The sequence below is a fragment of the Molothrus aeneus genome, chromosome 6 (genome assembly GCF_037042795.1).
Source record: "Molothrus aeneus isolate 106 chromosome 6, BPBGC_Maene_1.0, whole genome shotgun sequence".
NCBI classification, from domain to species: domain Eukaryota; kingdom Metazoa; phylum Chordata; class Aves; order Passeriformes; family Icteridae; genus Molothrus; species Molothrus aeneus.
The window spans coordinates 25,026,714-25,098,040 of NC_089651.1; the positions used below are offsets into that span (position 1 = coordinate 25,026,714).

The 71,327-nt window shown below is 44.9% G+C and overlaps 2 protein-coding genes across 2 annotated transcripts; one reads left to right on the top strand and one right to left on the bottom strand.

The window, feature by feature from the left end:
* Nucleotides 1-5,469: 5,469 nt before the first annotated feature.
* RHOV (ras homolog family member V) lies at nucleotides 5,470-9,664 on the bottom strand. The gene is made up of 3 exons (XM_066552098.1): nucleotides 9,469-9,664; nucleotides 6,233-6,291; nucleotides 5,470-5,910 (listed from the first exon to the last, which is right to left on the bottom strand). Exons 1-3 carry the CDS (start codon nucleotides 9,662-9,664, stop codon nucleotides 5,470-5,472), a joined length of 696 nt encoding a protein of 231 aa, XP_066408195.1.
* A 9,200-nt stretch (nucleotides 9,665-18,864) lies between these two features.
* Nucleotides 18,865-28,140, top strand: VPS18 (VPS18 core subunit of CORVET and HOPS complexes). Its single transcript, XM_066552396.1, has 5 exons — nucleotides 18,865-18,961; nucleotides 21,879-22,020; nucleotides 22,208-22,299; nucleotides 22,998-24,868; nucleotides 25,583-28,140. Exons 1-5 carry the CDS (start codon nucleotides 18,871-18,873, stop codon nucleotides 26,309-26,311), a joined length of 2,925 nt encoding a protein of 974 aa, XP_066408493.1. The 5' UTR covers nucleotides 18,865-18,870; the 3' UTR covers nucleotides 26,312-28,140.
* Nucleotides 28,141-71,327: the final 43,187 nt, after the last annotated feature.

Genomic DNA, 71,327 nt, shown 5'->3' on the forward strand with positions numbered 1-71,327 from the left:
GAGGATAAGGGGTTGGAGGGGGAGGATGGGACCCACATCTCCTCCTGCTCCTCTAGAACAAGTCCTGCAAGTTTGGATGCCAAGCAGCTCAGTCTGGGAGCTGGAAGGGGCATGGTGTCACCCTGGGAACCAGGATCACGTGGGGCTGCAGCAAAGGGAACCTGTCTCAGGGATAAGTTGAGACATACCCTGCCCTCTTGTGCAATAGGTCTTTGCAAGTACAATGCTGTACTTATACGGTGGGAATGGGGAGCCCAGGGCTGGACTCTGCGGAGGCATGAGTAAGCAGCTTCCAGGAGACCCAGGTGCCAGCTGGGCCAGCTCTTTGATTCCTTCTCTGGGAGCAGATGCAGACCAAGTGCTGGGCCTCAACCAGCATTCTCCACTACAGGAAGGACAGTCTTACAGCCATACTGTAAAGTTCAAGTGGTTCCTTTGGAAAAATGCTTTAGCTCCTAGGCTCACTACAGAGTGATTTAGCACGGTCAAAGAGAGGCAATGATGTAAACTGACTCAAGATGTACAAGCAGACCTTGTGGCCAAGGGCAGCATCCTGGGCAAAAAGGACTCTCAGCAGAATGGAAGAGCAGCAGTTCAGTTAGCACACAGGCTGTGAGAGGAAAAACATGCCTTGTGGTGACAGCATCTGTTTGAGCAGTGCCTCTGCTCCCTTCTGCTCTTATGCTGTTCCCACACTGCTCTTTGAGAGACTGCAGAAAAGACCATGGGAAAGGACCAATCTAGTCCAAATTAGGGGCAGGAATATATTAGGAGCAAAGTTGAAGCAGGTTACTTATCTGCCAGTACAGCTGAGAAAAGTCAGACCCTGCTTCCAAGCTGGGCCTAATTGATAAATAGCGTTAAACTTAGAGCAACCTGAAGAAAAAGCCAGTTAGCACCTGAGGATTAAATTGGGGAGTGTTAAGAAAGTGATAAGGTTGTCAATGTAATCACACCCTCTCAGGAAATGGGGGGAGGATGCCATTCCGAGATAATTGCATTTCAGCAGGGTTCCTCCTGCTGGGCTCATGTCAGCTCCTGACCTGGTAATAGTTCAGCCTGTCCCTTCAAAATAAATAGGATGTAACCTACAGAGCATAAAGATCTCCAGAAGGACTTTCAGACTTGCCCTTTTCGTGCTGGAATGAGGATGTGCTGAGTCAGATGAAACTTGGTATTATTTTGGGGTTTAGTTCCCAGTCAGAGTTCAGTGGAAGCTGAGGAAAGTGTTTTTAGCTGGAAACCTTTTGGCACAGCTAAGCCCATTCAGGGTGCAATACCTACAGAAAAAGGAAACAAAAGGGTTCTTTCCATACTGTGTCCCTACTGTTGCTGACATCCAAACTCACGTCCTTTGGCAATGGCAGCAAGCACACTGGCTTCTAGTGGATTTAAAAAACATGGTGTGTACCTGTACTGAAGTACTTGTACTGTTACCTATGCTGAGTCTCAACCAGCATTCTTCAGTATAGTAAGGACAGTCTTCCTTATCAGTTACTCTGCTGGATGCAAGAATATGCAGGAGTCTGCTACCCAGGATCCAAGTCAGATCCCTGAGCAAGAAAGAAGGTACTAGAGAATTTCTACCCTGTAGAAATGTTGGTGCTTTTAGCATTTGATGCTGAGTTTTTGCTATGGAACAAGTCGGATCAACTGATCATAAGAATCCTTTGTGGAAGAAACTAAGCAGCACTTGTGAGGAATTTTGCTGCCCTACCAATGGACTGGGCTAACTTCACCCAGCCTGGTGGGGTGGCTTGTGTTAGCAACAGTTTCCCAGGAACTCCTCTGTGCTCTCAGCAGCATCTGAAAATACAGGTTGGTCAAGCAGCCCTGCAAGACAGAAACAAGCCCAGACTCTACCAAAGCCAGGTAGTAGCACAGATCCAGTACTGCACTATAAGAGGATGAGAGCAAGGCTTTACAGACACCTCAGGTGGCTTTGGTAGGAAACTCCATTTAATGAGATAGATTCACCTCCCCACACCCAGGAGTTCAGCTTTGTTCATGGATTTCAGGGAGTTTAGAGTGCTTATTGTGCATATGACAGGATATGGCTCAGTAGAATGACTCACTCCCTGTAAAGTTAATTCACACTTTGCTGCTATTTCCATTCACAGGTGCTTCTGTAAGATTTAGTGCCAGGAAGTTACAAAGCTGGGAGCCAGCTCCAAATACTCCCATAGGTTACTTTACACCTAGTAAACAGTGGGTCTGTAGAAGGAGAGTGTGATTGCAGACTTGGTAAATAGACATGCCCCCTCCCCCCAGAAAAAACCAAATCCTAAAAATCCCAACAACCTCCTCACCCAAACCACAAGTTCCCAAATCAGGTTTTATTGGTAGTGATTTCCTATTCCCTTCTAATTTCTAAATTTGCCCATTACCTCTGCTACTCTGCTTTTTTGTCCATTTTCTTTCCTAGCTCTCTGCTGAACCACCACACTCCTCCCTCAGCAACCTCACTTTCCAGCCCTCTGACTCTGGAGCAGCTATGGGGCCCCACATCTGGACAGGCAGGAGCCCTGTCCTATCTGTAATACTGAAGACAAAGCTAAAAGGGTTAGTCCTGTGATCTGTCTTGGATGGAGCCTTTGCATCCTATGTGGCCCAGGCAAAATTTTTCAGCACTTGAGCTGTGTTTAACTGCCAAGGTAAGTGAAGTAAAGCTGGTCCTAAATTACCCATCAGCCTAATGACAGAGCAGCATGCTGTCATCAAGGCTCCAAATGCAAGTCCTGCATGAGCTTGGCTCAGTGAGTGCTGGGAGGGCTTCCTGACTGGTCCCTGGAGAGTGGCTTCTGGGGAGAGGCAGTGAAAACCCTGGATGTTTGCTACTCCATCCCCCTCAGCAGCCTCCATATTGAGTGGCTGCTGAGGTAGAGAAAGATTAACTGAGGCAAGAGAAGGAACCTGGAAAGTTTCAGCTGTGAGGGGATTTTTACCATTGCTAGTGGGGGTTAGGACACACAGTGAGAAGTGGGGCCATTTCCCTGTTATGCTTTTTGTCAGCAAAATGGAGTAACTCCCTCTCCATATTAAAGCCCAACTTAATTTGCACTGACAAAATTACAAACACAAATTGTGGACATTAAAAAAATTTATTTGAACAAATTTTAGACACAATCACATAGAACAAAATTAGCTCTCAGTACAGTTTCTTTTCCAGAATGAAGTAACCCCTGTTTCATACCAAGCTACTGCAGGACAACCCTTGCTGTTCTTGGCAGGAAGGAGGCTGGTGTCCTTTCCACCTGTGGATTTGCTCCACAGGGATGTGGCATGCTCTTTGGCAGGTCACACCACAGCCCTTGGTCTCACAGGCTAAAGAAATGTGTAAAGACCCAACAGACAACCTGAACTAGTGATACAGCAAAGGTGCCTGTACAGGTAGGATATGCACACAGGGATGCATTGCTGAGTGAGAGCTTTGTCAGGTGTCCTACCTAGACCTGTGTCAGATATGTCACTTCTAGCTACTATCTCTGTGCTCACCATCTCTTGGGACTCCTCACTGGACCCAAATGGCATTTCAGTTGGAGGAGTCCTTTCAACATTCAGCTCATTTTGCTGCACCATCCTTTTCAGGTCTCTGAGCCTTACCCTAGAAGCAGCTCCAAGGCTGTGGGCCACTTCCCTTCCCAGGAACACTTCACCTCTTTCATCCTGCAATACTGCCCAGGGAGACAGCAGTCTTGTCTCACATCCTGGGAACTACATAAGTGGCAATACAAAACCAGCCGGCTGTGAGAGCTGTTGGGAGGCATTTGTTTGGAGCCAGACTGCATTAGTCACATTTGCCTTGCTACAGGCTCACCAGCTCACCTGTGCTTGCCTTTGGTCTAGGGCAAACCATTCACAGCAATTTCTCTTTCTGTCACATTACTCCAGAGCGTCCTCAAAGCGATGGGCTGTGGCCAGATGCAGAGACCCCCTGAGTATCAAAAGCATCTCTTGACAGACCTGTCATGCTCTCTGCTACATAAACCAAAATGAAATGTCTCTGCAAAAGAAGATTTAGAAATTGCTGCAAGTTCTGTAATAAAATATAATAAAATGTGAATAGACTCTCTGAGGTGTTAATCCCCTGAGAAACTGGTGAGAGGGGAAGGGAGTGAAACCAGAGGAATTATTTTCTCCAGCAAAAACTTCATGGATTTCCTTTGCTTTTGATTTCAGCAGATCAAGCAGTGACTTTTAAAAAAAGGAAGCATAACAGAAAGAAGCCCTGAGTCCTCTGTTCCTGTTCTGCAGCCTCAGGAAAAACAGTACAAGGTAAATTCCATTCTTCTGTGTAGATCTGAAATGGAAGATTTTACTAATAAAGAGAAACTCTCTCACTACAACCCTCTCCTTTTGATTCAGAACTGAATGTATTGACAATATTACTTTGAAATTCATATCACTAGCAAAATTTTCAGGTCCCTAAAGGTTACCCTGCATATTAGCATCTCAGCTAAGTAGAATCACAACTTTAATTTAACTACATTCATTCTCCTTTCCTTCTCCATCTACCTTTCTTCATTCCATCTTTCTCCATTCTATTTGCTTCCTTTTCTTCCTTCTCCCTCTATCTACATTTGACCCCTTGGTAGTGTTATAAACCCTTTGCTGACACAATTTTTTCTCTGCTAGACAGAGCCACACCTCACTCTTCCTCACCTCTTCTTTCTTTCGAAACACCACACACACAAAAGGCCTTTCAAAGTTGGTCTCCAAGCCCACAACTACCTCTTAGGATAGGACTGTAACACCTACACCCAGAGGACTAGAGAGTCCTCTCAGAGAAGGTTTTGCTCAAAGTATTACTGTAGCTCCCAGTGCATTTTCTCTTCAGCCTGCTAATGGCCTTTATTTAGGAAATAACTTCTCAAGAGTACTCCTAGTGCAGGACCTTTAAGAAAGAGCGCTGCTTTTTCACAGCCAAATGAATTCTACCTATTTTGGCAAATGGAATCAGAGGGGGAACCCAAGTCTCATGTTACAAACTCTGCACCCCATGCCTGACCACATTGCAGTTGCATGTAACTGCCCCTGCCCTACTCTCTGCCACGCCTGTAAATCAGCCAAAACACAGGCTGATTTCAGAAGTCCCTCATGTTTATTATGCTGCATCAGAACTCTGAAAGTGTGTGAGTTTCAACCAGAGAACTGGTCATTTTGAACAAGGTAAGGAACCTGCCTGTTCTGGGGTACTGAGTCTTGATGTACTAACGGCTCCCATTAGTCTGGGACACTACAGACATGTCCAGCAGGTATTACAGCTGCCTGGACCATTCCACATCTCAGCACCATGGAAATCTAGTTCATGTCTCCTTGGCATCTGATACTGTACCCAGCAAGAGACAGGTTTCCAAGCCCAGCAGCTTATCATACCCTCCTTGCTGGGGCCATAGGAGCAGTCACTCCAAGAAGGTGCAGAGCCAATTCTGGCATTGGGTGTTTCTTTTCCCCTCCCTCAAAGCAGCTTCAGACAAAGCAAAAGAACTTCTTCCAGCGGCACTTAGAGAGAGTCTTGATGCCTTTGGCAGTCATCTTCTTTTCCTGACGTGCCTTGTGCTCAACACCGCTGACAATGGCCATGTCAAAAACTTCTTTAAGGTTCTTCTGGGTCAGTGCTGAGCATTCCAGGTAGGCTTCAGCCCGGATTTTGTCAGCTAGACCTTCTGCCTGAGGCCGGGGCACGGGCTTCACGTGGTAGCGATCCAGGCTGATGAGGACATTGACGTCGTCCCGCAGGTCTGCCTGTGTCCCCACGAGCAGCACTGGCGCCCGCGGGTTGTGAGTTCGTATCTCAGGGATCCATTTCTCTGTAATGTTCTGGAAGGAGCTTGGGTTTACCACACTGAAGCAGACAAGGAAGACGTCGGTGTCAGGGTAACAAAGGGAGCGCAAACAGTCAAAGTCCTCCTGCAGAAAAGGGAGGGGAAAAAAATCTTCACTGGACTGCTCTTCTAACAGCATGATGCTCCAGTAGCTTTTCTACAAGTTAACTAGGATAGCAACAGAGGCAGGGCATTGTACTGACTTCATGGTCATGCCACATTTCAGACACAAGTTTCACAGTTGTGGGCATCTGTCATTCACTTGTCTGTGACTGCCATACCAGCAAATGGCTGGTGCTGGACCAGTGCATTTCCTCTCTTCCCAGTTAAACACCTCCTTCCTCAAAGCCTGAAAACAATGCCTGTCCCACAGGACCAGAGTTGACAGCTGCTTTGATAGAGCTTACCTGTCCAGCAGTGTCCCACAGCTGAATTCGGACTGGGGCTCCATCCACGAGGACCTGCACTGTAGCAGAAGGAGAATAAGGATGAGTCTAAAGCAGCTGGCCAGCATACACACATAAAATCATACAGGCTTTTCCTGAGCACTTTGCTTCATACCCTGCTGAACAGACTCACTGAAGTTACTCACATCTCCTCCTAGCTGAGCATCCTCCCAAACCTCACTAAGACTTGAAGTTTACACTGGAAACGTTAAGAGAACCGCAGCAGACCTGTTTTGTTAGCTCTCAGGTGTTTTGTGCTCATCTCCAGAATTCTGAAAGAATAGTTCCATGTTACTGGACAACTGCTCCTCTGGATAAGGAGAGCCCTTAGCCAAACAGTTCCCTGGGAACCACTTAAAACCCACCTTTGTAATGAAGAAACTATTAAGGAAACAGTGATTGGTGAAATCCCTTTCAGACTATCCACACACCAAAAAAACTGCTGAGTTACACATGTAAGGCTTGCTCCCATTTCTCTCCCTAATCACAGTAAGCCTTCATGTGGTATCAGCTGACTCAGACTGAGGGCTGGCAGGACCTCTGATGGCAATCAGGAATGAAACTGTTAGATGTTTAAGTGCATAGACACCACAGAGATTAGGCTAGGAACTGAGGAGAGGGAAAAAGGGGTTGTGGAGCTGGAAATCACTTGAAAAGTCCTGACGAGGTGGATGGGGCTGTGCTTGGATGAACAGAGGCAGACATCATGGCTAAGGTGACAATGGCTGACACTTGACATGAGTTAGCTCCACTGCTGTGTGCAGGGAGGAGGCCTTATTGTCTTTTTTGTTAAAAAAAATCAAAAACGAAATCAAACCAAAAAGCCCCCCAAAACCCAAAAACAAACAAACAAAAAATCTCACAACAAGAAGCAGAATAAATCTTTTGTGATTCTTGAAATAACTTGTCAGGTGAGAAGTGACAGAAGAGAGTTTAACACAAGCTTTTGAAGGAGAGCGCTACTCCCTGAAAACAGTCTTGGGGAAAAAAGGGGGACACAGACAAAAATATGAACTGAAGTTTGGTGGGAGACCAAGACTGGAAGAAAAAAGAAGGGGTGGGTGCGTCCACCACAGAGCCACTCCTCACGGCGTGGCTGAAAGTCATTGCTTCTGTGTGACTGGGAAACAGTTGGGTTGTTACCATATCTGCCCCAGAGGAGGAAGAGAAACCTGTTCCTGATCAAAGAACCTGCTAGATCCTGACTTGATCTTCAAGGCAGCAGGCATTTGACTTTCTAGTATCTGGTTTTCTCTGTCTCACAAGTGCATTGAGAGAAGGAATTAGCATCTCTGAAATGCCTCGCCATCTTCAGAAGAAACTCGCCACACATATTACCTACTGCTCCAGTGTTTGCACAGAGTTTCATCCCATCTGCTGCTAGCTTGAGCTACGTTAGCAACTCTGCAACAGCCCTCCAAATACCGTCCTCACAAGGTCCACACCCTCAGGATGAGGGTAGATCATGGTACAATAGCGAAGGGGCTGGCAAAACAGGATAGCCTGGTGGAGAAAGGTCATCGGGTGCACATTTCACTCAAGGCTGCTCTAGCTGGGAGCGACACCCAGCAGGAGGTAGAGCCAGACTACATCTGGATGTGGCTGGGTCGCTCTCCCAGAGATGTCCCCCTGACAATGCAATACCTTCTCCTGTCTTGTTATTGGCATCACAGTCCCATGACCAGGATTAAGGTTAGAATTTAAACTGCTGAGTTCTGCAGGCTGTTTCAATGGCAGGTATTCCCCAAAAGTGGAAGGAATTAGATTGAAATTTCTGAGCTGGATCCTGAAGCATAATATTTGACTCCAGGAAGGGACTTTCTTCAGGCTTACCCAGGGTAAGAGTAGGAGTGGGAAAGGAAACTTGTCTGTTCTTCCATTTCCTCCCAATAAGCAGAAAATGAACTTCACAAGACACATTTTTAATGTTTTTGATTTATATCATTACAAACCCTACGAACCTCTGAAGGCAGACTCAGTACTGGGACATCCAGACTGGAACTAAACCCATGTGCAGCTATCTTCAGAACACCTGCTTTTAAACAGGGAGTCTCTGCACTCATCTTGCCTTCACCTTTCTGGACCATTTTATTATAGATTTGCACTTCCAAAAACTTCCAGTCTAATAACTACAGTAGGCTTAACTAATGTTAAGCCTCTCTTAGTCTAATCCATACACATTAATGCAAAGAGAGCAGAGAGAGCAGTAACCTTCCCCTGGGAGGACTCATGATTCCTTACATCTGTTCACAAAGGGCTTCTGGACCATGAACAGCAGCGTGTTCCCAGTCCAGCTCCTTCAAGTAACAGTGGAATAGCTTGGAGAAGGTCAAGGTAAATCAACAGCTCTCAGAGTGAGCAAGTGAGGGGGGACATTGAAACAAAACACTCCCTCTAAGCACCCCTAAGACTATGACACATTAGATGTCTCATTCCTGGTCTGACTTGAGCACATCTCTAATCTACCAATCTACATTGCCAAGTAGTGCTGTGTTTCTTCATATCAAATGAAGATAAGAAGTCTTTCAAAGGGCTTTGTATTCTCCTGGGGTTTATATTAGAAATTGGAGTCCAAAGGAAGAGGAGTGTAGAACAAGAACAAAGATAGCATTTACAAAAGTGGAAACTAATGAGAGTTCATCAGCTTGCAATTCTAGCCAGACTTATAAAACCCATCAACTTTTTGACAACCTCTGTTCAATGCAAACTTCTCCAGACATGGAGAGAAAAGGATGGTTTTCCCGAGTACCAGTTGAAGCTAAAATCATAGCCTTACACTGTAGGCTATTTCTGAAGCTAAAACCACCACTAACAATAAAAAAATTAAAAAAAAAAAGACAAACAAAAAAACCCAACAAACTAAGCCCCCTTCTATTTAGTCATAACAACACCACAAAACCAGGAAGATGCCCAAGTTCATAGAACTTGCAAATCAACTTGACACAGATGCAGAACGGAGGACCTCCACCTGCTAAACCTCTCAAAACGTCGGAGGGACTCGGTCCGAGTCCCAGAAGTCCTCTCGGGCTGTGTGCCCGCAGGCTGCGCTGCCCGCAGAGCCCCCGGCGCGCAGCCCGTGGTCCCGGGAGCGCTCGCCTCCACCCGCGCCGGGACCCCGCCCCTCCCGAGCTTCCCGAGGTCTCGCTGCTCCGGACTCGATCCTCCCGGCCGCCCGCGCAGCCCGGGCGGGCACCTACCGGAGAAGGTGTCGAGGGCGGTGGGCTGGTACTCGTCGGGGTACCCGTTGGTGGTGTAGCTGACCACCAGGCTGGTCTTCCCCACGGCGCCATCGCCCACCAGCACGCACTTGATTCCCAGCTCCGGGCCGCTGCCCCGGGACGGGCTGTGTCTCCGTAGGGCAGGCGCGTAATCCAGGAGCTCCTGGGGAGGCATGGCAATGGCACTGACGGTGGCACGGCGGACTCGACGGGGCTCAGCGTGGGGAGCGGCGCGGCGGGGCCGCTGCCATGCTCCTGAGAGCGGGCTGCCGTCGGAGCTGCCGTGCGGGGCCACCCTCTCCAGCCCGCCGAGCCTCGCTGCTCATCACTGCACCTGCCACCCTGCGTACAAAACCAGCCCCCATTTCCCTAGTCCCGCCCTGCCCCGCCCCGCCGGGAGGCGGCCGGGCCCAGCCCTGCTCTGCCCGGCCCGGCCGCCTCCTCCCGCCGCCGTCCCGCGGGCCAGGGTCCCGCTGCTGCACCCCCATCCCCCGCCAGGCCCCCGAGCGGCGCCTGCCCTTGGAATTTCGGCAGGTGTCACGCCGTGCTCTGAGCCGCGCACACACGGGAAAGCCGCGCTCCATCCAAGTCGCCCCCGCTTGCTTTTTGAAAGAAGCAGCTCCACTGTGCCATTTGGGACATCTGTGATTTCTGCCATGAAATCAGGACAGAAGTAAAGCCAACAGTGCTGGTCAATATTGTGAAGGACAATATAAAACAAATGGCCAAAAGTCATCCCATCTGTTAACTACATGATTGGCATTACTGGGTTGCTGGGGCCCAGCCAAGCTGTTCCTACCTGCTGGCAAAAGCTGCCAAGTGTATTTTCCCAGCTGCATAGACAAGTGCAGGAGTTCCCAGTCTGCTGCCTGTTTTTCATATTCACCTCTGGTAGCTCCCACACCACACTGTGCCCTTGGCAGCTAAGAAGAGAGCTCCATCCCTGCCCTGAGGAGCTCGCCGTCTAAAGCAGTATGACTAAACACAGGAGTGGGAACACACCACTTAAAAGGAGAGATACAGCCACACTATCTCAGCCATCACTGCACACCAGTGTAGCACCTCCAAGTGATTGGAAACACTGGAGGGAAAGTATTAATTCCTGCAATACCCAATATTGCAACATTAGCTTTGAATGTGGAGCTGCTTCCTAATGGAGGAGCTAAACTCAGGCTGTCAATGAACAAGACTCATTTAGTTACCATGATGTCCTTCAGGGTCCTCTCAGCAAGGCAGACCTGTCTGCACTAGGCAGGTTTGTGCTGCAAGCAGCTGCTGATTAGCAGTTTGTGAGTTTGTCTTGCTGTAGTTTGCATCCATGCTGAGAAAGATACAAAGATGTTCCCACCTACACTAATGTTGAACTTGAGAAGTTGAGAAGAAATCTTAAAGTCAGGCACAGTCTAGAGTGCTCTTCCCTGTGGGTGACAGAAAGTCATGAGCACTGTAACCCTTCAGGTTCAGTGGACAAAGCATGTCCTCTCTTTGGAGACAGCCAACAACCTTCCTGGGAACTGCAAGAAGGTTTTTCCTCTGCAGTTTTCTCTAGCAGTTTGTTTGAATCAACCCCTTATATGTTTTTACACATAGCACAGCCTTAAATTTCTACAGCTACAAAAAATGGGGATGGTATTAGAAACTAGGATGCTGCTAAAACCTGTGCCAGGTAGTCTTGCTAGAGCAAGTGGCTGTTATCTCAAGGGACTGACTTGCATTAGACTGGCTTTTTTCAGTGCCATGGTCTTCAGTGCTAGTTCAGAGGCAGGTGACAGCTGAACTGCTCCAGAAAAGGCAGAATGCACTGGGGCAGGCCATACTCTGCCGTGTGTGAGCTGTGGCAGTGCCTCTGATGGACACTCTACACTGCAGCTGGGACAGGGAGCACAGCAAACAAGGATCTTACAAAGCTTTCCCAGTGCATTTCAGACTCTGGCTGACTTTCTGTGAACTATGACATTTCCATTTAATCAGAAGAAATGAATGTAAATGAGGGATTATTCAAAAAATTGTTCACTGTTGGCAGGGACAAGAGATGAAGAGAAGTTGACAGTTCAAGTTCCCTATTTGCTGTTTGCTTAGGAATGTATCTCCCTTAAGAAGATACACTGTTGCCCCACTCCACAGATCCAGCCTTTCTTCTCTTATTCCTTACCTAAAATCTCTTCCTTCTGGGACTACGCTCCTTTTTCCTTGCAGTTTCTGACAACCGTTGGTTGACACACACTTAATTTGTCAATGAGCTTAAGTGATTTTTAATCTATATTTAAACAAAGTGATTAAGCAAACAAACAGGGCCGCTCCCATGGATTAGTTTCTCAGGTCTTTCCTTGGTCCAGACAGCTAACAGTGGATGCAGGTTTAGTTTCACAACGCAGAGAGCAGTCAGATATTTTGGGTTTGATAGATTTTTTTTCACAGTTCTGGCATTTTTGCAGTGAAAGTCTGTCCCATTCCCTGAGCTGCTGAACCAACAGCTCTGGGGACTGGCTCTGCCTATGTAGGCAGCCGGTACATTAGGAGAGCCCCGTCGTGTGCTGCTTGCCTGACGTGCTCCTCTGCCAAAATCAGTTGTGCCTGAGTGGGAAATACACAGTCTGCAAGGCTGTATTTGGCCTCACTCCCAGGAATTATAATTAGTACAAATTATGATGGTATTTCTCATTATGTGAATTCCTATCCACCAGGAACTAAGTGCAGAAGATCAAACTCTTTCCAGGCAGATCAGATACAGATTTCAGGTCCTGTTAGTTTGTAGCCATTACTCAGCTGGGCTGCACTATCTAGGCTGCTCCATTAAAGCGATTTACAGTGGAAATAGATTTCTGTATTCAGGCAGTGTGTGACTGTCACCACCAAATAAACTTTATACATCTGTACAAAGTCCTGTTATTAAAAAACACAGTTATTTAGAGGAAGACACTTCCTGTTCTGCCCATTCCTATTAATTATAATAACTTTTCTCACCACTGCTGTGGCAGGAGAAGTCCACCTATGGACCAAATCAAGAACAGTACATAAGCCAATCTGGATGAGGAGGACACATGGGCTTGTCCCTTGTGGGGATGAAACTACAGATCAGCTCAAACTATTCCATATAATTTCCATTCTGAAGTGCAGTACTATAATATGGGGAAATGGTGACTCTGGGATTTTTAGCAGATAGTGGTCCTGACTTTCAGTGGGTCCTGAGCGATACTTGACCTCCAACAACCTTGTATTCTGTTGCTCTGACATCACTGTGTTCTGCCTCCTTGGATGATATTCTGCTTCCCAGTCTTGTCCGAAACTCACAGAGTGGAAGCCATTCTCATTTTTGCAAAGCTTAGCAAATTACTCATGTTGCCTCAGAAAAGACATTGTATGTTATGGGAGGTGGCAGTTTTAAAAATAGCATGGCTCCTTTCTCACCAAGGGAAAGGAAAAAAAATTACCAGCCCCTCCTAACATGGTAGTGAGCAAACCCAGCCTACAGCATTACCTGCATTTGTACAAGTGGGCTGCATTTGTCAATATGGCTCCCTAGCAAATGGTGCCCTGGGATCCCATTCCTGAGTCTGTTCACAGACTGCACAAGAGAAACCTAAACCACGAGAAAGGGGGGCACAGTGAGAACACGCGACAATGCCATCACACACAGAGCAGGTGGGTGGGGATCCACATTGAGAGGGGGGCTAAACTGGAGTGCAGGTGCCAGAGCAAACTGGATCCCGTGATGCCAAGAGACACTGAAGAAATCGAGGTACAGCCGCTGCCCAGCTGGTCGAATTCGTAATTGCAAGCAATGACACAACCAGTTCTGAGTCACCCAGTATTTGTCATGCACCTGAGTGTGCTTCCTCCCTGGGAAAAATCGAGCTAACTATAATTACCACTTAAAAGGAGTGACAGACAAAAGGGTGAAGACAAGAGCCCGAGCCTGGTTTTCCGTTGTGGTGTGCCTTGTCTAGTTACTGTAACCTTCGGGAAGTCATGTCGAATGCTTCTTTGTATCATTTTCTATCAACTTCCTGCGGCAGAAACAGACACAACACAAAGTCAGTGAAACATCAGGCTGTACCCATTCATAGAAAAAATTATGACAGGAGAAGTCTAAGGAAGAATTATTCTAGTACTTTCTTTCCTTTATAGAGATTTTGATTAATAGGAACTCCATAGTTTCTGAGTCTCCAGCAATAAAAATGCTTTACAGTTCTATAGCAGTTAATGGATACTTCTGCTGTGAACTGGAGATGTGTGCTTTCAAAACGCCTTTGGGGAAAAAAAAAGGAGAGAGAAACAATATTAGAATACAGCTCCCAGTATCTTGGCCTCTGAACTAGTTTATTGCTTTTTGGAAATAAAGACAATGTCTGAGAGATGCACAGAGAGGTTCTGGTTCACCTGTTCACTGCCACTCTTGTTAAATGTGGAGGCAAAGAGCCACAAGAATAGTATTATACTACATTTTCAGAGTAAAGAATAGTAAGTTTAAATGAAAAAACAATGTTGCTAGTTTCAAAAATATTTTCTTGAACGTTCCAAAGGGAGACAAGCACCATATTGCACTAAGTCCCTTTCTCAAACTCTACTTCATCTCCTGACTTGCTTAGGAACTTGTCCTACCTCTCAGACATGCTGTGAATAATTTAGAAGTGTGTTGCCATCTGCTGGAGAAAGTACACATTTTAATACCTGAACTGCTGAATGTGAAAGAACGGGCAAAGTTTAAGGCGTTCAAAGATTTTGTTTAAATCTGAAAGAGAAACAGCAAATTTCAGACTAAAGACGGGTTGGAAGACAATGGTCTGAGCTTAATTTAATTACGTCACTCAATCGGACGTTTTACACCAAAAGAGGCGCTAACGTTTAACGGGAATGGGTGAGGGAATTAGCAAGAGAAAGGTGCTAAAGTTCACATACCTGCTGTGAAACAAGGAAAGGCAGGCAGTTAACACTAAACAGTGAAGGGCTGGGTTTAAGCGGGATCGGAAAACCATAAAATGCTCTAAGATCACTGTCTCTGCCAAGTTATCAGTTTCAGTTCTCAGGCTTATCATTTATGGATCTCCGTTGAGGATCAAAACTGAGGGATTAGCCACGGGGTGCTGGTGATGGGAAAAAGGTTTTCTCACTGCAAAAGCATGTTCCCATCCTGCTTTTTTCACACTCTAGGACAGATGGGTTATGCCCTAGGGTTTCCATGGGGGCACTCGGTGGGTTTACAAAGGGCAGCCTGCTCTGGAATGCACATGTAATAGCAACAGACATTGGTAGTTCACCTGTGGGAAAACAAAGTGTCAGAGGAGCCGCGGTCTGCAGGTCTGCAATTGCTGCTCGGGCACGATACAGTTCCACCCAGTGTTTACCGTTCTGCAGGAGTCTTTTTCTGACAATGGGTTTGAAGAGCTTGGGAGGTTGGTTAATGGTTAGGAGGCGGGCTCTGGCAAGATTCTGAGCTTTGATCTCTTCCAGGGTAAATTCTAATTGTCCTATGGCTCCCCGCGTAGATTCCAGTTCAGGTTCTCATGGGTAACTGCGATACCCAGGGTACACAGCCACTGAAATTCTGTTTACTGCATTAAATTTGTATACAGCATTCAAAAGGTCACTCAGAAATGCTGTCCCTTCTCCTGGGACAAGGTCTCTTGATTGAGTGGGGGACACAAGTATCTGCAGCACTCTCCTCAAAGCAGTTACAGGGGTGCCTCATAGCCTGGAAACATGTTACACCTTTGTGGGTATCTTACGGAGGTTGGTGCATTTAGGGGGTTACACCTATTTGCCCACAGCTTCTAAGAATATAGGGTATTTTTTATGCTGATCACTGTGAAGGAATATTCTATATAAAGTGAGGTGGAGTGATGATCAATACCATCTGTAGTGAGGAAGTCCAGAGTTTAATTCAAATTTTAATTTTGTCACTAGATTCTGCTCTTATTTCTTTCCACAGCCACATCTTCCTGCCCTCTCCTCTGCACCAGCACTCATGTTTACATCATGGAATAACAGAGTCATCTGCTGCAGGGCAATGAACTATCTCACTCTGCAGTCATATAAAACTGTTGTGCACCAAGAGGGGGTTGGACAGGGCAGTCAGGAATGACACAGACAGCATTGAGGAAGACCAGATTTAGACAGGGTTTATCTCCTGGGAGTCTGAACCTTGGACACATTGTATGTTTGTCAATGTAGTTATCTAGAATTACCTGTTTCTCTAGGCATTTGAGGAGAATAACATGCCATGCAAGACCTAGATGTTGATAGCTGTGTCCACAGCTTGGAGAAAATGTTAACTGTTTAAGTCAAAATTACTGCAAATTGCTGCTGTGACCACAGCCGTACCAAAGCAAGACAAGGATTTAGGTTTCCAACCCAAACATATCACCAAAATCTCCTAAATTCTCTCACACAAGTCCCTCTTATAGACTTACACCACTGCTACACACAAAATGTAATCATCTGATTCTCCACACATTCCTGGTGAATCAAAGAGCTGATAAATCTTTCCTCTGCAACCCTTGCTCTTCTCTTCTTTTCAGAATACCAAATCTGTGAATGTAGCACTGGGATATAATTATTGCACATGTTTGTAAATTAAATAATCACAGCAGATGATACTGCAGATGGATGGAGCAGGCTTGTGGGCTTGGGTTAGCTTTAGGCTGATGTTTTATTTCCAAATAAGGTGAAAATCTGGCTTCCAATTTAACCACATTAAAATCAGACACAGGTTTCTCATGAGGTATTAGCCCTAACAGGCAATAATATCTGCCAGAACGAGAACAAAAATCTCTTCCATTTCTAGACCTGACCAAGAAAAAAACAACTTATAAAACATGGCCTGATCTAGGCTTTGAGTTGAAACAGCCCACAGAGCTGCACGCTAAGAAGTTTGTGCACTAATGTCAATTTACCCTAATATCCAGATATATTTCAAGACAGTTTATTTCCCCCTTACCAAATAACCCTTCAGTTTTCTACTGCTAAAATATGACTACAAAGAGAAAAAGTAGAAGCATCATTGCTGAAGACAACAGGGGGAGACCTCATCTCAAATGAGGGGTCAACTATGCTCACCCTTGTGACATGAACACGAGCTGAAGCTGCAACCAGTGTAGAGAATTGTAGGATGCTCCAAGGAACTAATCACCTCCTCTTTTTAAGAGAAGTCAAGAACTTCTTGGTTTGATAAATCCTGGATTTGGTACCTACAAATGAAGGCTATGATTTGTGATGATTTTGCTGAGGAAATGAAAGCTCAGTAATGCCCTGTATACTAAAGATCAGTGTTTGAACAAGAACAAAAGGATTCAGACTAGCCACAGCTTATGTTAGACTGGAAATCAGAGCTCGAAATCATGGGAGCGTTTGGAACAGATATGAGCTAGAGCAGTCAGGGGAAAAAATACCCACACTATCAGACAGAGCTTGACAGGAATAGAGAAAGGACTACTATATGATGTGGTATCTACAAGAGTGGGAGAATGGATCTGATAGTCCAAGAAGTCCCTTCCTACCTCATTATCCTAAACCTAATGTAATTTGTTTGTGCCTTTTGAGATGCTGAAAGAGAACAGTCACTGCTTATGAAGATCAGGATGATTAGACAGCAAAAGAATGTGGTTTTGCTATTTTGGCTCAGAGCTGCCATATAAAGAGGGTAAACAGCAGAGGCTGGGACTGGTGCTTGCAGGCAGGCTAGGTCAGCAAAAGCCATGTTCTGTTTTTAGCAAAGCGGGCAGAGGTGACCCTGTGGAGGCGTGCCATGGGAGCCTCCAGGAACCCAGCTAGCGTGGGACCTGCATGTCTGGCTCAGCACTGGGGAGAAGGCCTGAGGCTGAGGGATGCAGACCACAGCCCTAGTTTATGAGGGTGTGGTGTCCAGTAAGAGCAGAGAAAAAGGAGGTGTAACTCTGTTTGTGAGAGGCCAACCACATGGAACTGCTGCTTGTGGTGCCTCACTGCCACCTGATGTGCAAACTGAGTTTGGGAAGACCTCTTGTGTCTTGTAATAGATCCCTCTGTGTTGCAAGCTGTCCTGTACCCTGAGAGATATTTCTCCAATGCTTCCAGAAAGTGAAGCTTTTATCTAATATGCAGTATACAGTATACTCACACTATGGTGTATAGCACACATACAGTGTATGCATATACATCTCTGCTCATTTTATATAGGATGAAACCCAAAGGGTTGTGTAAGAGACTAGTCTTTTTGGTTAATGTCATTGTTATAAATTCTGCTAGTTTAAGCTAGAGGGTAAAACTGTAAATAACAGTTGTTGGCACACCAGAACATAAGAAAACTCCAGGTTATAAATACTATTTAGCGACACAGAAACAGGGTCCAACACAGAAACCTGGGATAAACTTGCAGAGCAAGTCTAGTGTAGTTCAAGGAGTACCTTACGCTGGATCCCCTTATGCTGTGCCTCAATGATCATTCTAGTGATAAAGCCAAGATTTTGCTACCCAATGCTACACAGAGCCACAACACAGGAGATTTTACAGAGTGTTTTAAACCAGATAATTCCCAGTTGCAGTCAGTAGAATTGCTCTGGCAATCAGGACTGATTCTAGTAGGGCACACTGCTGCATTAATGAGGTAATTTCTCACACATGTAGCTGCACACAACAGGACAGTGTCACTGAAAACTGGGAAAGAAAACCTTCAAACCAGAGTTACAGGTTGGAAAGCCACCACTACTTTGTTACAGTGCCAGGTTAATGGGGGGTAGGGGTGTCTCTGCCTGTTATGCACACTAAGATTCACATTTCTATTACCTATATACAATTTTTTATATGAGTATGTATTTACATTCCAAGAAGTTTACAGCTATTTCCAAGCAGCCTTCTACACCTGCTAATTAATTGTGTAGGTCTTATTACCACGCTCATGTACTAAGGAAGGGTTAATTAACCCTAGTGGTCATTTGAGGGATCTCTAGTGGCCGTGTGGGACGCCAGCCCATCTCTTTTTAGCCCTCTTTGGTGGCAAATTCAAGTTTTGATGTTATATTCAACAACAAACCCAGAGCGTACATCCCACCTAGAGGAACTTGTGGTTATTACTGGCGTGTAAAAATGCTGACTTTGTTTATTCGAGTGTGCCCTTTCTTCATTCGACATAAGCCTTTCGGTATCCGCGGCAGTGAGCTGAAGCGGCGGGCACCGCGCGGAGCCCAAGGCCCGGCAGCAAGGGCACAAGCCGACCGGCCAGCTCCGGGGGAACACCGGGGACAGCAGTGTCGGGGACAGCAGTGTCGTGACACAACCAGGCCGCCAAAGTCCCGCCGCCATTGCTGTGAGGCAGCGGCCCCGCCGCCGGCTCCGCCCCGCCCGCGCATGCGCAGGCGCACGTGCCGCGGGTCAGCTGAGCGCGCCGCGCTCGGGCCGCGCTGGGCCATGGCGTCCATCCTGGACGAGTACGAGGACTCGCTGCACCGCTCCGTGTCCGTGCCGCAGAGCCGCGCCACCGTGGGCATCCCGCACTCCGGTACGTGTGCCCCGGGGCCTCCCGCGTGCGGCCTTCCTGCCGAGAGGGGGAGGCGAGGCGGCAGCTCCGGGTGGGGAGCAGGGCACGCCAGGCTGTGCTGCCTGGAAGAGGTGTGTCACTGTGTGCGTGTGGGGCAAAGCATTCGGCTGCGGCTTGTCTTCCCCACGGCTTGCTGTGGGAGGTGTTTGGAGACGGGGAGCGCTCCATTCCTGGCTGGGCAGCGTGCTGATGCAGGCCAGCCCAGCGAACCCGCGGTGCTGTGCTGTGTGGGAGGCTGCGGCCGGAGGGGCTGCGGGAGCAAACGCTGAAGGGTGCGTGGAGTCGCAGGTGCCCGTGTGTCACAAATTACACCAGCCACACCTCAGCCCTGTGCAGCTAGAGCTGTGCTAGAGGGTTATGAACACTCCCATCACTTCTCCTTTCTGCTCCTCTCTGAGGAAGCCTCGCTTTACCGTGTTATGGATGTGTGCACAGCTGTTCCTGCACGGAGCTCCTTCCCTAACCCAGGCGCAGTTTACCAAAGACTTCGTTTCTCTAGAGTGGTTCCTTTGGCTGACTACACGATGGCGAGGTGACCAACAAAGCAGTCTGTATCACTGCTACACTTTTCTGTCAAGGGATGTGAGGCTTTGCTATACTGTACTTGCTCAGTGTGGTGTCCCATCAGTGTCAAGTAATGGTGTGATGACCAGTCCATTTTTTCTTTCATGTCAGAGAAATTTATTTCATTATTATTCCATGATAAATTCAATATTTATTAGGTTCAATAACCATTTTATACTAGATGTCACCTCTCAATGTTTTTTTGGTGTGCCAGGGAAATGTAGGTTATGAGAGAATTCTGTTGTACCTGGTATTTTCATGGTAGTACCAGCTGCTATGCAGAGCTGGTGGTTTTGGGTTACAAGTTTGGAAATACCTGGACACATTCTTTCAAGTTTTTTTCCTGGTATAGTGTTGCCCACTGGTAACCTCTGGGGAAACCAGGTTGTGAGGTTTATCTATGTGCTAAGAATTTATCAAAATTCTGCCATACTATGTATATTATGGAGTATAAATACACTGACACAGTTACTCTGAGTCTAGATATTGAAGTAGGTATGTTCCCCTTGTTTGTTTTGACATGCTTGGTTATTTCATTGTGCAATGTTAGATACAGAATAAGTGGCCTGAATAGGTGTTGTGCAGAACAGTGTTAGGACAAGTCGTGTCACGGAAAATAAATTTTTCAGGACTCAGCTTTTCTTCTTGACAGCTGCAACACTGTCTTCAGTCATGGCTGTCTTACAGTTGAGAAATCTGCCTGTTTGCTCACAGTTGATATTGGCAGAAGAAGTTTGGGAAACTGCTTAATTGCAAAGGCACAGCCTAATCAGGATTTCAGTTATTCTTAATTAGACCACACAGGCAATCTTTAATAATATTTGGGTTGGTAAAAGTTGTGGGCAATCTGAAGTGTAAGTAAATTTATATTGTAAAAAGATACAATAGTTACCTTCCTGAAAGCAGTCCTTAATGTTAGGTTTGCAATTTTGGAAGATGTTGAAACTTATTCCTCAGTTTCAGGGAGGCATTCCCTGTGCTTGTTTAACTGCAGGTACTGTTTCTCGAGGTTGTAGATAAACAAGCAGTGACTCTGTATCCAGCCTGAAGTCCTGCTGCATTGTGAACTTCAAGTACTGTAGCTCTAGCTTTGAAAAGCCTGCTTTGACCCACTAGACCATACTGGTGATCTTAGATCTTTGGACAGATTAAAAGGTCTGAGGAAATCGGTAGCTTTGCCCAGAAATCAGGGTGTGAAATGATGCAGTAGAATCTTGATTAAACAGAAGAGGGACATTGGGGGCAAGATGAGGGAGGAGACTGTTTGAAAGGAATGAATGTTATAAAATAGTCATCTCCTTTGTATAGAGAACTGTATATTAAGGAAGCTCATCCTTCTCCTATTAGGGACAATAGCTAAAATCCTCATGTTAATGGTGATGATCCTATGGCTGTTATAAATGTAATGGATACAGGCCTAAAGAGCCCAGAATGCTGAAATCCAATACTTTGGCTTGAACTATGACAGAATTAAACCATAAACAGCTTATCCTTAACTCTAAACCCTTACCTCTATACAGGTGCTATTTGTTCCCTTTCCTTCCTGCCTCTGAGTTTCTTTGCTGAATCAACCTTGCTTTGCAAGGTGACAGTCTGAAAAAAATTTGAGATTACCTGGATGAATGTGACTTGATGATCTGGTAACGTGGATTTTCCAGAGTAATCCTTTCCTTTTATATATATATAAAAATAGGTATTTATTGGTTAGCTGTGATATCATGTGAATCTGTACTTTGGGAGCTTTTTGTATGTGTTTTGAACTGCAGTTCATACCAGCAAATTTAAACTATGACATTGCAGCTCCCTAATCTGGAAAGAAGAACATCAGTTCCACTTAACTGGAAATAAAGGAATGCACACTTGTGTAAATGGGTAATGTGTAAGGTGTGGATCAATGCATAAGAAAAAAGCACATGCAAAAGGCTGCCTACTCAGGTTGTGATTGCTTTGTCTCTTCCTGCATGTACACCTTTCTTCTGGAAAAAGTGTATTTTAAGGATTCTGCAGCTGGTCTAGAGGAGAGGCAGAGGCAAGGAGAAAGCATTGGTGGAATAGACAATTAAAGGATTTGCTTACTAGTAGCAGGCTGCTTTCCATGACTACATTGTCTTTCTCAACACCAGTAGGGCTGGAATTAGAGGGTTTTTTTCCCTCTGTATTCCTGCTCCATAGAGCACACTTCCTTTTCAGTAAAACTTGGAGCAGGACACAATCCTCTTAGTATTTTAGGCTGTATTTTGATGTAGTTTGGGGTTGTTGTTATGGGGTTTTGTCTTATTCAGTTTCTAAGTGTTCATTCACATTCTTTCTCCAGGATATGTCAACGCACGACTGGAGAAGGAAACACCAATATTTAACAAGCAGAGGATTGATTTTGCTCCTCCTGAGAAAATTAACAGCTTAGTGGTCTCCTCTAACCAGCTCTGTATGAGCCTTGGGAAAGACACCCTTCTCAGGTAATGCTGCCTGAATCCTGAAGTTATTGTTTGTTTTTCCCCTGCCTTCTTTTTTTCCCCTAAGTTGTTAGAGAACTTATGTTTGCAAACTGGATAAAAAGCCGCAAGCTCAATATGAAAAAGAGGTGAGGAGTTACAAGTATGCAAACTTTTGTTGGTAGCATGCTTTCATGGTTTCTCTTTGCAGGATTGACCTTGGAAAGCCAGATGAACCTAATCAGGTAGAGCTGGGACGCAAAGATGAAGCCAAAGTCTACAAGATGTTTTTGGACCACACAGGTGAGGCAGTGCGTGATGGATATTTACAGACAGTGAACACAGCAGAGCAAGTGCTGGTGAAGGAGTTCTCTTTCTGCTTTGTGCATAAGGAGAACAGATCAATCTTCCATGAGCCAGAGTCTTTTCCAGGGCCCCTCCCCACTGGTTTGCCCTTTTGCTATTAGTAAAGCACAGGCTTGTGCCTGCGTTTTCAGACTCTGAAATGAACACATGCAATTAGGCTGTTCTAAGCAAGGCTAAAACCAATCAAAGGAAAGTTTGCAGTCACTCTCTGCTGTATGGTTTATATAGGAATTTTTAAAAAGGGCCATAAAACATCTACAGTTCACTGTAGCCTAGACTGATTTTAAAAAACTAAACAAAAATTTGGAAAGAGATGCTCATATCTCTCGCCAACTGCCAGGGATAGGAGGGAACTCTGGGAAGTGTTTATCCTTAGAACATTTATTGAAACAGAATACCTTCTTGCTAAAGCATCTGGTACCAGTTATTTAACATTGCAACATATGGACTACTGTTCTGATCCAGCATGGAAATCCCCCACATTCCCATGAATGCCTGGGAAAGTCTTGGATTAAGTATGTTGATATTGGAATTTATCAAATGTTAAGATTAGAAGCTGCGGGAATTTGGCTTGCTTAGGCACAGTCTTGATTTGTTCTCTCCTTCTCCCTCCCGTACCCCTCTGCTGTTGGCAGGCTCTCATCTCCTGATTGCTCTGAACACCAGCGAATGCCTTTACCTGAACAGAAGTGTTCAGAAAGTGCGGGCACTCTCCCGCTGGAAAGGACACTTGATTGAAAGTGTGGGCTGGAACAAATTTCTTGGTTCAGAAACCAATACAGGGCCTATCCTGGTGGGGACATCCCAGGGGCAGATCTATGAGGCTGAAATCTCTGTCAGCGAAGGAAGCCTCTTCAGCACTAACCCTGACCAGTACTTCCGACAGGTCTACACTCTGGAGGAGGAATCTGGACCTGCCCCAGTCTGCTGCTTGGAAATTGAACGAGGTCTAGAAGGGAAATTTTTTATTATAGCCACCACTAGGAAAAGACTCTTTCAGTTTGTTGGCAAAGTGCCTGAAGGGACAGAGCAGCAAGGCTTCAGCTCTATATTTGCTGTGCATGCTGACCATCTGCCCAGCTTTCGGGAGTTTCCAGCCAACCTGGGTTTCAGCGAGATAGCCTTTTACACTCCGAAACTGCGTTCCAACCCACGCTCCTTTGCCTGGATGATGGGAAATGGTGTTCTATATGGTACCTTGGATTACAGTCGTCCTGATTCAATTCTGAGTGATGAACGGGTCTGGGTTTATCCTCCTGACATTGACATAACTGTGAACAAGCCAATATCCATTGTGCTTACCCAGTTCCACTTTCTGTTGCTGCTGCCTGACCGGGTGAAGGCTGTCTGCACTCTGAACGGACAGGTTGTTTTTCAGGATCTGTTCCTAGAGAAATTTGGCTTGCTGACACGCATGATTAAAGATCCCACAGTCCAGCAGATATGGATCCACACTGAGAAAGTGGTGTTCCGCTACCATGTCCAGCGGGAATCCAGAGATGTGTGGAAGATGTACATGAATATGAACAAATTTGATTTAGCAAAAGAGTATTGTAAGGACCGTCCAGAGTGTCTTGACATTGTGTTGGCCAAAGAGGCAGAGCACTGCTTCCAAAACAGGAGGTATCTGGACAGTGCCAAATGTTATGCACTGACCCAGAACTACTTTGAGGAAATTGCTCTGAAGTTCATTGAAGCCAAGCAAGAAGAGGCCCTGATGGAGTTTCTGATTAAGAAGCTAAGTAACCTAAAGCCTTCGGAGAAGACACAGACTACTCTGCTGACCACGTGGTTGACAGAGCTGTACCTGAACTGGCTGGGCTTATTGCAAGGAGATCTCTCACAGCGGAATCTCTATTTGGATACACGGGAGAAGTTCCGCACTTTCCTGAGCAGTCCTAAAAACAAGGACTGTCTTTTTAATAATCGGGCATCTATTTATGAACTGTTGGCAAGCCATGGTGACACAGAGCACATGGTCTACTTTGCAGTCATCATGCAGGATTACGAGCGTGTAGTAGCTCACCACTGCCAGCATGACGAGTATGATGAGGCTCTAAATGTGCTGTCCAGGCACAGAGACGAGAAGCTCTTCTACAAGTTCTCTCCGGTTCTTATCCAGCATATTCCCAAGAAGGTGGTTGATGCTTGGATTTCTATGGGCTCTAGACTGGATGCCAGGAACCTCATTCCAGCCCTTGTTAACTACAGCCAGAGTGCCAGCACCCAGCAGATCAATGAAGCCATCAGATATATGGAGTTCTGTGTGTACCAGTTGGAGGAAACCCAGCAAGCCATTCACAATTACCTGTTGTCTCTTTATGCTTTGTGTCGGCCGGACTCGTTGCTGTCATACCTGGAGCAAGCAGGAACCAACCCAAACAGGATCCACTACGACCTGAAGTATGCACTACGCCTGTGTGCAGAGCATGGGCACCACCGTGCATGTGTCCACATTTACAAAGTGATGGAATTATATGAGGAGGCTGTGGATCTCGCCTTACAGGTGTGTGTGTATCTGTGCATGCTGTGATACATAGGAATGTAGCTTGTTCAAGTTACCTTGAACAGCAGAGCATTGAGAGGAGCTGGACGGACTCACTGGTATCAAAGCGGTGTAGCTGAGGCTTGGAAAAAAGACCTGTCTCTGTTAACATTTTTCTGTGCTTTCACAACTGTTTCAAGTAGGCAGCTGACTGGCAAGGCATAACTGAGGGTGGAGGCATGGATACTACAAGGAGGAGCACTGTCTGTCTCAAGCTCAGTCTCTGACATAAAATACCTTCAACATATCTGCATTTATGCAAGATTTGTATAGCTATTGCTAAGGATTCTAATTACCTATTCATAGCTTTGGTAATTATCACAGAAGTCTTTGTCAGCTCAGTCTGACCTTCAGGGAGATGCTGGATTTTTTTTTCCTATTGGAATTGCTGTGTCTTCGCTGAAATGTGGGGCCAGCAAAGATACTATAACATGAATTTGCCCTTTCTGTGCTGTTGGGTAGCAAGCTAATCTTCAGTGAGGAGTGCTGGTAGAGAGGAGAGTTGTTTGCCGTGGAAACATGGAGCAGGCCAGTAGTGCAGTCCTAGGCAGTGAGATAGCAATAGAGATAGCAATTTCTAAATGCCTCTTAAAATGGATAGCAGGCTTTGAAGTTGAATGGTGGATAAACAAAGAGGGAAGCTTAACTCTGTTTCCTTGTCTGTCCAACTTCTAGGTGGATGTTGATCTTGCCAAGTCCTGTGCAGATCTTCCTGAAGATGATGAGGAGCTCCGGAAGAAGCTATGGTTAAAGATCGCTCGCCATGTTGTTCAGGAAGAGAAGGATGTCAAGAAGGCAATGGCCTGCCTCTCCAGCTGTGCCCTGCTGAAGATTGAAGATGTGCTGCCATTCTTTCCAGACTTTGTCACTATTGACCATTTCAAGGAGGCAATCTGTAACTCCCTGGAGGATTACAACAAGCACATCGAGGAGCTGAAAAGGGAGATGGAGGAAGCCACGCAGAGTGCCAAGAGGATCCGAGAGGACATCCAGGAAATGAGAAATAAATATGGCTCTGTGGAGCCTCAGGAAAAATGTGCTGCTTGTGACTTTCCACTTCTAAACCGCCCTTTTTACCTTTTCCTGTGTGGGCACATGTTTCACTACGACTGCCTCCTTCAAGCAGTTTTCCCTAACCTTCCTGCCTATAAGCAGGCAAAACTTGAAGATCTTCAGAAGAAGCTGGCAGCTACCAGCCAGCCATCCAAGAGCCACCATCGTCCCAAGGATGCAGACACCATTAGCTTGGGGAAGGGGCAGCAGAGCCGGGAACAGATCAAAGCTGACATTGATGACATTGTGGCAGCTGAATGTGTGTACTGTGGTGAGCTGATGATCCGGTCCATTGACAAGCCTTTTATTGATCCCCAGAAATACGAAGAGGAGATGCAAAGCTGGCTGTAATTTTCCGAATCTTCAACTGTCAAACAAATTGTGAAGCTTCTGTGCTGGGGATATAACCTCCAGGAGCAGGAACACAGTGACTTCTGTGCAACTCTAAACAATGGGTAGTGCAGTCTTTTTACCAGGGTTAGGGAGAACTAGTCTTGAGAAGTGGGGAGATATAGCTATGGCTGTCTAAGAACTTTAACAATACTTAGAGCTAACCTACTGGAATATATTTAGCAGATGTTTCTGCTTGCAGTTCTTCTGAGGTTCACAGTGTGAAGCTAAATGGTGTGCCTTGTTGTCCAGAAGGAATTAGGAACAGCCTGTGATTTATCTGCCCTGTTGTGTGGTATTTGTTTTGGTGAAGACAAGCTGAAAGAGAAAGGTAGTGAAGGCCACTAAGCAATGTAGTCTTCGTTCGTAATTTTCAAAGCTAAAATTGCCCTCTGTTTCCTTTTTGTTGAGAGTCTATAACCACATACATAGAAAGAACATGAAAGGACAGAAGCTCTTACATATTAATATTTTGTAAACATCATACTACACAAATACATGTTTCTACACAATGTGATACAAGAATGTGTATAATTTTCAATTATTCAATTATACAATCTTACAGGAAAATTATAAAAGCAATTTGCCTGCAATTCAAGGTGTATCATTCTCTTTCTCATAAGCTTTATGCATGAGACCAGGCACATTTGGATTTTCTGTAGGTACTGTTTCTCAAAATACCTGTTCACCACTCCTCTTTCCATCCTATTTCTATTATAACTGCCTTTGTATAGTGGGTCTTGGTTTTCTCTTCACCCCAAACCAAAACTGATAGATGCAGTAGAAAGGTTTCAACTGACACTCTGCAAGCAGGAGCACAATCTGTTTGTGTATCTTGCTGTGGTTCTCTTCTGCACTTGAGCATTAGGCTCAGGATCTAGTCAGGGGTTTGCTCAAGGGTAGTCTACAGAAATGTTCTGTTGGTGTGAAATTTGCTTTGCCCTTTGAAGCTAGTACCTTGTGCCTAAACAGTCTTTTGCCTTCCACTTTTTGGAGATGGCTGCATGTCAGTGCATCTATCTATTACTCCAACTTGGAAAATTTTTCCCAGAAGGTAGCAATCACTATGTTGTGAGTGAGAGAAGAAAAAATTGTCATTAACAGTTTAGCAAGGATTCCTTGTTTTGTTTTAGGAAAATAAGATTTTAATTAGGTTTTGCTGTTTGGGACTGAATCACAAAGGTAGTAATTGACAGAAGAATTGAATGTTCTAAAAGACAAAATACAATTCTTGTAATTAAGGCAATAGAAAACACTGTCTTCTGAAAAGCCACCTCAGTTCTTTCACATGAATATGTGTGCTTGTCTTGAATACCTCTCTCAATCTCCTAACCACTTACCCTGCTTGTAGGGTTGTAGAAATGGGTCTTCATGTTATTGTAGGAGAATATGTATTGGTTTCCTCAAGGATCTGACCTAAGAATTCTGAGTTGAGAGCTTCAGAAGAACATTTATGTTTTTGTTGGGAGCATCACCCTGGAACAAATTAATTTTATCTGTGTAAAATGACACGAGTAATAAAAAACAGATATGAAAGTAGGAAGACCTGAGGTTTCAAGACCCTCTGTTCTTTGATGGAGCCATGGGATAGGCAGTCCCATTAGCACCTCGTGGTGTGTGTTTGCTGGCTTGTCAGAAAGCACTTTTTCAGAAAACCCACATGCTGTAGTTTTCTTTGGCTTTGCATAGCCTTTTGCTTTAAATAAGTTGGTGGGTCTGGCAGAAGGATTTGTGTTGAAAACTAAATGTGATGTCTTCTGAAGTTTACCATTAAACCTGTTATAACTGGCCATTCTTGTGAATCATCATCTTTTCCTGTAAGCAGTGTGATATTTAAGGTTGTACATGTCATTGCAAACCAACAGTAGCCTCCCACCCAAACCAATTTCTGGTCAAAGGTAAGTGGCTCTTTTTCTGCCCTTTAGCAGAACATGGGTATCAGCTCATTCTGATGCAGGGGTAATTTCACACTATTTTGACATGTTCTTAACACTAGTTCCATCTCTTTTGGGTTTTTACAGGATGCTTTCTTGATATATTAGAATTACTATAATCTTCCATTCTTTTCCTGTTTGTGCTAGAGAAGTCACATCACTAAACAGACCATTGCAGAGTGATCTGCTTGTCCAGAGTATTGGAAGAAGCTGTGGGAAATGAGACATAGCAAGTAAATAAAAACCCTCTGGTCTTTGCCTGAGATTGGGTGGTGGGGAAAGGCACCTCTGATTCCAGTCATGGGTATTAATAGATCTCAGTTAACAAAACTAGAACTATGGATTTTGTAATGACTAGTATGCAGTATTCTCTGAGGGCTGTAGGCACATGCACTAGATACATGTACCACAAATCTCATTCTTCCTCACCATTGTTAAGTGAAAAATCATTTGATTTGTTGTCAAGGTTATAGAGAGTGTTACTGCTGGCAAAGACTGCAGTAGTGATTAAATGACTAGTGCCAGTAATACAAAAAGGTACATAAAGGTATCTTCCAAACTTTCTTTACATTGTCACATGCTTCAAAAAGTTTCAGTAACCACTTACCTGTGCTTCTTGGCAATTTTGCAACATCACTCAGTGAAAAAGGTAAGAGAGTTTATTTTTTCTTGGGAGGGGTTGGGTGGGTTTGTGGTGGTGGAAGGAAGCGAACTGCTTACTGTTCTCCCATAAATCTAATCTTCAAGATCTCTTCCTCTTTGCATTCAGAATAGCATTTTTATCTTTTCTCCTTGTAACTTCAGCACAGTTACATTTTAGAACTTGCAGTCCTTTGTATGTATTTTAAACTATGAATGAACTGTACCAGCTGTTAAAAATTGTGGCCTTGGGTCTTGTCCTTGTCTGTGTGAATAACTCCTACCACTTGGCCTCATGCAGCTGAAGAACAGCATAACCAAAAGGGTGTGGGGAAGCCCCAGCCCTTTGTACCCAGAACAAATATCTGTAGCTCCGTCTACACTGAAGAAATTCAGAGTGTGGGCAAGGCCTAAAGCAAACTTGTGCTTACTACATGGCCTCTCCTAGGCTTTGAGCAAGGGATAGGGGGAAATGCTCTGAGCTGGGGGAGACAGTGGTGTGTGTTTTGAAAGAGTTTGTAGAGAATTTCAGGTGCACTTCCTGTAGTTGGCCGCAGCTAAGTGAAATGCTGAAAGGAGTAGGTTCTGTCTCCTTTCTAAAAATGGATGCCCAGGCTGGGAATTTAGAAAGGCAAATTGTTAAAGGAGCCACTAGATGTCATTGCTGTCCATTTAAATACTGGGGTTTGCTGCAGACAGCTGAAAGCGTTCTGTAGCAGAAGGAAGAATGGCACAAAAGTGAGGAACTGAAGCAGGATCCCAGTGCTTTTGGAGAGGTGCTTGGAGACACAGCCTTTGGTGTAAGGTAGCTTGGATTTGGTGTGAGGATTTGAGGTAAAGATGCTAAAAAAATTGTCTTTAACTAAATGGCAATTTCAGCTCACAGATCACTGATTTTAATGTTTTGAACATCAAAAGCTAGATTTACTATGTTTATAAATGAGTATAATAGATACTCATTTATTGGAAAAGACCTTTAGATCCCAACCCAGCATAGCCAAATCCACCACTAAACCACATCTCCAAGTGCCACATCCACGTGCCTTTTAAATGCCTTCTGTGATGGTGATTCCAGCCCTTCCCTGGACAGCCTGTTCCAGTGCCTGACCAGTCTTTCAGTAAAGAAATGTTTCATAATATCCAAACTTAATCTCCCCTGGCACAACTTAAAGGCCATTTCCTCTCATCCTGTTGCTTGTGGCCTGGGAGAAGAGGCCAACTGGCCCCTTGCTACAACCTTCTTTCAGGTAGTTGTAAAGAACAATAAGATTCCACCTGGGCCTCCTTTTTTCCAGTCTAAACAACCTCAGTTCCCTCGGCCACTCCTAAGACTTGTGCTCCTGACACTTGTTGCTCTTTGGACACCTTTTGGTGCTCCAGCACCTCAGTATCTGCCTTGTAGTGAGAGGCCTGAGACTCAACACGGGGTTTGAGGTGTGGCCTCTTTTGTTGAATTGTATTCTAGTGTAAGTTCCCTTTAGACCTGGCTGATTTAGTAAACTGCAGAGAAATCATCCCTGGGCTTGGAGTTGCAAAATCTGGTGGCCTTGGGTCTGGGGTCATCTTTGCTTGCTTCTTCTTCATACTCTCGTGACAGCAGCTCCTTAGTTGCCTGAGTTCACATTTAGTTTGTCTTGTTAAAAGCACCAGTAAAGCTGGGTTTGTAATGTGACATTGGACACTGACTTGCACAAACAGGTAAGCTAGTATGTTTGCTTTTTCCTTTTGAGTTGTAGCATCATAATCCCCGTAAAACAGCAAGTGGGAGTAGGTACATCTTGTACTCTATCAAAATAATATGTAGTTTGACTCAGACTGTAGTCATGTATTAGCATGTATTTCTTGGAATTGGTAGTTCCCATTCACCCCTGCCCTGTCAATGCCAACATATAGATTGTCTATGTTTACAAGTGCAAATTCTTAGTTTCTAGTGGGATTTCATGGGAGGTCTGTTGTTCCTTGCTTCACTTTGTCCAACAACTCTGTACTGAGCTGTGGGAAGAGAGACCAAAACTAGGTTTCTTACTTACAGTAAGTGTGCTGAGCTGAAGTTCGAGGTTTGAAATGTACAAGATTTATGGTTTTTTTGAATTTTAAGTTGTTATTATTGAGATGGATTAAGTATTTTTCTCCAGAATAGAGGGAGTAAGATGTGATTCACTGTGGTATGTGTAGTGTTTATGAGCGAATCTTATGGCATCTACAAAGAAGAGAGGGGCTGTCCAGGGTCTTCTGTTGGTTTTGTACATGAAGGTAGTGATGCACTAGAAGGGAAAGGGAATGTTGGTTTCTGTAAAATAATTTGGCCAAACTTCATGTATCTGACTTCAGGGAAGCTTCTGCAGTGAAACTGTGATATTGATGGATCTGTACTTCTCGTGCTGAGGTGATAAAGAAGAAAAATAATTTCCTTTGAAATCAGGACTTTGTAAAATTGAAGAGCTTAGGGCTTGGAAGAGGCACATTACAGGCATTCCTTAAATTCAGTGTGAATTATGCATGCATTCAGCTCCCAAACTGTCTGCTATCTCTGATTATGCCCAGTCCTGACTTTACACCTTCTGAATCCTTTGGGATTTGCATTTTATGGTAATACTGTGATTTTGGAGACTTGTGATACTTCCCCTCAACTCACTGTTTGGTTTTTTCACTCCCAGATCTCATGGAAATGCATCAGGCAACTTACTTAGGGTATGAATTTCAAAGCGATCTGGCCTGCAGCTGCTTTCAGGTGAAAAGAAGGGGGAAAGGATTAGATGAACTTGTTAGATCTGCTCGTTGAAACTTGTTGGGATGGAGAGAAAAAGGGGCTCAGGCATTTCCTCTCTGTCATGGCCAGAGGTATTGGAGGCAGTTTGTTTGAGTAGGACTGGTTGCTTAGAAGCAGGGAAGCTACAGGAGCACTCTAAGGTTACAGTACATCTCTTAACTAATCCTATACACTGTCTTTGCCATGGAGGGGCAGCTGAGTAGAGGATGTCTGTATTGGGTTCAGACTTGCTACAGTGCCTCTAGGTCCCTGTGGTGATGGGAGAGCTGTTCTAATTCAACACTGGAGCAGGAGAGCTTGGTAGGTGTGGGAATAAGCACAACTGATAAACCTGTATGATATCAGGCTGCCTTACTGCACAGAGCTTTCCATCATATGCCTCCTAGCACCACAGAAATACCCTTGCTTTATAAAGGGGCATACAGGCCATACCTGATGTGTAACAGGTAGGAATTTCCCTACTTTGCAGGAGTTCATATATTCCTGCTGTGCTGCTGTGTTGGCTCTGGGCTGTGTTGTCTTCAGAAGAGGATTAGATTCAGCCTTTTGTTTAACACATGGTTTGTTTGCTTCATCTGAACTGAGAATACTAGTTTTTGGTAGAGTTTTATTACAGTGTAAGTGTTCCAGAGGAGCTGAACTATAGCCTGTCCATCATTTCATGATCCATCCTGAATGGTTCATTGTAGGTGATGGCTAAGAGGAAAAGGATTGAACAACTTGTTTGGTATCCAAAACCAGATATTCCCTACTTCATGTGTGCTGGTCACTTGGCATGGGGCATGATCTTCAGAACACAGCTGAACTTGGAGGCTGCTGGATTCTGCTTAAGCAGACATCTGTGTTTTCCAATTAGTCAGTTATTCAACAGTCTTTTTTCATCTCTTTTTGTGTACATGCTGAATAGATTTTCTAGTAAACAAATTATTACTGTGAAACTGGGTTCATAAGGAAGTTGTTCCTATCTAAAGATTCTCTTTTATTTTCACATGTTTATTAGAAGTGAGGTACACAGTATGGTTTTGAGGAATGTCACAGGCAAAGAGGAGCACAAAGGCTGATGGATTAGTTTTTGAGGACTCTTTTCTACAGACTCTGCGTGACAATTATTAGCAGCTGCCCTGGCTGTGTTTGATGGCTGCTGCGTGTTTTTCACCATGTGAGCAAGACACTTATTCTCTGCTAAGAGCCTAGGAAGGCATGGGTAGTAAAAAATTGGTCTTTGACTAATTACCACAGTTTTAGCAAAATATCTGTTGTCCAATTTTTCTCACAGTAGCTATCAAGATAACAGTATCATTGATCTAAATAAAAAATTCCACATGAAGCTGAACAATATTTTGCCATCCTTGATAACAGGACTGTAGACTTAGACAAGCTCATATTGTTTGAGAGAATTGAACAGTGGTTGGGTGAGGAGGAGAAAGAGACTTGAGGCTTATGCTCCTGGATGCGTCAATTCTTTGTTGAATACTTGCCTGTGTGTCACAGCGTGACTGTCTCAGAGTGACACCTGCATTTGTGTCACAGTGGTACATTCTGCTGAGCAGCCTTTTGGGGAGAAACACATTTCCTTATGTTCTGCAGTCTGTTTCAAACACTTGCCTGCTTGCCCAGTTAACGAGATTGGAACAACTAGGACCATGTTATCTTTCTATGTTCTTCTGATAAGTTGCTTACGGTAATCCTCAATATATTCTTCAAAGACTTGCAGTGGCAGGATTTCCAAAGCAAAAAGTATTTTAGTACAGGAAACATCTAATGGAAGGTGAACAGAAATGTCATCTTCTGTGAACTTGAGGAGGTGCAAATCAATTAATGTGGACTTTTCTAAGTAGCATCTTCTTAAATTTGTTGTTGGCTGTTGATTGGGAAATGTCTTGTGACCTGGATGCACCTAATATTGGTACCTACAGCCAGTCCTAGGAGACAGTGTAGTGGAACAACATGTAGCAGTGTTCAGAAGGCAGCAAGACTGGGCTCTGGCAGTAGTTTCTTTGCTGGTGTAGAATCAGAGTTTTCTCCCTGAAGACTGTTTTTCTCTGCAGTATGGTTACAGAAACAGAAGGGAGTTTTCAGAAGAATCTTGAACAGCCCTTGTACCCTTATGGAGAGGTTACCTGGAAAGTGGTAACTTATGGAATTGAGTGGTTCAGTATGGTGTTTTAGCAGCTGTGAGTTGCTTGCTTGACGCTGTGGCAGCTGAACCAAAGGTAAAGGTGTGGGTTATTTACCTGCCAGGCACCTTGTCCTGCTCTCGGTTATGCTCTGAATGAAATAAACAATTTGAGAAATTCATGTTAAAATGAAGAAAGAGGAAGAATTTCTGCACACAGCATAGATATTGCTGTGAGTTCTTCTGCACATCTGCATTGTTTAGGTCAGAGCAAGGTTAAATGCTCTCTGTAGGTCAACAAAAATCTGTAGGTAGGGCCTTGGGCAGAAGTTCAAAGGGCTGTCTTCTTCTCCTGTTCTTCAGAAATTAGGACACTGGTGGAGCTGACTACCTTCATTTGAGACCCTGAGTCAAGAGTGATGGCTAAAAAATCATTTTAATTGATTCTTCTATCCTTGGGACAGGCACCATCTTAGCAGACACCTTTGTCTCTCACTTAATTCTTTCACCTCCTTTGCTCACTGATTTAGCAAAGAACTGTTTGATTCTGGCATAAATAGAGGAAGGGTTAATACGTGGGGAGTGGTGAAGCTCCCTGACACTAAGCTGGAAAACTAAGGAAGAAAGGAAGAGAATTATATGAAGAAGGTAACAAGAGGCCCTCTGGGTTTCAGATTTCAGAAGGATGAAATGTGGGATACAGACCAAAGCTGTGCCAGGGTAGTGTGATGTGTATTGCAATGCTTATTTCAATACAGCAGAATTAGTACAAGCTGTGAAAATTCTTGCTTCTGGCAGGTCTCTCTTTTCTGAAGAGTGTACTACTTTTCTCTGAGTCATAGACAGGAACATCACAGATTTGTGAAGGGAAGAGTTTTAGATTTTATAATTTGCAGCAGGCTCAGAGGATGATCTACAAGCTCCTTTATTAGTGAAATGAGGAGTTAGAGAGTAGGACAGAGCATACTTTGGATTCAAGAGGGTGTATAAACAGCTCTCCTAGAGGCTGCTATCATAGCTGGCTTTTAGTGATTTTATTTCCTAAACAACACTGTGTATATATGAAAATACTCAGGATCTTTAAAATGCTCTTAGGTGCTTGCACAGCTGAGTCACTCCTGAGGTGTCAGCAGGACAATTCAGTGTCATGTCTGAACTAAAGCCACCTCTGGCATGTCCAGGTAGCTGTGCTGAGATGTCTCAGTAGCAAAGCAATGGGATTGCTGTTTTAGCAAAGGTTGTGGTTTAAGTTTGCAGAGATTGCCCACAATAGCATAGTCATATTGAATAACTGAGTCTGGATTTTTGGTGGTTTTTTCACTGCTTTTTCAGTGCCACAAATGACATGTGAAGAGGATTTGTGCTCTTTTCAGTGTGCTTCCACCTCTCTGACTTATACTATTAGTGAGTATGGGAGGCTCAAGATGGCTGGAGAAACTATCCCTCCCATTGACAATCAGGAATCTGATCTTGCAGAGTAGTGACTGAGTTGTTCTTCCCTGTTTCAAGATGGGCCATGCAATATCTCCCTGAAAACAAAAAAAGCCCTCCAAAAACAGCTCTCGACAAAAAAGCAGTGTGGCAAATCTCTCTCAACCAGCTTTATTTCTGTTCCCTCTCTGAAAGTTTTAAGTTAGCTAATTTGGGTTACAAGCTGTACAAAACCCTTGGGTTTTGGTAGCAGTCCAAGCTGGTAGCCTATGAGAAGTTATTGTGTTCAGATGCCTTCTGAGTGGGGACGTAAACACAACATGTTGCAGGCTGCAGCTGTTAGATGGAGATTGCAGTAATGTCCCTGAAACATTGAATTAAAAAAAAAAAAAAAAAAAGCAAAGTTGTTGGATTTGAATAAATGGGGGTGTTGCTCTCTGGCCTTATGTAGTCCAGTACATATCAAAGGCCCCCTTCCTTTAATAGCAGGAAGGAAATAAGATCTGTATCTCTTGGGAACATGCTTCTAAAACCAACTTTCACTTGCATTCCTATGTCTCCTTTTAGTCCCTCTGAATATTAAAAATTCACATTGTCACATTTTAGTCACCTCAGCCTGGATATTAGATCACTTGAGGGTGTTGGTTTTTAGTCACAGTCTTACTAACATCTTAATTTGGGTGTTGGTGTTCCTCTCCCATATTCAGGTGCCTACTATGGATTCTTATCACACCAAAACAGTGAGATTGGATCCCAGCCCAGCATGCGTGGGCATTGGCAGCACTTGGATATTTATAGGGATTTCTACTTCCTTCTTTTCTTTGGGCCACTTTCTTACTACAAGAATTCCTGATTTCTTCCATGCACCAATGAATGCAACCCTTCTAGGGTGGTGTCTGGGCAGAGGATGTTATGTATGTACCTTCCCAGCTGCCAGGGCCAGTGCAAGCAGGCATAGCACAGCACTGGCCTGAAAGGCGCTGAGGGGGAAAAAAAAGTACCACCTTTTTCACACCCTTAGATCTAGTTTTGGGAGATTACTTAGCCTTGTTGATTTATTGTGTCATTATTAAACTCAGGTATCTTGACATCTCAAGCACCATTACAATGTGGTTAGAGAGGGAGAGAGAGTCAAATGCCCTGAACATTTTCCTGGTTGATAATTTCCTCTGGATCTACAGAGTGGCAGAAGGGTGGAACTTTCAAACAGTACTGTACTGGTTTTGTTTTGATCCATTCTTTGAAAGATGAATCAATAAAATCTGATTCTTACAGAAATCTTTACAATTGCCACTTGAAGTTTCATCTTACTTCCTAGGTATTCATGGTAGAGAAGGAGATCAGCAGAGGTACCTGCTTGACAGGTCCTCATGTGCAGAGTAGCCCAAAGCATTTTCTGACAGACCAGCCAGGTCATAATGGGAATGCAGAGCAGCAAATTCCCTTTTCCTTTCCCTTGCTGGTGATTCTGTCTGGGTTTCTCTGTTCCACTCAGATGTCATTTCCCTCAAAAAATTGTAGGAATCTGGTAACTCTGCCTCATTCTGAAATTTCAGTTAAGATCTGTCAGTATGTCTCTGGGAGCTCAGCACCAGAAATAGGATTTTAGAAGCTTTGTTTCCTTTGGAAGCCAGAGGAATAATGTGAATATTAGATCTGAGCTGCTGTAATCAAGACTTGGGACTATGTGGAATGGAGCAGAACCCTGAATGCATGGCTGGAGAAGGAAAACCTGCAGTGGACATATTTTGAGCATTTCCTATCAGAAGGCACTAGATTAGGAGCCCTTACGTGAATGAGTCCATAGCATCCTCTGTGTCTCATTAACAGATGGTTCTAAAAGGCAACAGTGGAAATGCAAACTCATGCATGTTTGTGCTTGCTCTCCTTGTGCCTCTCCTGGCAGCACTTGCTGGCATAATCTGTCAGAAATTAACCTTTTGCTTGAGGTATTGTTACACAGGCTGGTATAATTCATCCCATTGCCTGTGACAAGTATCTGTCTAACCCAGCCACACACTTTCCACCTAGAAGGAATTAAGTCAGAATGGTAGAGAAATTCTGGGTGTAGGATCTCACCTTTGTAACGGGCAACTTTCTTCTCCCACTCCAAGTTTTTCTGTGCTTTCATTGCCAGGATTGTCCACACAATCCTCTACCCCAATTACCCATTGATTAGGGCTCCTCTGGTAATCTGCCAGATGCAGGTTTGTTACCAACAGATGGCAGAAAGCATTTGAGGTAATGAGAGAAAGGATAATGATTGCTGATCTGCATAATAATCAGCTTGTGAACAGGTTTCATGGTTTTTTTCCATTTCCACTGGCTCAAAGATTGCACTGTGAGACAACCAGCACCTTCTCTTGAGTTAAAGAAATAGTAAGGGAGGAACCAATTTCTTCCAGCTACTGTTAAGATTTCTAGAGGTACACACACACACTCCAGAACACAGATTAAGATTTTAGCCAGAGTCAGAGGCTGCATCCAAAGTATTAGGAATGAATGCTCAGTCCTCTTATGATCAAGACCTCTAACTGACCAATCTGGTCAGAAATACTTTCCTTTTTCTGTTTTCTGAGACAATTTCCCCCAGTTGTACCACAAGGCAAGAAGATCCCCATCTCCCTTGGACCAGCATCACTTTACACTGTCTAATACCTAGTATGAAAAAAAGACTTCCCAATTCCCTGTGTTTTGGAGTTCTTCAAACAAATTCTACAGCTTTGCACATTGACACAGCCTCACACAAGTCTACATCTAATCTACTCCAGAGTCCTTGCAGGAAGAAGTCTTCTCTGGAGCACTCTAGAACAGTGTTATTGGAGTTATATATCTTATAACACCAGTTTCCTGTGCTGCACAAGATCTGTAGTACAGATTTTCACAGTTTGAAATCTATAGGGTGCTTGGACTCTAACTGTCTCTGTCTGAAATGAGCCCTATAAGACTCACTCAAAAATCATTTTGGTGCCATTTACTGTGACTTTTGGCAAAGGATTTGGATTGAAGAACTTTTCTCAAAAAACAGCCTTACACATGTGGGTGTTAATGCTGGGCTGTTCTCCAGGTGGACTGGCAGACATGACAGACAAGTTTCCATCAAACCTCTTTTACTTTGTGGAATCCCTTCCTTGGTTTAAGATCTAGATGGAGATTTCTGAAATTCAGACTTGATTCCATAGAATAGTAAATGCAGATGTTTTCCCTGATAAACCTTTCTGTTTACTCTGGGTACTGATAATGCAGCCGCCTCCTGCCAGTTCTTTGCAAGGATGACATTTATCACATTCTCAGCTGTATCACTTGTCACTATTAATTTCAGCATCTGAACCTTACAAGGCAATCACTATCTACTCCTGTCCATGTGTTGCAGCTGTATCCTCCCTCTCCAGGAGAGGGAGGATTTTTTTTTTGAGCTCATACTCTAAAGGACAAGGATTTACTATTAAGTCTTGAGGCCTTGCCACAGACATTGCTGTTGGTTACAGGATTTTCCTGTCCTTTGCCTGGTTTCTAAGGAAACAATGCCTGGGCATCTGAGCTTGTGGACATTTGTTATATCCTTTTTTTCTGTGTCTGTGGTTTTTCTCTACGCTTTCTGAATTTATTTGCCAAGTGCAATTTTATTTGACACATACATTTAAAGTTACTGACTTACTGTAAGTTTCCTGAACATAGATGATGGGGAATGACTCTAAAGACAACACCCATGGTGTAGATTCAGAATTGGAGATACTAGAGAATCTATATGAAAGAAAAAGAGGGGAGGCTGCGGCCAGAGGAAAAGATGCTTCTGATGCTGGAACTTACTAGACACATGAGAGTTCAAATGCTAATTCATATAACAGCTGTCTTCTTTAATTTGACTTCTGCAATTGTTAGTGAAAACTAGCCCCAATAGTCACTGTGAGGGAAAAAACCCAAGTTCCTTGTATTTTTCAGAGACTGTCTATGACTGTCCTAATTTAGCACCACTGCAACCCTACAGGCCATCCTTGTAGATGCCTGCAGGACACTTATTAACATGTTCTATTTATTTTCTGGAAAGAGAATGGCTGAACCATGTCCTGTGTTAGAGGGTGATGTTTGTGAAGAAAGATGGAGCTTTTATCCATTCTGTTGAACAGGTGATCCCTGATTAAGTTGGGTCTTGCCCAGAAGCCCTGCAGGGAGAGAGAAAAGCCTGAGGCAGAGACTTCACGTGCATCTGAGCTGGCATTTGATTCTTCTGGCTTGTGGATGACACCAGTGGGCAATAAGATGTGACAAGGTATGTGTAGGGACAGAAGAGGTGAGAAAAGGGGAAAGGACTTTCATCTCCTGGTAACAGTGAGCTATTTAATTTACTGTGTCTCAGGCTGCTGAGAGTTTGGATATGTAAAGATAATGTGAATTGCTAAGGCAGGAGCTCTCTTGGTGGAAACAATAATCATGACAAATGGGAGTCAACTGCAAGACTGTGTGTATCCTGACAGCAGCATGCTGGGTGAAAAACAGACTTCTTGGAACTGATGTGTAAGTAAAAACAAGTGTGTGAGGGGTGGAGGGGAGCTGGTTTTGGGTTTTATGTTTCTCCCAAAGAGCACTGTGTGTTAATGCATCTTTCTTTACCCAGGGACCTGCCTGGTCTTAGCTGGTTGCAGTAGTGGGCAGATTTTAAGGTGCAGTGCTGGTGCAGGGTTAAGTATTCTCTGCCAGGGGAAACAGAGGCACTCTGGGGCAGGACTTGGGTCTGCACAGGCCACTCGGGAGACAGTGACAGCACAGGCTGCTGGTAATGGGCAGAGCTCTTGGGCAGAGCTCTGTGAGGCAGCAGAGGCTGGGGAGGTGTCCTTTGTGCTTAAAGGGGACTTCTTTAGCAGGGTTATGGGTATCTGCATGTGGGGAAGGGGGGTTTTCCAGGAGGAGAGATGGGGTCTGGACTGGGTCCATCTCCCCCCATCCCAGATTTGTTGATCTTTGCAAGGACAGCTGCATTTGTTAGCTGGGAGAGCAGAGCTCCTTGACTGCTGGCAGTGGGTTATGCTGCTGAGCCTGCTCCTTCTGAGGGAGGTTGAGCAGAACTGTTTCTGCCACTGAATTCCCAGGGACCATGCATAGATTGAGGCTGTCACACTAGTTACAATGATCCACAGAGATACTGGAACTTCTGCACCAATCTTTTGAGTCAAGAAATGGAGAGAGTGAGGGTTTATTTAGGGGACAAATAGAAGTGCATCTGGAATTCAGAAATAAAAGCAGAGGGGCTTTAATGTTTTTAAGAGCCTCCCTCTCCATAAGTTTCCTTGAAAGTGTTCTCAAGGCTGCTGTCACCTCAAGCCTATACAAGACCAAAATCACTTCTCTTTAGCAGGTGAAACAGATGCTCAAATAAATGAGGCTATATTGCTTAAGGCAGTTGTGTTCAATGAAGTAGTATTCAGGACCTTTCCTGCTGGCAAAAGTGAGGCTAAGCTTAGGAGCCACTGAACTGCTGTTAATAGCTTATCACAGTTATTTTCTCTCTGCTGCTATCCTGGCTTTGACTCCTGGCTTTGGTCCACATAATAATACTGTGCATCTCCTGTGGAAGATGCCCCATACACTATTTTTTCAGACAGCAGAGAGGTGCAAAGTTTCTTGTTCAAAAGCAGTTATTTGTTATTGATTACAGATATCTAACTGCTTTCTCTGGCCTTAGTCTTTTTTCAGATGAAGATAACCAAAAGGACTAAGAAGGAATAGGGAACTCACATTTCTAGATGTCTCTATCTCATCCTAATTTGCATGGGTTTGTTCAGAGTGCTGCTGAACACCTATGTTTGCTGCTGCTGAAATTGCATCTTGGGAATTTTTGGAAATAAATTGCAGGTTTTTGTTATTTATCCAGTACACCTGCTTTTACTTTCTTCCTTCCCTGCTTCTCCGGGAAGCCTCAATGCCACTTCTAAGGCTTCAGAGACAAACTACTACAAAAATATTGCCAGTGGTTCCATAGAAAAGAGTGGCTGGCATAAGGCATTTCTAATTCCTTGTAGTGCTTAACTAACTAGTCTGAGAATGCTGAGCTATTCATTAGCACACATAACAACAGTACTGTGTGCTACTTCAAAGAGGGAATTTAAGCTCTGCAACAGTCCTACTGAGATATTTTATTGCCTTTGACTTGAGACCCTTTCTTCCTAGTGAAGTTGTCTGGCTTCTCAAGTGCAGGTTGCTTTATTTACAGATGGCACACTTTTAATTCACCTTTAAAGGGGCTCATTCATAGCAGCCCCAACTCTAGAGTGAAACTGATTGTGTTCTTGTGTCATGAGGTGGGTGATTCTGAGAGAGGACTGGACACTTGTAAAGGCTAATCTTTAATAAGAGCTAGGAAGATTTGCAGCCATTGAATGGTGTAAGTTTTTGGGTCCTCCACAAAGCATTCCACTCTGCTATACATCCTGAGTCTTGGTCAGGCCATCATCAGGCAGGACACTTCATAAGTTTGTCAATGCTCCAAAGCTCCAGAGAAGTGCTAAGAGCTGCAGAGTAGGGATTCAGATTAAGCTGAGATGTCTGAACTGATTAGGATCCTCAGCTGTTCTGTCCCTTCCCAAAATGGTTGCTTTGCAGTGGTGTTAGCTGGGGAAGATCTGAGTAGAAGAGAAAAATCAGTGCTCACACTCTTAGAGAACAACTTATCTTCTTGAACCAGCCTAAACAGCTCTGCTAAGTAGGAAAGAGGACCTGGTGGTGAGGAGTATTTTACCTCTTGATAATTAGCAGCAGATAGCAAAAAAAAAAACCTCATTGTGAACTTGGCTTTGATACATGATGGTGGTACAGAAGCTGCTATGGCACTTCACCTGATTGCAGCTGATGTTGCAGTTAGGGTGCAGCTCCCTGCTTGAGGGAGACATGGTAGATGGCTGCAGGAAGAGATGGGGGATTGTTCCATAACTATCACAGTTTAATCTGCCACCACACATGAGAAGTACCACAATTCTAGGTTTTGTTCAGCAGGGCTCCATTTTCTGCTGTCACTTTACAGGGTTGACCAAAAGAAAGCCTATTTTGGGGAGAGTCTATTTTTAACCGAGTACTGATTTTTTTTCTCTTCCCCTCTTATCATAGTATATAACGATGGATTCTTCATGCAGTCAACACCTTTTTCTTAAAACTGGTGCAAACCAGAACCAAATAAAATAGTTCATGATAAGTTACCATCTGCTTAATGCTGTTGTTCTTTGAATGTGTAAAAAACTTAGTACATCTTCCTGGTTCTGCTACTTGCCTGCTCTGTGGTTTTTGAGTCACATAGTGGTATGATAAAGTGAGAAGAATGATACCTGTGGCAGATGGCTGTGTGGCTATCTCAGGCTCCCAAAGCCAACAGGAGTATAAAACAGGCATATTTCTGAGTCAGAAAAAGCACTCTCACCATGTCTGTGAAGTAGATAGGGAAAAGAAGGCTCCCAAAGAAAGTCTGTTGGACGTTTTCTGTCCTCTGCCTGGATTGCTGCCAGAGCTGGTGATGGAATGAATGCTGCAACAGATTAAAGTTACACTAATCCAGATCATCCAGAAATGCGAGACCTCCAATCATGCATGGGGAGGCCAGAAAATTACACTGTTGTCATTCTAAAAAAGAAAATACTCTTTCCTAATGTTCCACTGGGACTATCATATTGCAATCCAGTGACCTTACAGTGAGCACCTAGGAAGTCCTTGGTGATTTCTTGCTGCTCCTGCTTCATGTCTTTGTTCCTCAGGAACTGAGGAATACTTTGAAGGCTGCCTTGTGGGGGCAATATACCTATTCAGTATTGCACCTTGATTAATACATACTTAAGTCTTTGAAAATTGTGATTTATAAAAGCAATGCCTGCAGTGGTTCAGGGTGCAGATACATTGCTTGAGCATTATCAAACAATTGTGAGCACTTAGAATTACGGAGTACCTCTGAGGCAGGCAATGCTTGTATAGACAGCTTTATTTCAATCACAACACATTTTAAATTGTGAAACAAAATTGGTCCATACTGGAATGGCACCAGCTGAGCTCCCTTTCCCTGCCTAAAATACAGGCTTGTGGTCAGGTTTTTCCAGCTTTTTTTTTTCCACTTACCCTCTTCTTGAGTAGTTTTCTGTATTACATCAGGATTACATCAGGGCATCACTTTGCATAATCTGAGACATCCCATGACTGCCTTTTTAAATGTGTCCAGTAGGATTATTCTCTCTGGCACGCAGAACAGTTTGGGCTTCAATTTGGGCTGATGCTACAGAAGAAATGCAATTTTAGTGAGTCAAAATAGAGTAAGAGGGAGACCCTTCTCTGAGGATTGGGCATGCCGGGACTGAAAAACTTTATGCATACACAAGAAATAGCACTGAGTGACTCACTTGTAGTCAGTCATGTGAGTTTCTTTGGCAGTCTGCTTCTGTTTTTCCTTGTTATAAAAAGTAGCAAAGGCACTTCCACCAAAAATCTGTGCAGGAGTGGTTAACTTTTATTAGACCCTTAGGTCCAAACAAGAGCAATAATACTGTGGAAATGTACAGATTTTTCCCCTCGGAAAAACAGCCCTCGTGGAGAGCTAGACTATTCACCTCTCTTGTTAGCCTTCATAAAATATGTATAATTATAGGAGCAAAAATTGTAGGAAAGCAATGAAAGGATATGTTCCTGCATGTTTGTCTAGATGTTGCAGGTCAGGCAAGCTCCTGAGGAAGAAGCCCTCAGGGCTTTCATACAATCTTGCCAGCTAGAGAGCATGAGTCCAAGAAATTTTGACACTTACAAAATGAAGTTCTGCTGCTTCTGTTTTGGGTCTCCAGCATTTTTTTGACATTCTTCTATAGCAGAGAAGGACAGAAGCTAACTTTGAAAATACAAGTATTTCATCATTGTCTTCTTTCAGAGCCTGGGCTTTAAAACAACATCTGAAAAGAAAGATGTGAGAGTTGTCACAGTGACTATTCCAATTTGCTTTTTCAAGCTCTTCTGTACAACTGTCACATAAAGAGACACAGCTCTGACCCAAAAGTGAAGTCATAGTGCATATTCACAACTTTGTCACATGGCACGGCTGCACATGCAGTCTGTGGCAATGCCATAGGGCTCTCAGAGTTACTCAGGCTTTTCTACTGGGCCCCCATTCTCAGAATTTCATGTCTGTTTTCTGTGAAACTGATATCCTTTGCCTTTTGCAAGGAGAAAAGTTAATGCCACTCCTTGTCTAAATCAGTGCCATTTTTTCCTCTAATGAGCCCCTGCCAAATGCTGTATCTGAAAAGAATCTTTATTGTGTGCAAATATTCATTTGTAGCTTGCAAGCTGATTGATCCCCTGTGGGTCAAGAGGAGAGTGCCAGGAAAGGGAAGAATTCGATTCTGCCTTTTCAAGACTAATCCTGAAGCACAAGTGTTTGCATGCTGGAAAGTGTTTCAGTACATTTCTGAGAATTATGAATATAATCCAATACAGCTGTTGTGCTAGCGTGTCACTTCCTCTCCTCTGGCACAGATGTGGGCCCCTGGATTTTGGAGACCTGTATAGGAAACCTCCCTACCTGGTTGTACAAAGTGTTTCTGCTGGCCAGTGAATTCAAGCAGGACTCAATACTCTGCAATAGTGTTATTGCCTTTTGCGCTACAGAAAGTCCTGGTAAACTTTGGCCAAGTGTAGGGGACTCAGTTTGGCTTCCTCTAAATTGTCACAAAGTAGAAGGAGGTGCTTAGTAAAAAAACCCTCACCTTTGTGTTTTTGGGGGCACTGTAGCTCTCAGTCTCTATCTGGTGTTAGGATAATGCTAGAATTGAGTGTTGTTCTGTCTGCTATAGACTTTGTCCTGAATGAGATTGATTTGCAAAAAACAATGACACTGGTGGAAGAGGGGAAGATAAATAATCCGTGAGTGCTATTTTACCAGGTTGTATTTGCTACAGTTCTATGGGAATTTCTTCTTGCTTTTCTTGGAGAGAGGAAAGGGTGGGGGAGGGGGGCTTGGGGGATGGAGAGTAAAAGGGAATATCCACCATATTACTTTCATTTAGCCATGTTTTTTAAGCTAAAAGAGAGATTTGAAAAACCTAACTGTCCTTGCAATCCCCACTATATAATAATTCAAGCTGCTTACAAAGCTTACAGACTCCTCTACCTCTCCAGTGCTGTTTTTCAGTCATGGAGAAATCTATAGTTCTGGCCCTGTGGCATTTTTTAGAGGCATGGGGATGTTAATGCCAGAATCTTGGCAACTTTCCAACCAGAGTAATTACATTCTACCGACCTGAAATTCTTTCTGCTTCTATACAAGGTCACTTTAGGCACCAACAGAGCCAGTTGGTTACAACCCGGTGCCCTGCTTTGCCCTTCCCTCCATCCCTTTGGTCAATCCTTCAGTCACCTTCTCCTCAAAGGCACAGAGGGCTCCGTACTCACCCTAAGGTAGCCAGTGCCCTGTAAAAATTGGGCAAAGGAAATGGGTCTGCTCAAATCCCCTGGACTGCTGTCATTAGGTTTTGAAGTATGACCTGATATCCCGTTTCCTTTGATAAGTCAGGGGCTGGTATTTTAACAGACAGTGGCTCTTTTCTTGTTTTCCCTTCAACCCCTTTGGAGCCAGTGTGGCACAGCTAATTCGTGGAGGAAATTACATTTATTACTTCTCTGAGCAAATGCGCCCTCTCTGCAATGCCGTTTCGTGCAGCGTAGGGCAGATGCAAGTCAGCCAGCCCATTTTCCTAATTTCATTTGGAGGGATCAAGAGACACCATGCTGGTCTCGCAGGCTGGGGGCTCAGTCTAGAAAGAAAAGGCGCAGCAGGCTCCCGCATTGATGGAATCTATGGCATTGCCCCAAATGTTGGTTGTCCAACAAGAAAAAATCTCAAGGACAAAGCATATCCTTCCAAGACCAAAACAAACTGCCCCAACAAAACCAAACCTGCCTTTGTGACAGCCCTGACTGGGAGGAAGGGATCTTGAGTAGAGGCAGTAACTCAGTTCTTGTTTCAGTGTAGATCTGCTTGTGCTGACTTTGCCTTCCCATCCTGCAAAGCAGAGCTGAAAAAACCCTTGACCAGGAAACTCTGATATTCAAGGCAGATCTTTTCTCATGCCCTGCCTGCACAGTCTCCACTGTGGCTGTGAACAGACCTAAATCTCCAGGTACTAATCCCACAGGTCTTTGTGTATTAATTCTTTACAGTGCCTCCATGCTTGCTTTCCTCTTATGCCTGGACTCTCTTTGATGTCCCAGCTTGCAGGTTTTTAAAATGACACAACCTAGGAAGGATTTGGGGAGAGGATAAAATATGTGAGAGACACATATTGGCCAGGTTTGGAGCTGGTTTTGTTGTAAAAAAAAAAAAAAAAAAAAAAAAAGAAGTTTTCCTCATCTACACACTCTGCTTTCTTTTTAGCCTCCTTTTACCTCTGTTTATTTTAAGGAGATTGTGCTAGAAGAGACATGGTAATCATGTCTGATAAAATTATACAAAGGAGGTTTGAAGAGATATCAGGATGGTCCTTCAAGCTTTCTTAATTCAGCAGTGCTGTCAAAACAAATATTACAGGACTTGTTCTCAAATTTCTCATTCTTATTTGAAAGTGGTAAAAAGTGAACAATTATTCAGAACAAATATTCTCACCAGCTTCACCTCAGAGTGAATTTAACACTTGTATGGGTTTAAAAAAACTTCTGTAAAGAGTCAGGAAAAGAAAGTATAATTGCATTTCTACTTTAATTAAACTTAAGGCAGTTCTCTATGAAGGTTTCATCTTTTCAGTGGATGAGGCTAGATTTGAAGCTGTCTCTCAAAACACATAAGATAGAAGTGCCGGGACAAAGTCTGGTTTTCAAATAACTGTGAAATCTCATGATCAGCATGCAGCTAAATAGCATAGCTAAAGATTAAAAAGACTGATCTAATAGGGAAAGCAGATGACCACCTAATATTAAAGCTGTTTTTAAAAATGTATTAACCCAGTTTCTAACCCTTCAGTCATCTGCCTCAAAATTCTACTGCATTTGGCTTCAAGCCAAAGCATCACTGTGCTACACAGAATTACAATAACCTATGGACAAATTTAGAAAACAAAAGAATAACAGAAATCAGCATATTTGAAACTCTCCTTGTGATCTCTTGCTATTGTGTTTTTATCCTCAGTATGCAATATCATTCACCATGATCCAAGGCAGAGATAAATGGTATGTCATTGCTCTGGTTCTGGGGTTTTCAGGTGTGCCCAGCTGTGCCTCTGGGGTGCCAGTCAGAGGTGGGGTGTGGGTAGGCTTCAGCACATCATGCTGTCTTAATCTCTGTAGCATTTGGCCCCTGCAGCTCTTCCCCTGACGACACCATGCTTCAACAGAGAATTTGCTTGATAAAAAGCACCAGTTTAGGAAGTGGTGGGGAGACTGCAAGACTGACTAGGTAAAGAGAGGGCATGTCTGCTGGCAGGCAAGAAAGCAAGGCAAGGAAAAGGGTGAAGCCTGCAGATGGGAGAATTAGTGCCTGCTGTTTGTGGGGCAAGGGCAGAAGGAGCTCCTGCCAGAAATCTGGTGCTGGCAGAGGGATACACAGGCACACGCACACACACGGAAGGAAGCGTGTGTGTATTCATGGGTGCATATGGCTGGGCCCATGTGCTTAGACATGTGGCATGTTTATGCAGATTCCCTATATGTATAAACACACCAGGAACAGGTCTGCCTTTTCAGAAGCGATTCACAGTTTGGGGTAAGCGAACACTCTGCCTCCATGCAGCTTGCTTTGTCGGGAAGGGTCTGGTTCCCTCTGGCCCGCAGTTGCGGCCCTGCAGGAGCAGCAGCAGTTGTGGGGTCATGCCGACTGTGCTGGGCCCGAGCGTGGCCGCGGTGCCGCTCGGTGCCCGCCGGAGCCGGGCTCCTGGGCCCTGCCGTGCCAAGGCTGACTCCGTGCTGCAGCCACGCTGAATTTTAAGAGCAGCCTCGAGGCTGGGCCTGAGGCCAAATTTGCTGACTGCCCACACGCGGGACTGGGTTGAGGGTGAACCAGTGAGTGTATTCAAGGCAAGAGCCTTGAATGAGCTCTGCGAATTTACTCATCGCACAGGCAGGTCCCTGCGTGCCGTGCCTGCCCCATCTGCTCTTGTGGCGATGGCACATGACTGACAGGCACACAAAATACCCCAGTCTCTGCCTCAGTTGTCACCTGCCGCAGGGGCAGCTGGGATTAGAGCTCCGCTGCAGCTCAAGGCTGCTCGGGCTTCCATGCCCTCCCTGGCTGGGCCTGCTGAGGTGCACGTTGTTGCAGCTGTGTATTGTCAGGGAATGCTTCTACCCCTTCTGTAGTTCATTCACCCCTCCAGAGCCAGGTTCCTACTAAGTGCCACTGCTGGGACGTTTGAGGTTCCCAGTGGAGGTCCTGGGTGGGACAGAGCTCTGTGTCCAGCACCATGGTACCGAGCTGTACCTGCACACATGTGCAATGCAGTACTTGAGTGGCAGGAAGCACTGTGCATCACATAATCTCCGCTCAGACATGCTATAAAGTTTTCTAGTGGCCCAGTAGAAAAGTTTCTACTATTGAACTAAGCATAGAAGCATAAATATGATAATTTACCCATAAGATGCATGAACTGGAAAAATTGCATGTCAGCCAAATCTTGTCTGGCATCAGCTTGAGGTACTGCATCAGCAAATTGCGAAATAAGCTTTTTTCCCTCTAAAATTCAGTTTACTTTGAAAAAATAGGCACCATACATCTGGCCACAATTATACTATTAAGAGAGCAACAAAACAGATTTGGATTTTTGTTTTAGTTATTTGGGCTCAGAAATGATCAGTAGTTTAGGTGCCCCACTTTTTTTTAAATCTTTGAAGTTCTTAATGCCATGTATCAATGTGCATATCAAAATGGCATTGCAGTGTTACACTGGACAGGGATCAGTCTAGAAGAAGTTTACTATACTGTGATTTATGGCCCCACTTAAAGTGCTTGCATTGAAGTACTTTGATGAAATGGGGCTGCGATCAGTTTTAAGTCCTCATCCTACAGATGACCTCAAACTTTTCTTATTGATGGATTTGCCATGTGAAAGGGGACACCTTGGAGCCAAACACATGGCACAAGTTAAAAAACACAGACCTGAGCAACACAGAGCTTTTAAAGAGCTACATCAGCAGTTAAGCACCTGTAATGCAGATAAAAATAGGCAGGGATGGCATAAGAATATCTGAAATATCCCTTTCCTGCCCTGCGATGCACCCTCATCTTTTTCCCATGCCGAAACGGAAGCTTTGTCACTTGTCAAGAATCCAAAGGATTCTTGTGTGCTGCAGACACTTACATTGAACCACTTCCACCAGAGTTTCAAGCTGATTTCAGGATTGCAGCAAAACTGTAGACTGCAAACTCTTGCTTGTCCATGTGGAAAGTGCAGCAGCAGCAGCTTCCAGGGTCTGAAGGAGTGCAGAGAGACACGGGCAGCCCTAACACGTGTGCTGGGTTGTTGCTGGCTTGTGGTATTCCATGGCTCTAGAGCTGATGGATGATTGTGAAAGAGCTGTTCCCTCATGGATGTAGGATTCAGTACTGCCTGACACATGGAGTGCAGAGAGTGCATCCTCCAGCTTCTCTTCTAATTTATGCACATTGTAAAGCCTGTCCTCCCCAGCATCTGAGAAGGCAGTGGCCCCATATTCCACTGAGGACAAAAGCCCCAGAGCACCAGCCTGTTCCTGTGACAGTAGAAAGGCTCAAGGAATTCTGTCTGTCCATTTTTTGGGGGGTAGAACTGGATTTTCTGTATGAGTCCTGGTTAGAAATTTATGCTGCTGGTTTTGGTTTGTTATAGGTTCAGCTGCAGTATGGATTTGGCCACATTTGTTGTTCTGGGCACAGATTTTCTGGAGGACTCCAAATGAGAGGGTGCAAGAGAAAGAATTGCAGATGTTCCTAAACATCTCCTTTTACTATGTGAAGTCCCGAGGGTCATTTGGAAATCTTGAATTAAGGTCTTTGTGTTTTCTGTGCCAAGCCTCAGTTAAATTTGCCAGCACGACCCTCTGCTCCCTGGATCACAATAGCACTAAAGTTGTTAAACCAGCGTCAGAGTGATTTGCAACACTATCTATGTTATACAGCAGACTTGGAGAGAATTCTACAAAATTGGAAATTGGAAGTGCTGTAGAAACGGTGAAGAATATTGCCATCCACCAGGCAGTGGGTAGAGTCCAGTTGCTGTTTCTGGCACCTGGCAAAACAAGACAGATGCCCTTTAGCCTGTGGGTTGGGCTTTGAATGCACAGGCATTAAAACCTAATTTGTGGTAAAAAGGAAAAAATTAAAAAATCCCAACCAAACAGGAAATATCTTAAGAAACTGTTACAAAATAACTACCAGAAAAACATCTTGCCTGTATTTAAACTGGGAGAAGAGGCCAGACACTAGCCTGGCAGAGGAAGACATCAGACATGCAAGAAGCAGTGGGAGGCTTAGCAAACTTTAATGGCCAGTGGGCTGGGGACAAGGCTGGGCTGAGGGCATGCCTCCAGCCCACCTGGGAAAAGAGCAGCACATGCTTCCCTGTAAAGGGCACCATGGGCTGGATTTCAGGAGAGGGGCCAGAATGGAGTGCTGCCTGTATGGTTTTTTCCTACCTTTGAGTGCATCAGAAGAAAACCATCTGAATCAGTCCCCTTCTCAGTGATTGCCCTCAAGTCGGGGCTGCAACAAGGTGATTTACTACCCATGATACATGTCATGTATTTCCCATCAGTTCCTCCTCCTCTTTTGCTAGGCTCCTGCTAGCTGCATCCACGTACTGGGATCAGCCAGCATGCCAAGAGCAGCTGATGTGTTTGAGCACATGTGCTCCCCTCAGCAGTCCTTGCTTGGATGGCCCCCAGCAGAGGAGGGGATACAGTGCTGAGAAGTTCCACATCACCAAAAAATGAGACACTTCCATCCTGTGTAACTAATCTTATGTCAGATGGGAGGGATGAAGGGAAATGTGTACACCAAGCACAGGTAAGTCTGCAAGTGTCTGCATGACACTCTCCCTTCCTCCACAACACATGCACAAACTATTCCCAGATTGCAAATATAGCTGATTAACTGTACTCATTATTTGTTTGGCCTAAGTAAAGAGTTAGGTGTTTGAACAGGTTGTTTGGCAGAATTCAGGAGGTTGAATTCAGGTTGTAAACCCAAAATTCCTACTCTCCTCTCTCTCACTTAGCACCTCTTTTTTTTTTTTTTTCCATCCTCAAAAGAAATCACCATGCCCAGAAAAAGCTTTGTTTTTGTTGTTCTGAACAATTTAGTACCTGTCTTCCTCAGAGCTTACCTAAACCATTCCCAGGTGTGTATTTGCTGAGAAAAACCACTGGATGCTGGGGAATAGTTTTGATGGCTCCTTTTAAAAAGTTTCACTGTGTGGGGAAGAACCCAATACCCATTGAGCCAGAAGACAAGTGCAAGAGGGATCCTCACTCCTCATCCCCTTGGGAGCCCAATCCCCCTTCTCTGCTGAGCTGCCTTCCTCTGTGGGAAGTACACACTTCCCCTTTAGGCAGTCTGGGGGATCCCATTTACATCTGCAAGGTAGAGCAGTCTTGTGAGGAGACTCAATGCTTCCCCCCAGCCTGTGGATCTGGACTCCTTTCTGGATGCTGGGCATCAGGGAACCAGATGTGGCTACACCAAGTCCCTTAGCTTCCTTCAGGTGGGGTTAAAACTTTTTGCACCTGGTGTTGAGTATATACCCTGGTGGCATTTCAGCTGTGTTTTTAGTAGAATAGAAGTAAAAATAAAGTCCAAATATTCCCTTGACCATCTTTTCTTAAATCTGATCTGTAGGACCCTTCATGTCTTCCTTGGCATTGTCAACTTCTCCTGCTCTCTCTCCCTATTAAAATCCTTCTCCCTTTTGCAGTGGTTTGTGATGAGAGTTTGAAGGGGTTTTCTCATTTTAGAATGTATCTTGGATAGGCCCTTCTCCTATCCCAAAGTAGCCTTAAATCAGGCATCCAACTCCACCAGGTGAATTTGGACATGAGGAATGTCACAGAGCCAAGCTCGGATACTGGCAGGTCTGGAGCTGACTGAACCTGTCCAGAGCACCATGGTGCAAGGGGAGCCCAGGTACAGCTCTGTCCCCCTTTTCCTTTTAGCAGATCCTTGTTCTATGCTCATCTGGTCTATAATGTGCTTGTGGCACAGCAGCAGCACTGTGTACACACCTGATAGGTTGGAGAGTGCAGAGCAGCATTTCAAAGCAATGAGGGATCATCAGGAACACTCTGGCTAAAATCATGCCAACTCCCAAAGCACAGAGCGGTGCTACTGAATTTCATGTGATCCACTGTGTTCAAATCCAGAAAAAAGCATGAGACAAATATATCTAATGGTACTAAGACCAGGAGGATGTAGCTCAATCCAAGGTGAAACCTGGTGGAAGAAAATACAGTAGCAGTGGAATATGAGAAGGGATTTTAAATTCTTGCAAACAAAGATACCTTTTGTGACCATGGCCCTTCCTTCTGCTATATCAGCACTTTGTCGGTAACAGCTTGGGAGTCTGAAATCAGCTTCTAAACCCTTGACCTCTTCGTGTGAAAAAGCAGCAGCAGGCGGAGGTGGATTTGCTGTGGATAAAGCTCTTTTCCACAAACTGTTTATCATTTAATATCAATCTAGGGACAAAGATAGCCATAAATTTATGTGAAGCATCTATATACTGTGTCCATTCTAATACTGAATGGGATGTGTGCCAGGCAAGTGGACTGTGGGGTGGCTGGGCTCTTACTCTGTGAAGGGTTTTGCTAGAAAATTGGGAAAATTAATTTTAGGCAAAAAATCAGATTATTCAAGTAGGTACTATTACATTTGTGTTTATCATTAAGGCTCCTACTAAAATGCAAAGTATGTCATCAGCTTTTTCAATTTAGGTTACCTTTTAAAAATTGATACATAAAAGGCAAAGAAAACATGAAACATTTTGATAGATGTGATTTCTCCTGCCTTTATTCCTACTTTCCCCTCTTTGTCTGAGATGGCCTATTTGCAGATACAGTTAGGAGAGAATTTCTTTCTTAATTTGGAAGGATAGAGACAGCACTGAGAACTGGAAAGTTCAGCATCATCAAGAGATCACTTTTTTTTCCCTTTGCTCTGCTGCATTTCTTGCTTAAGAGTGCTTTTCTTGGTCCATGTGGTGTTCTAAAATGTAAATCCCAAGGCAGGTCTATGGCTCATTTTTCCTTACAGGCTGCCTACAGAAATTGTTCTGGGGACACAAACCCCCAGATGATCAGGTCTGATCCTCTACTGGAAAATTCCAGTCCCCCATTTCTTGGAGACAGTAGCTAACTGCACAATGTCCACCTCCAGCCTTCAAAGACTGTTCCCTCTCTCAGGATACCTGTCTATCTCTGTTTCTGGTAGTTTTTCTAGCAATATCAACTACTCCACAGTTCTGAGCCCTGTACCAAGGAGGCCTGGTTAACTGGTCTGTTTTGTGGCTGCGTGCCTGAGCTTGATGGAAAGTTCTGTGCCAGAGAGCAGGAAATTTGCAGTTCTGGTTAGGCAATGTTGTGCTTGTGGCATTGTAACACGAATGTAGTGCTGCTCTGAGGCTCTGCTTTCTTGAAGGGAATTAGAGCCTCAGAAGAATGGGAATGAACATTTTTGAATGCCAGCAGTTTACAGCTGATTATAGCAAGGGCTCCAGGAGCCATCTTCTTCAACACACAGGAGCAAAAAGTTCAGCAGCAGTCTCCAGCCTCCCAAAGCTCTATAACAGTGACATCTGGGTCTGATGGGAAGTAATCTGAGCCTCAGGTGTTTCTTGAAGCTTGGTCTTGCCTTCCCCAGTCATATTTTGGTTTTGTTTTGGTGGGGGGGTGGGGGGTGGTTAATTTCTTATTTCCCCCTAGCGTATTTCATTGCATTGCAGGGAAAATCTAAGCAAAGTGGGTCTCAGTGATCTTCCATGCCAAAGCAGGGTCATTATAGCCTCTGCTAACTTTGGTGCTGGGCAGAGTGATTCCTTGGCAGCATGGATGTCTGCTCTGACCTGCTGTCTCTTGACACTTGTACTAGAGCATTTATCTGCCCCTATGGAGTATGCTGAGGCAAATACTTGCTCTTACATTGCCCTGTCCCTGAAATGCTGCCCTAAATTGTGGAGAAGAAAAAATTGGTCATCTGAGGAGAGTTCATGGCTTTCTCCTACTGCAGCTTCCCACCTCACATGACAAAAATCCTTCAGCTCTTCCATGACACTGCAGCAGCATTCACCTGCCAACTTGTCTGTGACCAGTGCTGCATTCTTGTAATGGCATTTCACCAGCCCACCCTGTCATAACAAACAGGCATCTTTGCCAAATAAGCCATGAGACTTGTGATCTGCCTAGGGCTATGTACATCTAGCTTTCCAGGGAGCCTGCAGGATTTTGTCTCACTATTTTCTCCAAGCAGCAGCAGACGTCCTTCAATCCTATACTGCCCCAGCTGTTGCACTTTCTTATCCCAGACTCACCTCTTCCCTCCAGGGCTTCACATGACCCCAAACATCTGGACCATCTGGCATACCCATGTTAGCAAGACAGGACAGTCCTGGGCTCTCCAAGGCGAGTGAGTTCCTGACTTCTTGCTGCTCAGGAAGCGTGGGGCTGAGCTGCTCAATGCCTTGTTGTCTGTTGTCTGCAATGCAAGCAGCATCTCCCCCTCCCCACACCCAGACAGACCCAGATGCCAGGGTCGGCAAGCGAGGGCACCACGAGGGGACCTGCCAGCTCTGCCACTGCAGCTGCTCCCTCTGTTGCTGGCAGCTGGGCTTGAATATTCATGGCAACAAAAGATTAGCACTGTGTATGCTTGGCACTGGAGACAGATAAACTTTCTTGAGGTGCCGGTGGCTCTGTTCTCATCCCATTCAAAGAGCTTGCTCCCTCTCCCCTGCTCCACTTGTCTGCTGCATCGACCAGCTGATTCCCTTGCTCTATAAATGGCCTCTGTTGGGAAAGGGAGGCGAGCAGCTTGATTAAGTATTCAGCAAAGTGGCTCAGAGTCCAGACAAACCAGCGCGGATCTTGCCAACACTTGCACTCAATTGGCACTGAGGAAAGGCAGGGAAAAAGCTCATTTATAAATAGGCAAATTTTTGCAAGGTGTACTTATCAGCTGCTATCCCTGATCAAGTAATTCAGACTTTTAAGACTACCATTACCTCTGATTTCCTCTGAGGTTTAGGGGTTTTAGTAACTAAAGAGCATTCAAGGGGACTTAGACCTTGCAGTGACGTAGAAACTTTTCAGTTTCATCTCACACCATGACTGATAGGCTCAAAATACTGTCTGCCACTTCTTCCTCCCTTCCCTGAACTGGTCTGGAAATGAGAGGGGGGAAAAAAAAAAAAAAGGGAAACACAAAAATAATGATTGTTCCTTAATTATTGACGTTGGTCAGAACTGGAAAAGGAGAACTTTGTTACTCTCCTCCTTTTATCACCAGGTTATTGTTTGTGAAAGGAGCCTGAAGTTGTGAGAGCACAGGACAGTTGGCAGCTTTGAAAACTGTCTCAAATGAGGGGATGACCGACCTGGGCAGACAGAAAATGGGAGCTGCGAGTGTGATGTGAGTGCTCATGTGACCATCTAGGAGATGCCCTTACTTACCCTATATTTGAACTACTCTTTGATCCTTTCTTGGTATATGCCTTGGCAGTTTTCAGTCCTCCATGGCCCAGCAGGGCTGGGCCATGTTTAGCACAGAGCAGATTATTGCTCATGCTGAGAAGGGGAACCTGAAAAGGTTACAGACAAACAATGTCTGGAGATTGAAGAAGAATTGGTTATGGATGACCAGGCAAAACCATTAGCATGATAGTGGTAGCTCTTCAAAAGCATTCAGAAGTTACAGAATCACAGAATCTCAGTCAGAAGGGACCCAGAAGGATCAAGTCCAATCCTTAATGAATGGCTCACACAGGAATCAAACCCACATATGCAGAAGTGGTTTGGCTGTTGGGCTACCTTGCTCTTTCACCCAGGACTTCTTCCTTTTCCCACCCAATAAGGGTGGTGGCAGCTGGAGGCAACTGAGGTGCTTTGGTGCTTCAGTGGTTCTGCTGGGGCTGTGGTGCTGCAGCTCTCCTTTGGGAAGCATGTTGCTCCCATCACATTTTGTGCTGAGAGTCAGACTCCCCAACTCAGGCTGATCTCCCTCCCCCCAGGACTTTATATTAAATGTCACACTTTAATATAAAGTCACACTGTAATATTATTCTGACCCCCAGATGAGTGCTTTGTCAGAGTCAGCTTTTGGTAAATAGAGCAAACAAACCTATCTCCCCAAATCTGAGACAGTATCTTTTCAGTCAGTGGAGAGAGAGCAAATCATCTGAGCTCTTCCAGCCCTCTGCTTTAGGCTGAGGTGAGCTATACATTACAAGTGCCTGAACTTTTCAGGTGTTAGAAGGGAGTCCAGTCAAGGAGATCAAATATGGACATCTGTGCTCTAGATGGGTACAGCAGCTAAACTGATATCTTCCTCAGTCAGGGCCAGTAATATCCCAAGGATCACCAGCATCCCCAAAACTGTCTGGGGCCAGAGGGATGGACCCTGTTCATGCTCTGAAGAACTGTGCATGTAATGGCTCAGCACCATGTAATGTAGTCTTGTGCTGACAGTGGAGAGAAAGGAGTTTTCCACCTCTTCCCCAGGGCACCATATCATGAGGCTTTGGGGACCCAGCAGTAAATGAATATCACAAAAGGCTACCTGATGGTGTCTGCTCAAAGTAGCCAAATAATTATCTCACTTTGGCAAACTACACAGGTCTTCAACTCACAACAATATTAATAGTTTATTATTTGCTGCTGTGTGGGAAATGAGAGTAACTTTGAATTTTCAATAATTTGCTAGAAAATTAATTTCTGATGCCAAAATCAAGGCTGCTGCATTGATAACCATTCTCCAAGGGTGACAGTGGGGGAAGAAAAGAGCTTAAGGCCATGGCCGCCTGCTCCTTCTTCATCTGACACTGCCTTGGCTTGACAGGTCTCCGGTGAGGATGGTTGGAGCAACCTTATTAGAATACAAGAGTAAACTGTTGAGAAATGAAAGGTAAAATTTGTGTCTGACAGTTTCATGGGGCTATTTGGAAACAGGATCCTTGCAGTGCATGAAGTCATGTTGAAAGGTCAGTGCTGTAGAAAAGTCCACACGTGTTTTTTCTATGAGGCAAAATAGTTAACGTTCTCAGTCGGACAGGTCTGTTCAAAGCTGATGTTTTCCTCTCATGCCCTCATGAGTTAATTCCTGGTAATGATGATCACCCCTTGGCTTATTAATTGGGAGGCCAAACCACACTTCTCAGCTACATATTGCTCTCTTGTTTTGAGAATTCACTTGAGGAGATACCATATTACATTGTGCTGCTTTGTTCCCAAGCACCAGAAGGACTTTTCTCACCTCTTCCATATTCGTTTTTTTCCTCTCAAGCCCCCAGTTAGGATCTCACATGTTTCCTTCAACAGATTATTTCCTTCTCCTTTCGCTGATTTGAACAGAGTACTTCATTCTCCATTTGCACACACAAAGCATTTCCCACCCTGTGCATTACCTGGAGCCTTCCCCGCTCCCAAATTGTCCCACAGTGCAGCATTTGTCACTGTTCTGTTCTCAGTCCTGGAAATAATGCTCACCTTCTCATCCATGCTGTGTGCTGCTCTGACTCTTGTATTTCCCTCACAAAGGGAAAGGAAAGCTACCACTCAGCACACCAATTTTTCTTGCATCCAAACACATGGACAAGCTGGAATTTACACTCTTTCATGCCAACACAGAGCAAACTGCCACTTCTTTGCTTCCAAGCTCCCTTGAACTGTCCATCTCTGGAGTCACTGTATTGGTGAATGTAGATGACACTGCCTCTGTGGATCCCAAAGCCAAGAGCATGCCCAAGCTGCTCACTGCAGCATCTCAGGTGATATACCATCATCTGGCTGGGCACCACAACATTTTCACTGCCAGTTTCATCAGAAGAACAGAAACAGGAAAGCATCCTCTCCATGGCAGCACTGGGACACTGTAGCTCTTCCCCAGAGAGCAGTGTCAGGGCATCCATACCTCTTTCCTACACAGAGTCACAAGAGCAAGTGTGTGATTCATGTGGAGAGCAAAGCCAGCTCAGCCTGGCTCTTGCATGAAGAACTGATCCAGGATATTAGGCCTTCCTGCTGTTCTTATTTTAACTAATAGCAGAGAAATCCTTTCCTAATATAGACTGAGTGTCTGGGAAGGTCCACAATTATTCATTAGCATGAGAGGTGTCTAAGTAGCCGGTACAAACCCTCCTCCAAACATGTGAAATATATCCCATGGCCTCAGAGAAATGGGCACAGGGCAGAGCTGAGATTCAGGACTCCCTGCTCTGAATTCTGCTCTGGCAGGGACCTTCCTGAGAGCTAACCTGCTGTTGGTCCCTTTGGTGCCATTAATAAACCAGATGCTCCAGGATATCAATGCTCCATAGTTACTGCAATAAGTGGAACATTCTGGAACAGTCCTAGGTATCCTTAGAGATGCTAGCTACTTCTCAATAAATTTAGCATCTGGAGTTTGACCCAGGGAGCATGTGTTGTTGGCTTGTTTTGAGCAAACTCAGGTTGACTTCTCCTGGATAAAAGTTGTTCTGGCAGCTACAGCCAGTGCTCTCATCCTACTGCTGGCAGCTGCCTGGAATGCCCCTGGAGAAGTAATACCATCAGCTTGCAACAGAAGGATTCTTGTACCTCTGAGCAGACATAAACAGCCATCTTTATCCAGAGCCAGAGTAGAACTTGGTAAGAATGAATTATTGATACTATAATATTTTTAAAGATTCACTTTCATACAGCTTCTATGCAGAGATGCCCAAACGCAGAGGTAAGGAGACATTTAAAATTAAGGAGGATCTCGGAAATGAAGCTTTTTTTACATTAATTTTGAATGCTGACAGACTTTCAGTGGACCTGAGAAATGCAATGATGCCCTTGCTGTTGAGAAGAGCTACAAGAAAATTAAGCCCTTATTTCCTGAGCACAATTATGATGTAGAGGCCCAGAGATGAGAGCTGTGCTAGAAAACCAGAAGATAAAACAGACCAAAGAAAGGCAGAGAGACCCACTTGCCAGATCCTTAGGCATCTCTCTGGGGCATTTTAAGAACTTTTAAAAGGACTTTTAAATAAGGCAAACTGGCAGTGTTAATTTGTCAGAAATTATAGGGGTAGAGAATTATTTGAAACCTTCAAACTAAAGAAATCTACTTAATGACAAAGTGCCCCACCACAGTCAGCACTGAGACTGCTTAGTCCATAGAAATGGCCTGGTTTGTTAAAACACAAACAAACACAAAATCTCCTTGCAGTCTGCATGAAGATTGCAGAGATAAGGCTCTCTCAGAGTACAACAGGAAGCTCTGAGCTGGCAGCAGACCTTCTCCTATAAGGAATCTTGGAAGAGCTTTAAAGAGGCAGAGTGTTGGGACACAGGAGGGGAAATGAGTAACAAACAGGAACCCTGCACAAAAACAACTGCCTTCTGTGGGCTGTGATGCTGGTTTTTCTCATGCAGCATGGGGAGGCAAGGACTCTTCATTCTTAAACTTTCACCTTTGAAACAGCAGGCTAAGCATCAGTGTTACGTAGCAAACCATTGCGTTTTCAGCAGTTCTCTCCTTACATGTCCTCTTCCTTTCCCATGAACCAATTATTATCTGTGAATTGATCTTCCTGGAAAAGAGATGATGGTTTGCAGATTATGGGACTCTCTCTTCTTTGGGGTAAGCACAGACCTTTCCTGGTGACACTGGCAGTGCTTTTGTCCCATTAGGGCAGAGATCCCAAGACACCTGTATGAAATGTGCAGTCCAGCATTATGATGTAAGCTGTGATATTGTCTCTATAATTGGAATAAGATTAGTTCTGATGAAGAAAATACACCAGCTTACCTGGTGAGGGTGGTAAATTTTATGTGTGAGTACAGATGGGGAGAAAACCTGGGTACACCATGTAGACAGTATTGTATTAGATTACACCATGTAATCAGCTCTTGTCAGCCAGAGGTTTCTCATTTAATAATGGAATGCCTTGATTAAAAATGTGAGCTTCTGTTGGAATGAGGTGTAGCAAAGGACTAGGGTTGAACACTCGGAGTCTTGATCTGCACTGCTCTCTGTAGACAGTGTTCTTTCAATTGCAAAGCATGCCCATCCTTGTGGGCCAGCTGCCTAGCAGTGGGTAAGCTGCTGTAGCAGCATCCCACTGCCATGACTTGGATTTTCAGCTGGAGGACACAAGCCCATAATGGCCCAAAACATGACTCTGTGTCTTTTACTAGGAATAAAGGGAAAATATCTTTCAGGCTGTCACCTTGATTACATAGCTAGTTACTTGTGTTCTGAGAAGGGGAGGGAAATATAGCACAGAGTGGGTAAGATACAGATATGGAACAAAGAATGGGCAGCTTCATTTGCCTTGTATTCTCCCATGAAGAAGCTGCTGATTCAAAGGTGTGACAATCAAACCTCCAGCTGCCCACCCCGCTCCTGTGCCAGAAGTTACCATCCCCACCATGACATGTACCTGCTTCTGCACTGGGAAACATCATGTCTTAGCTCAACCCACCCACCAGCAGCCTCAGGACCCAGAGAGCAGTTGTGGCACCGTGTTAAGCACAGGGCTGCAGCAGAGGAACCGGAAAGTGAGAACAGCTAAAGCGTCTCTGGGCTGTAACACCATGCTATGCACCAGGACTGTCACAAAACCCTTGCTTACTTCTGAAGCTGAACTTTAGGAGAGGAAAGTCCAGCTGTAGCTAATCTTTCCTGGCTTTCTAATGACAACAGCAGTGATTAACCTTGAAAGAACGTCTAAAAATACATAGAAGTAATGAGCTTACATGGTGCAGTTTAGCGCTGTGCATGCTTCTGGCTGAAAACTGGACAAAACCCACAGGTGTCATTGTCTGTTTCATCCCGGATCAATTTAAGCAGCTTGACATGAAGGCTCTGAGGAATGAAGCCACAGAGCAGAAGCAGCAGCAGCAGACCTTGCATAGGAAAACACAGAGATTCAATCTACAGGAATTCCACAATTTTTCCAAGTTAACACTTTTTAGAAATATTTGCCCAGACTGCCTGCCTCTTACCAATGAAAGAAAACAATTTCACCTTACAGTTTTTCTCATGGCCAGTATAAATCATCATCTTTCCCTGACTGCACTAAGGGACAGTATTTTACACCAGTTTGTCACTTAGGTTTCCAGAGTGGCTGGTGTGGGGTTATGAATTGTCATCTTAGCGCTGATGAATATTTTGTAGCCACAGCAGCATTTCCAAGTTAACTAAGTGACTAAAGACTGAATGAATGGAAGCAGTTTGGGTCAAATGGATTGTTGATTGCTATCCCAGGGGAGACCCTGTCCCTCTTGGACCTCAGAGCAGCAGAATCTGGGACACTTGTACTGCTCGGTAAACTGTCAGCACAGCACGCTAACAAATTCATAAGAGCCGCCCTTACGTGAACTATTAGGAGGCCAAGTGATTAATAGGTTGATCTGTTGAAACTGTTAAGTTCCTAAAAGCATGACTGAGTGGACTCACTGCTTATGATACAAGAAGCTGTTATTAACATTCCAATAGCTGGTTTTCGTTAAAGACATCTGTGACCTAGAACTGTGAAAGTCTGTTTGGTTTTGCATTTGTGTCATAAATAAATGAAACGCTGCATTTGTATACCCAGCACATGTTTCCTGTAAGGGGTTTTCTTTCAAAGCAGTCAAAGCAAAGCAAGTCATTGCCTGGTGGTAAAGGCAGCTGATGGGGTACCATTTTGCAGCTCATGGGCTTTCATCTTCGGTAAGGACAAAGTGACCTGGAGAGATTTTGAGTTCCTTCGTGCAATGTTCCTTTTCCATGCCAAGATGGTACTCTGTTTTTCTCCAACATGTGGACCCCAGGCATTTGGAACTTGCTTTTTGGCAGCCATATTTCTAATCTACAAATGCTTTTGTAGAAGAATTTCTCCCTCCCCACCCACAATGCCACATATGTGCTTTGTGCTTGTACCTCCTTCTGCAGCTGTTGGGGAAAGTAAACTGAAACTGTAATTATCACAAAAAGAACTGATTTTTTGAAACTGTCAGCAGCCTAGGAAAGATTATGAAATAACAAATGGCACAAAGACCCAGGATAACACAGTGGTTAAAGACCTATTTACCCTAGGCAACCTGATTTTGGCAAACTGATCAGTCGCCTAGGCTTAGATCTAGAAAAGGGCTTGGGTCTGGGAAAGGACTTGGGCCCTCAAGGGTGAATCATGTGTTGCAGAAATCCCACTCACCAAATGTTGTAGCTATGCCACTGATGTTCTGAGGGCACTGCACATTCTGATGTATTTGTAAAATATGCAGTTGTCATACAAAGAGCACAAATTTCTCAATTATCACAGTCTAAACCCATCCACTCCTCTTTCTACCCAGGAACACTAACCATTTGACTGCTGTCCATGTTGCCTGCTCTCTAGTCCTTAGTGGTTCCTTCCACAGGAACAGCTGGAGGAGTTTCTCTTTCTCCTGGACCTGCATGTCTCAGGCAAATGCTCCACCTCTTGGAGCATTTGGAGACAAAGGACACTCTTAAACTGTTAGGCTGAAGCTGTTTTCCTCAAGGGACTAGCCAGGGACTGTGATGAATAGCAGCATCACAATTAATTTAGGTCCTCCTTCTTCAGAGGAATTGGGCTTGGAAGAGTTTGGCTGCTGAATCCCCCTTCTTCCAGGAATCTTTAATCTTAGCCTGGAATTATATGTGATAAAGCAAGAGACAACCCAGAAAAAGAAATAAACCAGAAATAAACCCAGAACAAGGCCTAAGGACTTCACACTGTCACAGGAGCTGGGAGATCCTCACAGAGATCTTTGGATAGGACATCTACCTCCTGCTCGGGCTGAAGGAGTGAAACCCTCTCATTGTGCCCACAGAGGAATCATCACAGCCTGGTTCTGCATGAGGGGAAGTAGGAGAGCTTTGGGGGACTATCTGTGTTTGTGAAAGGAATGGCATTTTACAAGAAATTGTCACCCTCCCTGTGTTCAGGGAATCTCTTGTTTAGGATAGGAGTTTGGGACCCTCCAGGCTCCGTTATACCAGGGCCTCTATCTACACACTTCCAGCATATACAAACTGCACAGAAAAACATTGATCCAGCACTTGGGTCAAAAGGGGAAGAGCAGTAGGAGACAGAACAAATTTCTTGCAGCACTGAGCAGGACATGGATGGGAAGCTGGTATGGGAAGATGTTTTTACTGAAATAGGCGAGACTGCCTTGAATTTTCAATTACCAGAAAACTGGTACTTGAACTGGTAAATTACCAGGAAACTGGTTTCTTCAGCAGATGGGATGTCTCACTTCATATTCACTTTTGTTACGTCTGTATTCAGATCCCACTTAGTCTTCTTTTTGTGAATCATGTTTGTAAACTGTATGGTTCAGCTATTCAGACATTGGACAAGGTCCTGCCAGTTTCTGTATGCTGGAAGTCTGGAAACTATTAAAACAATCTGAAATGTTTCCAAAAAGAAAGTATTTTATAACCTGCAAATCCTACTGATGTCTTCCAGGTTCATCTACCATAATTCCTGCTTCCTTGTGGGCAGTTTTAGATCATGTACTAAAATGTTTCAAATAACCAGCACAGACTGGAGGTACCATATGTCATAGCTAAAAGGTGCTGCAGCATGTTTTCATTATTGTTATTCTGAGTTAGGAGATGTCTGTGCAGCTCTCTCCAAACACATGTGGGCTGTCTCCTTCCGTGCTTTCAGTGGATTGAAAACTGTAAATATGATGAACATGACATCAGGGCTTCCAGGGAGGAGGAGAACCTCAGTTCAGGTTTGTCAATTCTATGCCACAGTCATGAGCCAGATTCCCACTCTTAACAACCACATAAGGGAGTGAATATAGTCTGTGGCAGCTTACAAAGGACCACCTCATGATGGTCTCATCTGACATCCTCCTCATGGATCAACTCTGGCCCATGGGAAGCATGATGACGAAGCATGCACTCCACAAACTAAGCAGCTACTGTTTAAATTGCAAGGACCTGATTCTTTTCTTACTCACAGCAGATGGAGGAGAAAACACAGCAGTCAAGGACTCAGTGTAAATGGAGCTGGCAGTGCTTTCCTGAGACAGCAGACAGCTTGAAACAATGGCTCTGAGAAGTGCGTCCTGCCTTCATTCATCGCACTAGGAGACTTGCCACCGAGTCCCATGGAAACAATGTGAACAGCCATATTCAGGGTTTCACTGCTGATTATTTTAGCAGACAGGATGGGGACAGGGTAGGAATGAAATCCATATGGGAAATGGGAATTGCATGGTAGGAAGTAGGGAGACAACACTGAAAAAAATCAGGGAAGGGGGAAAGAAACAAAGACAGGAGGGGGTGAAAGAATAAACCCTCAAGGGCAGACATGGTGGTGATAATAAGGTGCTTGCTCTTTATCTCCAAGTGACACTGGACCCAGTTTGGCAGGAACAGAGCTAACAGGATGAAGATAACTGGGTCATTTCTTCCTCAGTGAATGTTTCACTTGTCTGCCGTGTCCATATCCTATGGGGAGAATTGTTCTCTGGCTGGGGGACACAAATCACCCTTTTGGCATATGCCAGCCCATGAGCTGTGAGAAAACATCTCCTTTCAGCCAGACTCAGATTAGGCGCCTAGCATCAGCCAAGGTGGGAGGAACCACCTCCTGGAGGTGTCTGTCCTCCTTCACCCTTCTGCAGGGAGACAGAGCTGTTCTCAGGGGAGGTGAATCCCACACCAAGGATGGGTAGGAGTGTGTTTGCTGGATGTGCCTGTGCTGCTCAGTGGTGTGTCTGTCCCTGCTCTGCTAAACCGAATGGTGAGTGAGCCACCTTCCTCCCAGGAATCAGATGCTTAGGACAGGTAAGAGGTCTGTGTTCCTTTCTTCCAAGAGTCAGCAAATTACAGCTCTGGAGCCATATGGTACATCTTTACTATTAAATTAAATGAACCTGAGACTTTTTTCAGCACTGAGGCCAGGTAGCATTGAACCATTCATGTCCATATTGTGCTAATTCCTGTGCCATGCCTGGAGCTGCTTCACAGGACAAAACTGTGCAATAGACACTTCCATTTGACAGAGTAGGCAATATACCAGTGCCTGGCAACATTAGTTTTACTAGGACAGAGGAACCTTGAGCCTAGATTACCCCAGCCACATCACTGTTTTACAGGTGTCTCATAATATTGCCCTGCCCTACCATTCCCAAAGCACCTCTGGCTGCTGTCCCAGCTACTGACTCTGGAGCAAAGCAAGGAGTCACACTGGCAGTCACATTTGCACCACCTGAGCTGAGACCAAGGCCCCTTCATGGTGACACACCACCCCCTCCATCCCAGTCAGACCAGGTTTCCTTACCAGTTCAGCCCTAGCTTCCCCCCATAGCAGACTCTCAGACGTCAGGATCCTTAAAATAATTTAATCATGGTGCAGCAACAAAATAACAACTTGAGCTGTGTGCCTCCAAGGAGGGACCCCAAAAAAAAGGAAACCCTCAGCTTTTATACCCTCACAGTCTAAGCATGCCAAAGCCTGGCATCATCAGCTCCTGCTGTCTCTGAGTGTCCTGTCATTCCCCCTTCAGCTGCACACTGAGCTGACAATACCAAATGTATTCCTCAATGAGTGCAAACATCTTGGCACAATCCAAAGGGATTCAGCAGCGTTTCTTCACAGAGCCCTCGCTTGTGTCTCATGAGCTTTGAAAGCAGAAGAGATTGCTCAGCTCTGCAGGGTGAATGACTCAAGTTGTTCCTGCCAAGAGAAAGAAAGGAGAATGTCAGGTTTATATCAGAAGTGGCTGGGATTGACAGCTGCCTGATACCACACAATGAGGAAGCAACTTTGGCACTGTAAGCAGGATGTTTACTACCAGGGATTCAGAGAAACTATCAGAAAGTGTTGTGATAAGTAGATCTGATACTATTTACAGCCCTTGAGAGCCTTTTCCTAATTTGCCATGTGATTTATCAACCTGTTATTGTCCTCTAATGCTTTCCACATATTGATGACACTGACCTTGAAAAGCCCATGGCCTAATACATAAATTATATTATTGTGTGTGGAAGAACAACAGCATTCTAGGTTGGAGACTGGAGGTGGACATGTGAATGTGGAGACTGAACAAGCTGGAGACTATTTCCAAGTGCCAGTTTGTGCAGGCCAAGGTCTCAGAAGGATTCACAAAGCAACATCTGCATCCTGGCACTGCTGTCACTGTGAGATAAGAGAAGTGACTGACTTGTCTCCTCTTCTGAGGCATGCACACCTGAGCTGCTGAGGAATCCCACAGCATAAAGTAAGCTCTATCTAGTTAAGTCACACTGGGGTCTTGTAAAACATGGTGCTTTTGTCCCTGCTTTACAGAGAGGAAAGTGGGAAGTGTAAGACTGTAGAGTATACCAATGGCAGAAGGAAACAGCAATCCCTCAAGCCCTGCTTTTGCCATTTCAGGTGTGGTTCTCCAAACTGGGAGATTTGAGAGAGGTTCTCATCCTACCAGAGGCATTGTCCAGGGATCATGCCCCTCCTTATGGAGTCACTCCTTGTTTTCTTATAACTACTGCAATAAACACTGACCCAAGAGGTCACTTCCCCTCCTGCTCACAGCCAACGCAACTCAGGATATTTCTTTATACTGGAGAATATGACTTGAAAGTGTTTAATGTGCCAATGGGGCTGCAGCTGCTGGGTGAAATGCAAGCACGGGTCAGGTCAGCAGGCAGTTTTCCATGCGTTTCCAACAGGACATCCAGTCTACACATCCTTCAAATTTAGGCTAAATATAGACTGGGTTCATGAAATTCAAAAGCTGCTAGGTAGAGAAGAATGCACCCTGGACTTCTCTAACTAAAAAAGTCCCCTTCAGATCTGAGGAGCTTATAGATGATTTATGTTGCCTAAGCATAAGGAATGTTGAAGCTGAGATGCCTAACAGGTCAGGAATTAAAATAAGATTCAGCTCTGCTCTTTGCTCTAAACAAACTGCAAAGTAAACCCTGCCCCAATCCTGATTTCAGACAAGTCCTGTTCCACCATAGCTGCACATATCTACTTTCTCTTTGTCATTCAGAGGGGCTCCCTGACTGCATTTCTGAGCTGTTTTCAACTACAGTAAAAGAAGCAGGGAAGATCATCTGTTTTACTCATTCATCGGTTGAAGGTTTGCATAAAGAGCAAACACTAATGAGAGTCAACGGGTGATAAACGAATGTTAGAGTGCAGTCTGACCTGGAAACCAGCCTTGCACAGGAAGATGCATTCTCCCTTGCAGAAACCAGAGCAGTAGCTCCAGGAGCATGGTTTTTGCAGCCCACAAAACAACCAATGAGAAGGGGATGGATGAAACTTCCCTGTGTGGCGATGTCAGGGTCTGGCCCGTTTGGGAGAGCATAAACCAGGGACATAAACCAGGTTGTTATAGTCACTGGTCTCCTCTTGACCAGAGACATCTCAGAGATGCAGCTGTTTCTGCGTGGGAAGCAGGTAGGATATTGTAACATCTGAGGAGGTCATTGGGGTTGAGGTGGGAAATGTCTGTGTAGTCTCAGAGTTGTGGTTGGCAGTGAGTATGTGGCAGTTGTCACACGCTGCAGGGAAAGCCAGGATCCTACCATAGTCCTGGTGCAACCCGGTAGGGCCCCTGTGAGCTAAACACAGTTTTTCCCCCAACCCGTGGCTCTTGGGGGAACCTTCGAATGCTCAGTCACAGCAAGGCAGCAGCTCAGGGCGGGGCAGGGCCGGCAGGGGACTGAGGGATACTCGGGGTGACAGCCTAGGCAGGGGCCCCGTGCCGGGGCTAATGGTCCTCTGTGCAGCCAGGGCGTTGTTGCCCTGGGCTCCTGCGGGCACAGGCGAGTACCCTGCCCGTGCTTCTCCCGGGGGGTTATCGTGTTTCCAGGGGCCGGCCCACGGCAAGGGCCGGCTGGGCCCGGGGAAGCCGCGGCCGTCAGGGGGTACCGAGGGCCGGGCCGGGCCGGGCCGGAGCTCGGGGGCGACGGGCACGGCCCCAGCGCCTGTGCGGGCTCAGGTGCGCGGCGCCTCCCGCAGCTGGGCCGGGCCGGGCCGGGCCGGGCCGCACCAGGTGTCCCGGGCCTGCGGAAGGACGGGACCGAGCGCGGCGGAGCGGTGCCATCAGCCTCCGTTTCCTCAGGAAACGGCTGGGACCCGTGAGCAGCCCGCAGCCAAAACCTGCTTCAGATTAAACCTTTCCCTAGGAAACGCAGCCCGGGATTCCCTGGCACCTCCGCAGGGAGCTGGGAACTCACGTAGGCAGCCGCTGGCGGAGAGGCCACGGCCCCGGGCTGGGCTCTGCGACCCTCTGTGCTCTCTGCATAAGCTCGGTTTGCCTGGAAGTCCCCAGCATCTGGAGGGGAAATGGCCCTGTTTGTTCCCTCCTGAACTCTCGGGGCACTCCTGACTGACTCTTGGAGAGCACAGAGAAGAATCCTCCCAAAATGAAAATGCAGGGGACGTCACCCGAAACCAATGTAGTCAGGGCTTTCTTGCAAAGCGTTAAGTGCTGAAATGCTCGTCTGCCAAAGAGATCAAAGCTGATAAATCAGGAAGTTTTCAGTTCGGCAAAGGCAGCTTTGCTGAAGCCACGTACAGCATGATATTGCATATCTGCTCTGTAGACAGCACTCGTCCCAACAGCATCCAGATGTACTCACTTTGTGGGGGCTGGCTTAGGGTAAGTGAGCCTGAACCCGGACAGAACTTCCAAACATACCTTTCCCCAAGGTTTACTGCCAGGACATGATCCCTGAGCTTCTTTTACATTGGGACTAATTCATCCCATCTCTGTCAGGAGGCCACAAGCTTCTAGAAATCAATCTGAAGTAGTGATTCCCAAAGAGCAGTGTCTGTTTTTACAGTGGTGATGTGGAGATGGTAATCCTGCTTTTTCTGGCAACCCTGGAGAAATTCCTCTCACTAGCATTGTCCACCTGCGTGTGACAATAATAGCTGGTGACTCAGGACGATGGGGTATGTGACACTTCCATCTCTCTCACAGTTGAGTCACTGGCCGGGATGGGATGGGCCCAGCTGGGAAAGCAGTGTGCAGGATGTGTCTCAAGTGTGCAGCCAAAGCAGACAGGTCCTTTTCATAAGCCTGCCTGTGGGACCGTAGGTAAATAAGGATAGTTGATGTAAGCCAGAGTGAGTGCATGGCCTCAGAAGGGCTATGTTTCCTCTCTCCGTCGTCCCTCATACCCAGCCCTGGCTGTGAGGAAGTGCAGCAGCATCTTCTGGCTCCTGGGGGAGAAGGAGGAGCAGGGAGTGTCAGCCAAGGCATGAAGCACAGCTGCAGGGCACCGCCTCGCCCTGTCCTCCTCCAGCTCTGTGCTTCGCCCCGTGGAGAACAGAGGCACAGCACCTGCTGCACGGGCAGTGGATGGATGGATACTCTCAGGAAATCGTGTTTACCAACACCTTGCTCAGCCCACAGCTCTCCACCTGCTCCAGGAATAGTTGTAGTGAGATAATGGCATTGAAGTGTTTGCAATTCATACTTAACTGATATTCGTTTTTCAGGAAAAGTCCTAGAGTAAGTTTTTATTTGTTCACTTCTTTGACACTCTTCCCTGTTCAGGCTTCATTTTGGGCCAGGATTAAGGGTGTATATTTTCCTAATATTTGTTATTTTGCATTTGGAGTTCTTTTATTGTTTTTTTAACTTCAGAATTTTGGCATTTCTAATGTGTTATGAGGGTATTTTCTGCAGATCTTTCATACATTTTCTCTTTGGTCCTTTGTTGTATAACTTCACTCTAACGTTGCTATTTCATCTAGAAGTTAAACAGTGGAAAAAAATGCACTTCAACATAATGTTATGCAAGTGTAACAATTAATTCAAACATTTCTTCCACGAAGGAAAACAGAAATTCTTATCTGCATGCAGAAACTGAAGGGCTCAAGTCTGCTTTTACTTATTCTAACATCAGTCAAGAATGACACCAACAAGTTTCATCTGGGTGGAGTTAGCAGTGGAGAACTAGTCCTGGATTTTCCCATATGTAGATGTGCACTTTTCAAAGTATTGATCCTTCAGAATATGTCCTCAGATAACCCTGTCTCTAGAATAGCACTCATAAAGTCAGCAGGGGGGGCAATAGCAATCTGGGAGAGGGAGGGCTATGGATGAACCCCCCCCCCCGGTACTAAAGCCCCATGGCAAGATGAGCACCTCAAAGTAGTTGCACACTGGAGCAACCTCAGCAGCACCACCACATGATCCAGACCTGTCAGCAACACTGGTAGGCTGGCTTGGCCAGCAGTAGCAGGCAAGCTGGAGCGACATGGAGCTCAGCATGAGCTAAGCTCTCATGGGCTTTTCCAGCTTTTGAGCCAGCTTTATAAGCCCATGCCAAGCTCCACGTTGATGCAGCTGGCTTGCTCTGGTTACCACACTCCTCCAAGTCACCCAAACTGAGCTGGTGGCCCCACGGCTGCAGCTGTGTTGCAGCCATACCTGTGCAGAGCTGCAGCAGCCCCCAGCCCATGCTGCACTACACCAACATGAGCGTGCCAGGGTTTCAGTCAGGTAAAGCTACTCTGACTCTTACCTTAGTTCTTGTGCTGTGCGACTTGGGGTTCAAATTTTGGGACTTCTGTCTTGCTCATTCAGCCTCTTGGGAAAAGCATCATTCATTAAGGCCCAGCAACAGCTGAGCTGAGGGCAGCATGGCCTGAGCCAACACAGAGCCCCTCTCTCCCTTGCTTTGCACAGAGTAAAGGCCTCGATTTTTTAGATGCAGGAAATGATGAGGAACCTCTTAAGGTTCCTCAAGAAATTACATGATTTTTCTACCCTTTCTATATATGATTATTCTTTTAAACAACCAGTTTCCATTCTGGTTTCATTTGCATTTTAGGCTGCATTTTGAGATTGACTTTTATATTATTTGGATCTGACACAAATGTCAGATTCCAAGAGCCTCTGAGGTTAACAACATGAGGCAGCTCTCATTTTATCTGAATGGTT

Coding starts and splice junctions, on each gene's coding strand:
- RHOV (XM_066552098.1), bottom strand. CDS start 9,664: ATGCCTCCCCAGGAGCTCCTGGATTACGCGCCTGCCCTACGGAGACAC. Junction 6,292..9,468: donor CGCCCTCGACACCTTCTCCG/GTAGGTGCCCGC, acceptor CTTCTGCTACAG/TGCAGGTCCTCGTGGATGGA. Junction 5,911..6,232: donor TGTGGGACACTGCTGGACAG/GTAAGCTCTATC, acceptor CCTTTTCTGCAG/GAGGACTTTGACTGTTTGCG.
- VPS18 (XM_066552396.1), top strand. CDS start 18,871: ATGGCGTCCATCCTGGACGAGTACGAGGACTCGCTGCACCGCTCCGTG. Junction 18,962..21,878: donor CGTGGGCATCCCGCACTCCG/GTACGTGTGCCC, acceptor TTCTTTCTCCAG/GATATGTCAACGCACGACTG. Junction 22,300..22,997: donor GATGTTTTTGGACCACACAG/GTGAGGCAGTGC, acceptor TGCTGTTGGCAG/GCTCTCATCTCCTGATTGCT.